The sequence below is a fragment of the Cricetulus griseus genome (genome assembly GCF_003668045.3).
Source record: "Cricetulus griseus strain 17A/GY chromosome 1 unlocalized genomic scaffold, alternate assembly CriGri-PICRH-1.0 chr1_0, whole genome shotgun sequence".
Taxonomy (NCBI): domain Eukaryota; kingdom Metazoa; phylum Chordata; class Mammalia; order Rodentia; family Cricetidae; genus Cricetulus; species Cricetulus griseus.
In genome coordinates, this window is record NW_023276806.1 from 117515897 (window position 1) to 117587985 (window position 72089).

Genomic DNA, 72089 nt, shown 5'->3' on the forward strand with positions numbered 1-72089 from the left:
TTGGATTCACTCTGGCATGAGGTTTGAGGACCCCAGCTAGTGTTTGACCCTAACTGTCCTCCCCCCTTTCTCCCTAGAAGCCTGCTTGCACAGGGCTTGATCTCAGCTTTTCATGTGGACATACTTGCTGCTGCCCCACCTAGAAACACTCCCAAGAGAGCCACAGACAGCGCTGGATGATTTATTCACCCCAGAGAAAGTTAGAAGATTGGAGTCTAGGAGAGAGAAACATCAGGAGCACCAATTTACAGGAGAAATTTCTCAGCCAATTTAAAAAGGCACTATTTGTTGAAACACTAGATGTTTAAGTGGATAGAGACATTTTCTCTTTCTTCTTTCCTACAGCACAGACATCAGCTCTCCCAATGGGCTATTCCCATCAGTATTGTACTTCATGGAGATTACTTGTTCTCACCAGTGGGTTACACTCATTAGTGCTCTGTGACCTCTCATTACCCAGGTTCTTCTGCCGCATAGTCACATAAAGTAGGTGACAATAGACCCCCCTGGCATTTTGAATTCCATTACAGCTCATATTTTGTTCATCGCCCCTCCCCACTCCTGATGCTTTAATTTCTGTGCATGGCTGAACTACTTCGTTTCTACAGAAATGAAGTTAGGCCCCAAGGCTGCAGCTGTGTGGTTCCAGGATGGTGATTCATTTCTGAGACTGTTCGTATTTCTCCCCACGTGGGAGAAGTGCACACATACACACTCAGAACTCACTGTTTCCCAGGCTTTGTTGTTCTCATTATCTTTCCTACAAGTCTCTATGAAAATAAATCTTTGCTCTCCTCAATTGTTTTTAATACCATGGGCCATTAGACGTCATAGAGCAAGTGCATGCGAGTGTGTTTTGGGGTAGCCATGGTAACCAAATGGCTAGTTATTTTATTGGCTTTTTCCCCTTTCATTTGAGCACATACACTATACATACAGACACATTCAACTACCCTTCTCTGGCCTGACTGCTCTGTAATAGGTCCCTAAATTGATCAGTGTATGCGTACAGAATGAGGGCCATTTCTTTCTGGGCTTGATTCCATTGATTTCATAGTAAAAGCTGTCACATTGATTTGGGAGCCGGGCCTAAATGTTAGCTGTGTCTTGATGCAGTATTTGCTTTCTTGCTGGCATGGTTATGTCAAGGGTCCTGAAGCCTAAGCACAATATTTGGAACGATGTCAGGTCTATGACATCACAAGCTGTCTGTGAGGGACTGTTCATTTCAGCAGCTTGGGAATCACAGGGCTTCCCTTCACAGCAGCCTGTGGATCAGGTGAAGATTCTGGCTTTTCATATCTGCCCATAAAAAAAACTAGAGAAAAGCCATTAGAAAGACCGGAGCTGTGCTGCCTGTGTCTCCAATGGCCCAGACCTTCATGTCCCCCGTTTGTTGCTATTGTACTATACACTGTTGGATTTGATGCCTTTTGCTAGTTTTACCTTCAATTTTGTACAAATCTTTAGATTTAATTTATTTCCTGTCAGACTTTCATGGTGGGCCAGGAGATGGCGAACTAGGCTGTAACTAGGAGCTGAACTTTAACCTGCAATGGCTCACTTCTAGTCACATACTTTTGTCTCCCAGATCCCATCTCCTGAAGGTTTTGCAATCTCTCAAGGCAGCAATAACAACCAGAGAACATGTAGTGTAAATGCAAACCTGCAGAGGACATTGAAAAATCAAGGTAAAACACTTCCTAATCCCTTTTATCTTGAACATTTTAAATTCTTGGGCTACTTGGATCTCATACATCTTCCCCAGTCCAAAACATCAGCTGCTATCTTTGAATGAATTCTGCAAAGTGGGAGAACTTGTGATACAGGGGAAATCAGGGTCTCCTCTTGGGGTGCTTAGAATCAACTCAAACAGAAACTCAAAGACTATTTTGTTAGAGGTTAAAAGAAAAAAAAACCCAGAGAAGGCAAGTAGTAAATCTCAACAGCTGCCTGGAGAAGGAGAATGGTAGAGAGAGGCAAAAATAGCCAAGCCATTGAAGCTGGCACAAAGTCAGACACATGGCAGACAAGCAGCCATATGGCAGGGAAGGAGGCTTTAGAGAAAAAGGAAGGAAGGCCAAAATGTTGAGGAAGCCCAAAATGTTAAGGAAAACATGCTTAGAAAAGAAATAGAAGAAAAAAGAAGTTATGCTTTTCTTAGTAATTCAGAAAAGTAGAAGACTTACACAGCTCTGCTGTAGTTTGGTAAGCTACTTCACTAGGGGCGGGGATTCAGGAAGAAAAGTAGAGTATCTCATTAAAGGACTACTTATTCCAGCTATCTCTTTAGCTTCAAGTGAAGCTGCCTTCCTGTGGTGGTGAAGTGATCGGCCGTTGCCTAACGCAGGCCTGAGATTCTATTCTCACCACCAGAAGGAGAGTTTTCTTCTCTAACACTGCATTTTAAAATCCCGAGAGAAGGGAAGGAGTTTAATTGATTTCTGGAAGATACACTGTAGATGGGAAAGACTGTTAAATAAATGCACACGTTTTGCCAGCAGAATTTCAGCATGGGAGAGTTAATGAAGATAAGACTTATTTTCAAGGGCTGGACCCTATTCCAGAAACAGGTACAGGAAACTGAACTGTGCCAAGGAACAGAAATCAAGTTGTTTGGATTGAACACTGTCCCCTCAGTGGCACACAAGTGAGCCTTTCCAAGACAGTACTTGTTCCTTGGCTGAAAGCTAAGAATTTCTCTCTAAAGAGGCAGAACAGCTAAGTGGGAAGTGGGGTATCTGAGAAGAGACTTTCTCGGTTGCTCTATTGGGGTGCCTGCAGCCTACCTAACTCTTACACGCCTAAGCATCTCAGGAGAAGCCACAGGCCTGCTAATGTAGGCAACAACTCCTCTGCTCTTCTTCAAGGGAGGGATAGAGTCTGAGAGCTGAGAGTAAAAAACAAGTGGAAAGCACTCTTTTTTTTCTTTCTATTTTTCCCCAAGAGATTTTTTTTATTAGTTCAAATTAGAAACAAGGCTGCTTCACATGTTAATCCCTTCTCTCTCTCCCTCTGCTCCCCACCAACCCCCTACCATCCCCCCACTTTATCCCCCTCTGCTCCCCAGGGAGGGTAAGGCCCTCCATGGGGGTTCCTCAAAAGCGTGTCATATCATCCTGGGCAGGATCTCGGCCCTCCCCCATGTGTCCAGGCTGAGAGAGCATCCCTCCATGTGGGATGGGCTCCCAAAGTCCCTTCTTAGGTCAGGAATAAATACTTATCCACTACCAGGAACCCCATAAAGTTCCGAGGCCTCCTCATTGACATCCATGTTCAGGGGTCTGGATCAGTCCCATGCTGTCCTCCCAGACATCAGTCTGGGGTCCATGTGCTCCCCCTTGTTCAGGTAAGCTATTATTGTGGGTTTCACCAGCCTGGTCCTGACCTCTTTTCTCTTCACTCCTCCCTCTCTGCAACTGGGTTCCAGAGTTCAGTTCTGTGTTTAGCTGTGGTTATCTGCCTTAGCTTCCATCAGCCACTGGATGAGGGCTCTAGGATGGCATATAAGGCAGTCATCAGTCTCATTATAGGGGAAGGGCATTTAAGGTAGCCTCTCCACCATTGTCTAGATTGTCAGTTGGTGTCATCCGTGTAGATCTCTGGCAATGTCCCTAGTGCCGGATCTCTACTAGGACCTATAATGGCTCCCTATGTTATGGTATCTCCCATCCTGCTCTCATCTATTCTTCCCCGACTCAACCTTCCTGCTCCTCCATTTCCTCCCCTCCCTTCCTCTTCTCCCCCTCTGATTCTCCCAGCTCCCTCTCCCCTACCCTCATAGCACTTTTGCTTGAAGCACAATGAAAATGGTTTGGAAATGGTGCTGGACTGGGGAGACAGAAGTGTTTAGCTGGAGTGAAAAGGCAGCACAGGCCATGGGAAATCATGAGGGTCACGGCATTGAATGTCATAGCTCAGACAAGTTTTGCTTTTCTGTTTTGTTTTGTTTGTTTTAAGCAGTTGGCTTAAAACTCCTTGTATTTTTAAATGGAAGTTATGCACATAATATTAAAATGTAGCGAGGTATGACGATGTACACTTAAAATCCCATAGTTTAGGAATCTGAGGCAGGAGAATCACAATATTGAGACCTATATAGACTATAGTGGAATCTGGGATTTAAAAACAAAGACTACAGTAAATAAAATGTAGTACATACTTTCTGCATAAAACATGGGTCAAATGGTATAAATACATGTTAATGACATGAAAGGCAGAGGTTCACCAGTTTGGAATCCTGTCCTACCTCTCTATTACTGGAAATAGGTTCCAAAGAACTTCCCTAAAGTAGGTGGATCTAAATTTCAACTTAAACTCTACTAAGCTGGACAGCAAAGGTAGATAAGGAGCAATGGAAAGATGTTAAAAAGACAACCCAGTTTGTCTATTCTGAAGCACTTGCATGCTATTGAAAGGATTTGCATTTCATTTTCAGACACTGGAGAATATTGGCTATTTAAAATCTGAATATTTTCAGATAAGTGCTTGATACATGTATGCATATATATGTATTTTCATACATCATATATACTTATACAAATTAATAAGGTATGTAGATATAAATTCATGCTAAATAAGCCTCCCTCTGTGTGTGTGTGTGTGTGTGTGTGTGTATAGATACTTGAAGAAGGGACAGTCAGAATGGAGCATCAGGTTTATCCTGGAGTCTAGGAAGGATATCTAGGAAGAGGATGGAGCCAGCCCGAGAAGCAGGAGTGTTACATGCACTGGTCTATGGGAGGCAGAAATGATCAGACTCTGACAGAGCATGATTAGTGAAAGGGAGGGCAGGAATGAAATAAAGATGTCTTTAAGGGTCAGTCTGGATCAGCCACTGGTGAAGTCAGTCCTGCCATTAGCAGGGATAAAGAAGGCTACTCCAAAGGATAAGGGCCGGGGTTGAGGAAAAGTTTGTTTTGCTTAGGATATTAAGGGTGCTAATTTTAGAGTCCCAGTCAGTTAGGGACAGAAGGAGGCCACGTAGACTTTATGCACTGGGAAATAGGATTTGAAAAGGATGGGGCAGTGCTAGACATGCTCATTTACTTGACTATAGAGAATAGCATTTGGTTCAATAAGAAGACCCAGTGACAAAGAGCTCCTCTGCCAATTTCTTCATAGGTCCAATGTCAACCTTTGTGGTTTCCTGTTCTATAGGAACTATGCCTGTGTGATGTTCAGGTGCTCCATTAAAGCATCTCTGGAGAATCATGGCCTGCTTATGTGTGCTAAGAGCACCGTGCCTCACAAATGGTTTTGGGGGAAGGGGATGTCAAATGGAGTCCCAGGAGCTGTAGTCTGCAACTAACTATGGCTACTAGTTTGCTGATACCCCACGAACCCTACCTCTCAGAAAAGATCAGTTAAATTGTAAGGCCTGACAACTTTCTGAAGACTGTCTTAAATACCTGGGATTAAAGGTTAAACCTTTAATGCACAAATCAACTCCTCGTTCGTGCATCAAGTGATCATCATTAGCCAAGCTATTCAGAAAAAACCAAAATGCCTCTCTTGTCTGCAGGTTCCTTGACTGGATGCCCGCCCATCTGGTGGCCCCTTGTCCTCACCTGCCTGTCCCACAGAAGGGGGCTCCAGATTGAAGCAGGGGCAGGTGCCCTCACAACTCTGCCATGTTGTCATCCACTGCCAGGGACCCAGAGGAGGCGGGTTTTATGGAGCTCCCGAAGAGACAAGCTCCTCAGTCTTGCTCCACAACAGATGGGTGGAGTGGGCAAGCACACCCAGGCTTTTGTGTTTTCTGTGTTTTCTCTCTTCTGCCAAATGACATCACAGGGCTGCATCTTTTTGGCTTCATTTGCAAAGGTCTTGGGGATTAAGGAACCTATATAAATGGAAATTATCTTATCATTGAAAGGAGAAATTCGAATATGCATGACGGGATGGGGACTACTTCATCACAGCTTCTAGTGACATTTTACATCCCTTAATTCACTGGGTATTGGTAAAAGACGCAGGTAGAATGAGAAGACTTTCCCTTTCCTGGCCCCACTCTGGACCTGCACTTGGCCCAAGTCATTCTGGGATTATCTCTGGGGTTTTCCTGACTTTCTTCAGGGTCATCCTCTTCAAGATACAGTACAGGGGGCTCCCATCAACTAAGATTAAAGGGAAAATACAGTACAGAAGTTGGCAAGTATGTGGGACACTCAGAACACTGTAGACTGCTGTGATGAAATGTGGTGCATTATAGGAAAATGCTAAACTGTTCAGACAGACACAGAAAGGCTTGACGTAGCTTTTTAATTTTATTTATTTTTTTTAAAATAATGGTAGGAAAGCAATACATATTCAATATAAATCATCTTTTGAATTTTGATCTTTTCTGGACTCATACAAGATTGTCTTTCCTACTGGGTAGTTGGTCATGAGAAGATAAACTACCAACACTCTCTCCACTGTAGTGTCTGGTAGCATTCAGTCATTACTCTGGCCTGCCAGGGTCTTCAACTTCAGCCACTAAGAACACTCCCTGTGTTCATGCACTTGTCAGTACTCAGGCATCTACACTGGCCCGCGCTAAGGATTCTGACTCAATATGTAATCTAGCCACTGCAGCTGCTGCTACATAGAGTTTTACCTGTGTGCACGCACTATACCCCCTTATCAAAAGCCTGCCCCTCCCATCTCTCTCTCCCTCTTTTCCTCTCCCTCACCTACTTTCCCTCTCCCTCTCCTCCCTCTTCTCTCTCTTCTCCCTTCTTTTAACTTAATGACCCAGCTCAGACAAAACATCAGGTTCTCCACAAGTCCTTCCCTGTCTCACCTCACCAGGTGCATCTGTTCTCTCCATTCATTGCTTTTAAACACCTTTTTCTTTGATCAGGGTGAGCCCTCCTATGTATTTGTTAAGTTAATCATTTTGTTGCTGGGGGACCTGCATTACCAGGCTGGGTAGATGCAGAGATGGAGTTCAGGAACTATGGGACTGAATTTTGCTGTTCTATTTACTTAGAACCCTGGCCCAGCCTGGTCAAGGAAGAGTATTCTGTGAGCTTCAAGGCTTTCTCTGTGGAGTCCTTACTTGTGCATGCTATCTTTGACAGGTTTGGAAGCAGCTGCACATGGAAGACAATTTTACTTTTATCTTGGTGGGAGTGGGAAGGTGAAATAAGAAAGATGGTGCACTTGTTTATTTCAAGTCAAAATAATATTTTAGTCTACAAGGCATGAGTGAAAATAAAAGAGGGTCAAATTTCCTACATTCTTAGGATTCTTAATGCTTTCTTGGGCTGTGTTTCATCTTCCAGTTACAAGTCAAAATAAGTTTGTAGATATCATATTTACAACTCTTAAGGATTTAAGTCTTTGTATATTAAGTTGATCATAATGTATGATTCAGGAATAATCTTCCAAAGTTCTAATCAGCTATTGAATAAAGAATAAAAATGACTATTAAGAAGTTTATATGTTATTGCCTGTTAGAATTTATTCTATGAAAATACACTAATACAAGCATGGAGAGTAAGGGAAGAGAAAATTTAGATTGTTTAAAAATGTATTAGGCACCTTCAGAGTTGTAGTAGGAAACCAGAAACAGGTGAATAAAAATTTTCACTAACACTAGGCATATCAACTAGACATATTTTGGATACACCCCCACATACTTCTCATTTTACGTACACCAATTCAAAGTCCCATGCTTCCTCCAACCTCTGAAATTACATCCACCCAATTCTACATCTACCCTGGAGATAGAAATGAGCTAAAAAGAGACTTTCTAATCAACTGGTATAATTATGCAGTCGGATGGAAAATACTGATAAGTAAGTCTTATTCTTAGTTTTGAGCTTTGCATATTTGGAGGAAGATGGGCTGCAGCATGACTTCCCTGAGTGGCTTTGTCTTCACAGGCTGTCTTAAAACATGTGTTGGGGTTCATGTCGTATTCTTTGCATTATTCACACTTCTTTTAAGATACCTTGAATTCTTTCTCATGGGGTGAAAACCTCTGTCTAACCAGAGGCAAAGTGCAGTGAAACTGCTTCCCTAAGATGCAATGGAGGAGGGAGGAGCCAGCACACAGCTGGTTCACTCCAGAAAGATGCCCTGACTCACACCCCATTTTACTGGCTTCAGAGCAGATGTCCCGACTCATACCCCATTCACTGGCAGCTGGCTTTGCTGCTCCCACTGCTGTCTTAAGAAACTCAAATGTGTTTCATAGAACTACCTCTCTGAGTTTAGAGTACCAGAAGATACTGGAAGCCTTAATCTCTCATGAGCCAGTGCAAAGTAAACACCGTCCAATCTCCTGAAATAGCACCTCAGAAACTGTTACTCCATCCCCAGAGTGACTCCCAGGCTCATGTGCACTGCTACCTGGGGACCTCCAGAATTAACTACACTAATTGTTACAAACAAGCAATGTCTGACTCATCCGACCTCAGAAGTCCTCCTATATCAAATATGTGTTGCTCACCTATTTTCAGGTGATAAAATGAAGACAGCCTGGAGTTTGGGCTCTGCTCCCTGGATTCCAGTCTGGTCCCTGGCATGTATGACAACTTGTTTCTCTGGATCTCTGACATCCTTTGAGCCATACATCCTCCTAGGCTACATGGGGATTTAGTAACAGCTAAATGGGCTGTTTGGTCATTTGTTTGGTCTACAGTAAAAATCAAAACTAGTTGCACTGAATAGTGACTACTGAGTTTTAAGAATGCAAAACTCCATGTATTTAAAGGTCTTCTCATTGTTATTATTTCTCAGTGCGTTGTAGCAGTTAAACCACACTTGGCCATCACACTTTAACACTACAAAGCCTTGAGCTTCTAAGTGATATTTTATCATGTCTAGTTACACCTCAAACCTTTCCATAAAGACAGACATGCTTTTATTTATTTACTTTCCATCTGTGATAATGGCCATAAATATATTGATTAGGAAGGTATCTGGCTGTATGGGAGGAGGGTGGAATCTGAGTCCTTTTTCAATCCCTAACACTTGAAGGAATCAGTGAGTATCTGAGTTAGATAGATGGTGCTGGCAATTCTACCCAGCTTTACCATCTGAAGAAGAGGCATTCAGCAAGCATCATCTTTACCTTCACCATCCACTCAGGACTGTCAAAGTTTTGAGTTCACAGTTTGGGTCTGCTACTGTCTCTCTGTGGTTCTGGATGATTCAGTTTAACTCTGTAGTCAGAAGCAGTGGGTGACTTTCATCATGGGAAACTCAGCTAATGAATTAGCATGACATACTATTTCATGGAAGCAAGGGGGTAATGAGTGTGATCATTAGAAAATGAGTTCATATTTCAAAAGTGAAATGCAAGATTGCCACGTGTATTTTAGATCTTGGACCTTCAGGAAAAGAGGCACGGGATGACAAATGACTTCCCATTTCAATGAAGAAGCATTAGTGGCCTCCAGAAGAATGTATTGACTAATCTATGAATTGATGTTGAATCTGATTAAGAACAATAGGAAAAGTGGGACTCCAGGTGTTCAGGTGTCCCTTGGATGCCCTAGCTCTTGTTCTCTCTGTCTGTCTGTCTGTCTGTCTGTCTGTCTGTCTGTCTGTCTGTCTGTCTGTCTGTCCATCTCTCCCTCCCTCCTCCTCCCTCCCCCTCCCTCCTTCCCTCCTTCCGCCTCTCTCCCTCCCTCCCCCTCCCTTCTCCTCTCTCTCTCTCTCTCTCTCTCTCTCTCTCTCTCTCTCTCTCTCTCTCTCTCTCTCCTAGCCTATATTCTTTAACATTTGTTTTCCAGAATATTATGGTGTACTTCTTTAAAACGGGGTCTCCTGAAGCAAAGAGGAGAGAGTAGGTGGTTAACCTTGGAGGTTAGGTAGTTCCACATTACAGTTTCACCAATGTAATCTGCTAAGGATGACCTCTGGAACTTCCCTGCCACGGGCTTGCCTGTGCTGCTAGTAAAGCATTGGAGTAAACATTCTCCAATCTCAGTTTGGACCTAGAATATTACATAAGAGAAAGGTATCTGCTTGAAGGGAGTTGTCCTGATGCTACCCTATTCTTTAGACAGTCTTCTTCTAGCAGTACGGGCCATGTGTGGGCTCTTGTACTCTCCATAGTCACCCTCACTTCTCTAGACACATTTTCCTAGTTTGTCTACAACCATCAGCAATGGTTTTTCCTTGGTGGCATTTCTCACATGGTGATGGCCTTGCTGTCTCCATGCCTTGATATCCTTTCTGTCCTACTGCTCTGATAACTCACCTTTCAGTTCCTGAGATGATTCTTTTCACAGAAGAATCTTCTGAGCTCTGATTTGGAATCCCTTGGGATCTATGATCAAGCTATCCTGCCTGGTTCCTCTGATCTGGGCTCTTATGATTTAGTCAGAAGATTCCATCAACATTCATTTACTATTTATCCTTCAATTCTCCATAATGTATCTGTTTAAAAACCTGTGATGGTAGAATGTGGTTATTAAAGCATGGATCTCTCTTTGAGGAGTTCCTAGGATGAGTGGAGAGATGTGTCTGGATATACTATGCATAACGACAGGGCTTGGAACACTGTCTTAAGGGTACCATGATAGCCAACATAGAACATCATCTGTATCCCTTGGGCCTCGTGCTATTTCCCTGGGCCAGGTTCTTTTCATCCTAGCACTCCGCTATTTGTGACATGCCCCTTGGCACTGACTGCTGCCTGGGTCTCCATACCAGCTGCACTGATGAATCAATCAGGTGCATCCACAGACTTCCTCATGCTGCCATCTCTGGTCACATTCTGAGGTCCAGTCCAGTGCTCTGATTTTGCATCCCATCCCTTAGACAGAGGCAGTGCTACAGCCAGCACAGAATCTTAGAGCCACACAAAGATCAAGCAAGGGTATGTTACTTAATAGCTGGGTGAGCTAACAAGCATGTTAAAATAAATCAGCTTATTTGATGTAGAAATATCTGATGTTAAATATAGATAACTAAACTTACGGAATTATGAAACTAGTAGGTGTAGTGATATCTTGTTTATACTCTAACAAATAAAGCCTACCCGAAGATCAGAGGGCAGAGGTAGCCACTAGTTAACCATGGAAGTCTGTATAGACACATAGGAAGTGATATGGTTCGACATAGAGAGGAAGTGATAAGGCAGGAGGTGACAGGAGCTCAGTATCTTTTCAGTTGGGAAGTTGAGTAGGTAAAGTGGCTGCAGTTTTGCTCCTTCATCTCTCTGATCTCTCAGTATTTTCCCCTATAACTGACTCCACGTTTCTATTATTAATACCTATCAGAACTCATAGTTGCAAGTAGGAGTTGATTTGTCCAGAGGGATAGAGTCTAAACTGCTAGAGTGAAGGGTGTGATGGGTGGTTGCAATAACAGCCAAGAGTTCACATTTTGATCCACAAGCAGGATGCAGAGAGCATACTGAGAATGGCACAGGTCTTTTGAAATCTTAAAGATTGCCCCTGGTGATGCACCTTCTCCAACAAAGCCACGCCTCCTAATCCTTCCCAATCATTCTCATCAACTGGGTACCAAATATTCAAACATATAAGTCTATGGGCCCATTTTTATTCAATCACCACATACATACACACATCATACACACAATCACATATAAACACACACATAACAAACACATAAATGCACACATACACATATAAACATACATGCACACACACATATATGTATATATGCATGCACTCACATAGATAATCATCTATAACTTCCATCAGTGGAACTTCTATAAGTTCCATTGCTTCTTTGACCTTCAACTCAGGAATAACAGCCCACTTTTATGGTAGTTATGACTTTAGCCAGACATTAAAGTAAGGGGCCTTGGAAAGATGTTGCTTACACTGTCTTCAAATGTCACTGAAATACGTTTACCATTGGCTTGGGACAGGCTATGGAACAAGGATGCACATTTGCTTTACCACTCTTCAATTCACAATGTGTTTTCACTGACTCAATGGAGACTGGCAGCCTGTATCAGAACAACTGCGTCTGATTAGAAGCCACAGAAACACCTTGGGGCCTACTACCAGATCCACCTCTGTCTGATGTGTGATCTTAGACCATGGTTCTTTTATTAGTGAATCATTTTCAAATCCTTTTCACACTACCTCTAGCTGGGTGGTGCTCTTGTCACACCACCTCTAGTTTAAGTGATGCCCTTGCCATACTACCACTAGTTTAGGAGATGATGCCCTTGTCACACCACCACTAGTTGGGTGATACTCTGAGGACTGCTCCCCATAAAGTAGGGAGTGACACTGTGGTCCCAGCAAGCATGGAATCTGCGCTGCCTGTGGTCTGTCTACCATCACCAGCAGCATCATTTAGGAGAAGCTCTTCCTAGTGTGTAAGAAAGTGCAGGGATGTTAACTGACTTAATACAACTGGGAGAAAGAGAGGTTTTTTTTAATTTTCTTACCAGTCATTTGTATTCTCCATTGGTTGATTTGCCACTTATGTTCTTCCTAAAATTTGGATTCATATTCCCTAACCATTTTAAGTTTCTTCTGTTGGTAATTGAAAGAAAACTTTAAAACATTTTTAAAAATGTGTACCTAAAAATTAATAAATAAAATGTTTATTATTTTTTACCTTCTATTATGGTAGTTTGGTTTATGAACATACATATGAGATATACTAAATTATGAGTATGTATAAATTCTATATTACACATTGAAATATATTCTATGTATGGATGTTCAAGCATATTGAAATGTGCTATACATAATATATATCATCACATAGATATGATATCCCACCTAATATATACCATATATGAAATTGGACAGTGATAGCATTTTCATGCTTTTACAATTTTTAAATAAAGATATCAACTTTTTTAAAATAAAGGAATTTATCCCACCATCAACTTGGGTATCTTATTTTTCTCAAACATGTATGTAGGGGGAAAATGCTGGCCATGCCCGCTTGGAGGTTGGCACAGGTGACACTGACCATGCACACTTGGGTGTGGTCAGAGTGACAAAGCAAGGCCTTGAATATAAGGGTCACACGCATGCAGCTATCTCTGTTCCCTGACCTGCCTGGTGGTACAGGACTGGCTCCCTCGAGTGAGTACTTTCCTAATAAACCAACTGTTCGTCAAACTAGCTCTGACTCCATTTCGATCCACATTAATTGCGTTTCACTTTACATGTATACTTTAGGTCCAGATTGAATTTGCTTCAAAACACTAGTGAAGAGGAAGTTTACTTAGACTTCCCTAAAGGAAATGTTTCACACTAGATACTGAAACTCTTTTCAAGCATTTCTCCTGTGTTGGATAATATTTAGATAACACCAGGAGCTGATACAATTGCTTGTAACTGTTTAAATTGCAGCTGGTGCTTTAGTCTTACAATCAATATCTAGTTACGTATTTTATTGGGGAAATAATTCCAGGCCTTATTGCTATCTGTAAGCAATATGACTGCTGTGCCAATCTAACTTTTCCTCTAATGGTCTTCTTAGTCCTGTGTTAGTGGGCCCAGTACTACACTGAGGCTCCCTGTTAAGAGGGTTTGCAAAGCAATGGAATGAGTAACCAATACACACATTCTGTTTCTCTCCTATGAGATTTTATTTGCTTACTTTGTATAGCACAGTATTATTATTTTTTTTTTACAATTTAGTTGATTACTTTCAGTTATGTGATTCTTCTGTACAACCTTCCTTAGCAGAATGACCATTTAACACGTTAGAAGACGAGGTATAATAATAAAGACAGAATTCCGACTGTTCACTGAGTACCTGAAATTATTTTTTCATGTTTATTTTATGCTTATTTATGTGTTTGTATGTGCCTATGTGTGTCTGCCACTTGTGTGCAGGTGCCTGCAGGGACAGGAGAGGGCATCGGATTCCCAGGAGCTGGAGTTACAGGCAGTTACAAGCCTTCCTGATATGGGTACTGAGAGCTGAACTTGGGTTCCCTGGAAGAGTAGCAAGTGCTCCTAATTGCCAAGCCACCTCTCCAGCCTGCTGAAATGGTTTAAAACATGTTAGACAAGTTGAATTTTTGTTAGTTCTCATAAATGAGAATGCCGCTGGTAGTTGGTATCATACTCCTCAGATGGCAACTGAGGCCCAGCAAGGTTGGATAATTCACCCAGGAACGTTCAGCTAACGATAGACTGGGAAATGAACTTGAACAGATGATTTGGGTCATTAGTTGGCAAACTTTCCTTATATGCATAGACATAAATAGTATTAAGTATGAGGGCATTTTAGTTGTAAAATGGTTAAACTGATGACTTAAAAATCTAACTTTAAAAAGAATGTAAAGTGTTCAATAGTGCCACTTCTAAATAATCCTGATTTGTCTTGGTTGGCTTGCAAATTGTAGCTACACCAGGCATTAGAAGATTTCAAATAGAAAGATGGGGGGCTGCAGCCCAGTGGTGGAATGGTTAGTTGCCCAGCATGTACCCAGCCAGGAGGTCATTTTCAGCTCCTGAGAAAAAAAAACAAAAGCAACAAAACATGAATGTGGCATCTGCAAAGTGCTTTTGTGTTCCAGAAGATCCTCTGAATCACCTATACTGTTGTAAATATCCAATGCTTGCCTCTCATATCTCTGACCAGAGAATACATGATTTCAAACCGCAGGAGAAGATCTCAGGTTGCCCCAAGGCTGGGCACCGTATCAGGTGCTTCCGCTGACTGCATTACTTTTTTTCTTTAGTGTGTGGCACTTGATGTTTCTATTTTATAGATGATGATACTTCAAGATCATAGCTCAGGTTTATAGTCCTAGTAACCTATGAACTTGGTGATTTGCACCAACGTCCTTTGTAATGATAAGTCTTTCCGCCAAGTGGCCTGAGCCCTGCCACCATGTGGGCGCCCGAAATAGCACAGAGACTTATATTAGGTACATTGCTGCTGGCCAATGACTAGGATTTCTTATCTGCTCTCTCTGTCTTAAGTATCAACCATAATTTTTAATCTATATATTTATAAACTTATCTTATTGAGGACGCCGTCAGAATGTGTCCTGTCTTCCTGGGATCATATGGTGGCTGCTCCTCTTACTACATTTCCCAGAATCCTCCTCAACTCCTAGTCCCACCTACCTTGCTCCCTATTGGCCAACAGTACTTTATTTATCAACCAATAAGACAAACATATACGTAGAAGGACCTCCCCCATCACTCCTTATATTTACTTTTTGTTCATTTTTAAAAAATATATGCAGTCCCTTTCTCTGCAGAGAGCTCACTGTCCTGTCAGGATTTTATATCTCTATGTGGTGTGGTGTAGACAAAGGTTTCTGTCCCGCCTGGTCCTGTAGCCATTTAGTCCTTAATAAATACTCAGAGGCTTACATTAATTATAAACTGTTTGGCAAATGGCTTAGGCTTCTTATTGGCTAGCTCTGTCTTAATTATTAACCCATTTCTATTTAAACTATGTATTGCCATGAGGCTATGGCTTACATGTAATGTTCCAACATGTTATTCCTTCAGCAGCTACATGGCATCTTTCTCTTGACTCCCTTTCTGTGTGCCTCTTCCCAGCATTCTCCTAGTCTGGTAGCCTGGCCTATACTTCCTGCCTGGCTACAGGCCAATCAGCATTTATTCATGAACCAGTAAGAGAAACATATTCAAAGCATACAGAAGGACATCCCCCATCAGTGTGGTTATCATGGTGTACCATAGCAAAATGAGTAATGGCCAAGAGCTCAAGCAGCAGGGTAGCCACAGCTCTAACTTCCATCTCTGGTGATTTATACTAAACAGGCCCCACACCAGCCTGTTGTGAACTAGAAACTGACAGCAAGGAAGGGCTGGAACCTGTGAGATTAGAGTTTTAAACTATGTCTAGACATTGCATCTGTGTCCAGATAGTCTGGCTGGCCTGTCCCTATGCACTTTAAAGCCTTTTGGATTCAGAGCCTGTTAACATTCCTTTATTTCCTCAAGGTAATTGCTCCAGTTTTCTTGATACTGCTTATCAATTGCATTTTGCAAAGTTTGAGGAAACCAAGAAACTCATTGCCAAAACACTTTTCTATCCTTGTTCCATGAGCCCTGCAGCCTGTGACTAGCCCATGTTTAATAAAATCTCAGGACTCAGAGCAAGCGAGACCCCAAGGAGAGAAACTATCCTGCACCATCACGTAGTGTGTCAACTGATGTGTCTAGACATACAGCTGGCTTTATTGTTCTGAATTGCTTTGGATGCACACACTGGAGCCTTCCGGACAGGTGGTAGGTGTAATGAATGAGGGGGTGGCCACACAGATAAGCCAGTCTGTCAGGAAGGGCAATTACAGTGATGTAGCCATGGTGCCAATGTTTGTTTTAAAATTTGTTCATGCTGTTCGTGCTTTATGGAAGTTTATTTTTAATAACAAAGGCACACTGGAAGCTGGTGATATGATTCAGGATCTATCCGCTCAAAACCATCTGATGATGAATTGGATTGATTTATGAATGAGTTGAGGGAAACAGCTTCATTCAGAGCCCACATTTGTGTTTTTTTTTCATTGTGATTTATGCCACTAAATTTGCATTTCAATATAGTAATTACAACAGAATTCCACTTTTTTGCATAGATTGAATGAAATTTCTTTATAAGCAATTGAGGAGAAATGACACAAACACTCAGAATAACCTTAAGAGTCCCTTACCTTCTAAACTAGAAGAAACTGGTCCAATAAGTGTTATGTTCTGATCATGTAACTAACTTTATCCTAAGTTAAAAGGAGGTTCCATCACTAGGCTCCACATTAGTATATGAAGTACTTTAATCTCTCACAGTTTGGTATTTGTTCCAGTAGGAGCACAAAGTCTAAGATCTTTTTTATAGTAGCCTCCCCAGCATGGTGATACCTGCTTGTAACTCCAGCCTTCAGGAAACAAAGGCAGAGAGATTGCTACAAGTTAGAGGTCAGCCTGCTCTACATGGCCAGCCAGTGAGAACTTGCCTCAAAAAATACAACAAATAAGTGAATGACTTGCTAATATCTGTCTTCTCTCACATGTCTCTATTAATTTTTCTGGAAACATAGTTTCAGTTTTGTATAAACAATGGCATATGAGTTCAGCATGAAGTTATCTAATGAACTTGAATCTCAGAGGAGACTCCAACATCTAAAATTACATCTTTAACCAAAACTTAATCTTCCAACAGAAAGTGACACTGAAATTGCAAGGAATTTACAAAGTATTTGCTCTTGGAAAATATTTCTAAGAGCAAATATTGTATCAGGGGCACACAGGCACACACACACACAAACACACACACACACACACACACACACACACACACACACACACACACACACACAAAAGTAAAAAGTACCACTACAGTAACAATCCAAAAGGAACTTGTACCAGCTGTTAATTTCACACAATCCCATCGTTTGTATTTAAACTTATAAAAATAGATCAAAAAGGTTAAGTTGGTGAATGTAATAATGTGGCCATTTTACACTTGAATGTTTATTTATATCTTATAAGGAATATGATTTTATATGGTCATTTTTTTAGTATGAATCAAAAATATCAGGGAGACTTTTAATATTGATAAAAATTTGCTCTCAAAAGTACATCAGTAACTACTGAATGATATTTCCAATGGCCCCTGAGTTCCACTTAGAGCAATGGTTCTCAACCTTCCTGATGATGTGACCCTTAATATATGTCCTCATGTTGTAGTAACCCCCAACCATAAAATTATTTTGTTGCTAATTCATAGCTAGATACACAGGATATCTAATATTCGACCCCCAAAAGGTTGTGACCCACAGGTTGAGAACCACTGACTTAGAGGCTCTTGTCTTTGCATTTCAGAGTCAGCTGCCACTGCTCAGTATGCACTCTATCAGACATGCAACAACCTGTGAAGAACTATTATTGATTATAATCAACGACTGAAGACACAGATGTTTAGAGATCCTGAGTGAGTTGCCCAGGTTGTGGCTTTCAGCTCCTAGTCTTAGACTGTTCTCACAAAGATTCGCACACTCTACACAGCTTGCCATTCACTGTTACATGACATCATTTGTAATGCCATATGCTTCCAGAATGCCCTCTGGTATTTCACGCATGTGGCCACAGTATTTTACTGGACTGTCACGTCCCTGAAATGGCATCTTCCATGGCACCTGTGTGTCACTCACCTCTCTCTCTCAGCTGAGGCAGTGCCACTACAGTGACGTTATCTTTGTAGTACAAATTGTCAAGGGAATGTTTTAGACAGTGAACAGAATGTTTTCCTTCTGGACCTCCATTTGGAAGCAGACATGTGGCTGTATCTTCCAGTTTTGAAAGGTTAATTGCACAAAGCAGCATCCTCACCATCAGCAAAGCTGGGTTTGAAGCATCATTGGGATGAGGTTGTCTTCATAGTGTCTGATTATTAAAATGAGTCCACTTGAAGATTTCAGGTAGATACACAAACTTGCTTAGGGTTTAGTTTTCTTGATAGTAATGTAGCTGATGCCCACTTACAGACCAGATCCAGCCATAATGGTGCCAACAACCAGTTCGATTATAAGATGCATTACTGAACAGTGTTCATTAAGTCTTTAAATTAAATTTAAGTCTTGGATGCATTTAGGTCTCCAAAAACAGTTTTATATTTGGACTTTTCTTGACTTTATAAATAAATTACTCACATTTATTTATATATATGGATATTCAGCTATGTCCCAGGGCTGTATTTGGATTTATTTTTCTCTTATGATGTAAAACAAACCTAAAGTCTCAGTGTCGTATGTTGCATAGAGGCCCATCTATGACGTATTTCTCTATTTGGTGTCTTAAGAATAAAAGTCAGTGGGGTTCAATTGAGAGCCTGTATGTCTAGTATCTGCTATAAATTCCTTGAGCCTATATATTCATTTAATTAAAACTGCATAAAGCTTAAGCTGCTACTGTCTCCCTGGACTTTGAGAGCCCATGCTGTCTTACTGGATTCATTGCCAATGTAATTGCAACTTCTCTGCCAATAACAGTGCTTTATATTCTTTGGGTTTTGGGCAAGCTTTAATATGAACTTTCTCCCCAGGTATTTTACAACACCATATAACACAATTAATGAGAAAAATTTTATAAGCCATCTTATTGAGAAAGAGACGGTAAGAACTATGAGTCACGAGAGAGGTTTTTGAGGTGAGGTCAGGAGGGGGGCAGCGGTCAACACAATGCCTTCCTCGCCACTTCAGTGTCCACAGAAGCCAGCACCTGCTCCAATTAGCACTGACCTGCTGTGGCACACATCCCAAAGACTTAAACAACTGCTGGAGAAGGAAGTTGTTGGCAAAAATGGAATTCGTTCAGCTTGAAGCTAATTGGGACCAAGGAACTCGAGCTTTCTCTAGAATTCCCAGGCTGAACCTGGGCAGCCAGGCAGCTGGACAGCTGCCTATTCTTTGCCTCTGTGCATGTGAGCCCTTCAGACTGAATCTTTCAATGAGCATTACCCATGCAGGAATCCTGGGAATGAAGAGGAGCACTTGCATTCTTTAATTTCCTCCTTGGCATTTAAAAACATGCACCCTCTAAGCTTAATTGTGCATATTGCTCAGGGCCTCATTTATTTTTCTTTTCTGTCTCAGTCATGTTTTATAGAACTTTTTTAGGGAGTGTGTGTGTGTGTGTGTGTGTGTGTGTGTGTGTGTGTGTGTGTTCATATTCTGGTTGGACTGGTCAGCCACCCCTCAGAATCTTTCTTTGATTCCTCCCAATACCACCATTACAAACATATGCTGCTACACAGGGCTTTTACATGGATGCTGAGGATCTAAACTTAGGTCCTCCTGCATGTGTGACAAGCACTTTATCCACTGATCAATCTCCTCAGATTTTCATTCCATAAGGTTGTCTAAAGTGCAGAGCAAGAGAGAGCTGGTAGAGAATTATTCTTAGCACACCATGAAAAATTTAGTGTAGCACAGAAATGGGAATCATTTTTTAAAGATGTATTTTATTTATTTTTTGTATGTGTGTCTGTCTGTGTGAATGTATATATGCCTGATGAGTGCAGGTACCTGAGGGGTCTAAAAGTGGATGTTGGGTCCCCTGGTGCCGGAGTTGCAGGTGGTTGTGAACTACCTGTTATGGGTGCTGAGAACTGAGCACCAGTACTCTGGGACCAGAATGGGTGCTTTTGACAGCTCTTCAGGCCCATAGGAATCATTTTGTTTCAGCTTTGTACTCCAGCCTGAATCAGGCAATGTCCCACTGAGGTTTCTGAACACAGTAGAAAAACTTCCATAATCACAAAAATGGAGTAAATGCATTGAGAAGAGAGTGTTACAATGAAGTAGTTTCAATAGGGCAGTCTTGGGACTTCACTGGGAAGGAGACCTTCCTAAGTACTGGATGCTGCAGAACATCCTTCACAGGTATCCTTTATCTCCTGGATGCCTCCTCCCACTTTTGCTAGGTTGGTGTGGTGGTTTGCATTAGAATGGCCCCCACCATAAGCTCATATATTTGAATGCTTGGTCATTAGCAAATGGCACCAGTTGACAGGGATTAGGAGGTGTGACCTTGTTGGAGGAAGTGTCTCATTATGAGTAGGCTTTGTGATTCCAAATGCTCAAGCCAGTCCTAGTGTCTCTCTCTTCCTGATGCCTTCAGATCAAGATGTAGAACTCTCAAGCTACTTCTCCAGCACCATGTCTGTCCTCATGCTGCCATGCTTCCTGCTATGATGACAATGGACTAAACCTCTAAAACAAGCCAGCCCCAATTAAATGTTTTGTTTTATGAGAGTTGCTGTGGTCATGGTGTCTCCTCACAGCAACAGAAACCCTAACTAAGACAGTTGGTATTACTTTTATCCTCAACTTGCACATGGGAAACATGTGTCTCTGAACTTGTTGACGAAGGTTTTAGGCCTCTACAATACTACAATACTGACTGGTGTACCTTTAACTTTGGTACCTGGAATCTGACAGTCCCTTAGTATCTTTTACTAAATATTTTTAAGGCTGGTGTTCTGGTATTTGATTTCCCATGAGGACCAACAATCCTAGAATTCTAGCATGCTGTTCAGTGCATAGTGCTATTGTGAAGCCACGGGAGGTCAGGAGCATAGGAAAGGCAGTCAAGAGGACCAAAGAGGGATAAGAAAAATCACAACAGAAAGAAATACAGGATGAAGAAGAGGAATCAAAGATGAGAACTAGATATCTGAGTGTGCATGTCTCCCAGAAAACAGCTTCTCGGGCACACAAACCAGTATTCGAGTCTTAGTCAATGACATCACTAAGGCTGCACATTGTGACACTTAGATTCTAATGCAGTTTGACTGGCTTAATCCAAAAGAAATGACACACAAAAAATTGAGCATGTCAACTTGAGTAATTGAAAGAGAAGAAGCTCTTTGAAATTGTATTTTTAAATGAACGTTGGGAATGTTAATGAACCTGATCAGCAAACTCAGAAGAAATGGTTCTCTTTCAAAAGCTGTTCTTCTCTACCCTTGGAGACAGCAATCCAAGCATGGGCATCACCTGGGGAACAGCTGCATTTGAGCTCAGTCTCTGTAAGCTTACACATGCACACTTACTCTCCAAGGAAAAATTCCTTAATATAATCATGAAGGGACCGGCTTCCCTTTTGGCAGCCATAACGGCCAAACACGTGTTTCTATGACCTTGTCCTAGACACTAGAAAGTCAAATGCCTGCCTCGTGACAAGGAACCAATCAGAAGTTAGCTGGTGGCGCTATGCTTTACGACCCTGGGTGTGCTTTACGGACAAGCGCACAGCAATGATGCACAAAGCATAGCAACCACCCTGGGAGGGCCTATGGGCCATAACAAACAATTGGCCAATCAACATAGGGCAAGCCCTCCAAGCCTGGAGGTACACCAATTGTGAGCCTGTGCGTACCCCTAGACCCTCCCCTTACGCTGCCCTATAAGATCTCTTGGGAGGCCCTAGGAGCTGTCTTTTGCTAGCCATCCGCCATGGCGTGTGGGTGAAAGACCCAAGCTAATATGGGGTTAGCTTGTTGAATTACAATAAAGCCTCGTGCAGTTTGCAGCAAGCTCTCGAATCTGCCTGGTGATTGGGGTGACCGAGAACGTGGACTGGGACCCCAGATACCTGAGTTTTCCGGGGGTCTAACAATCACACTTTGATATCTTTCAGACCCATCTAACTATCTCCTTCCTTTGGAGAGAAAAAGATGACCAAAGGATAAATATGGCAGAGTCTTCTCTGATAGGTTCCCTCTTCTCAGCCCTATATGTAACTCTTATTGTTGTGGTCCAGCATGTCTCAGCCCCAAATCACAGAAGCCATGAGGTCCAGCCTGAGTTGGGGAGCATTGGCTTGGAAATTCCTAGCAACCCAACGTTAATAAAGACCAGACACAGGCATCTTTGTCATCTTTCGAGAGCTCTCAGTTCCATGCTGCAAAACTGGAGTGTCTCCTTTATTCATTATCTTTCTGGCTGCTTTTTAACCATTCTTCCCTGACCCCGAGACCATTTCCCTGTCCATATTGCTAGACCCTATCAGCAGATCTCTCTCAACCGTCTCCCCTCCTGTAGACCTCTCTGCCTGATACCTCCTAACATCTGTCCTCACTAGTCACATAGACTTAGCCCTCTGCCCTGGTGCAGGCCTATTCAAATACTTAGTTCTATAGAGATAAAACACTGGGGGCCTTTTTCCACTGAGGCTATGCCATTCAACAGCAAATCACCTAGCATCTGCAATATAATGCAGACTGGAGCTCCAGAGGTTTGGACCCCAAGAAATCCTCTAATGGAATCAGTTCTCAGCTCCCAACATCTTATGAGTGTTATATTCCCTCCTTACCATAAAACCCTCCCATCGCTATTTGCTAAAATTCAGTGAACTATTGTCTATGCTGTTTGAGCAACAAATATGACTGTGCCTGCTGTTCGCCTCACAAGCCCAGCTCAGCTGCCCTGTATAGCTTTTAGGTCATTCAAGGACAAGGAGGTCAGTATCAGGAGACTGGCTATAATCTAAGCTGAAGGGCCACAATGAAAGGAGTCTGATAGGAGTGTTGGACATGGGCAAGCATGTTGTTCCACAGTCTGCTCTTACCCAGGCACAGGAGCCCATCATCCAACTGACCAGTTGTCTCAGTTAAAGTCTCAGTGACATGCAAGACCACCTTCGCTTTTCCAGCAGCACCAACATCTAACAATTCAAGCTTACCTTGTAGTCACTTCTCCACCTTGAGTTATGTTGGATTTCTGTGTATTGCTTTGCACAGAGAGAATTGTATACTTCAAACAGCAAGATAAAGCTGGAAAGTTGATCACAGTTATCTGATGGGAGAATTCCAAATGGCAATTGACAATGCCTTATCAAACCTAATAAAATAAGCATGTAATGATACCTTACAGGTGAGGAAAATAAGGCCATCAGAAGTGATGGGCTGGTTACACAGTGGGCGTTAGATATCCCCTGAGGATTTGAACATGGGCTCTCTGACCCCAAATTCCTAAGCCTACCACACTAGTTTGTTTTTCTAATGTGGGATTTCCAACAGCATTGTCTGAGCTCCATCTGTCCTTCAGAAATGCCCCTTTTCTACTGTTACCACAACACTTGTCTCTACATCTTTCCTTCAGAGAACCATCATCAGAGCTCAGTTCTTACTTACTGATGAAGTATTGTGGAATATCAGTTTAAGATGTGTTATACTTGTTATACTGTAGAACATTTGTTTAATGATGCCAAAATGTGTTGCATTTGTTTAACTCTCTAAAGCTGTGCTTGTCTAAAACACTTGATTGACCTAATAAACAGCTAGATGGCCAATAGCTAGGCAGGAGAGAGAAATAGGCAGGGCTGGTGGGAAAAGAGAATAAATAGGGGGGAAATCTAGGGAAGAGAGTGAGGAGGGAGAAAAGGAAGAGCAAAGTAAGACACAAGGGGGCAGCCACCCAGCTACACAGCAGCCATGGGGTAAAAAGGGAAGAAAGACATATAGAATAAAGAAAGGTAAAAAGCCCAGAGGCATAATGTAGTTAAAGAAAAAGTGATAACTTAACAAAACTGGTTAGAAACAAGCCATGCTAAGATCAAGCATTCCTAAGTAAGAATAATACCATGTATTATTTGGGAGCTGGGTGGCAGGCTACCAAGGGGAGAGAGAAAGAGGGGGGAGAAACTATTATGAAAAGCCTGAGAGCCCAGGAGGCAGAGTGTCCTCCTCGAAAACAAATGAGGAGTGGCAAAAACAAGTAAGGATTTAATTCATGGCAAAATCAGGACTTAATTCTATTTTCCAATTTTCTGTTCAGAGCTTTTCCCATTGTATTAGTTGAGGTTCTCTAGAGGAACAGAACAGTATGAAAATTATATGCATACACACACTCATACAAACACACACACACACACACACACACACACACACACACACACACACAGAGTATTATGCTTGCATTGAAATAGTAACAACAGCTGTAGTTCCTTGGTCCTCGGGGCTGGGTACTTCAGCAGTCCCATTTGGTGTTGAAAGCCTAGAAGTTCCTGAAGAGCAGCTGCTCCTCAGTCAGTAATGGAAGGCTGGAATTTGGTAAAGAACCAAAATCACTACCAGTAGCAGCAGTGTCAAAAAGAAAGACCAAGGGAGTAAAAGGTAAACAATCTTCCTTTTGCTGTGCCTATTTTGTTTTTGGTCTGGATTACCACCAGAAGATGCATGCACATTTGTGTTGGGGTGGGTCTTGCCACATCTGTTAAGGCAATAGGACAATTCCTGAGTTAAGACTCCGTGCTGAGGTTACTCTACTGGTGGTAAGTTGACATTGAAACCAATCATCACATCTATTGGCTTCTGAATTGATAATGATTTTTTAAGGAAGTTTACATACCATTTGACAAGACATAGACTATCCAGTGACCTCTGTGTAACTTAGTCTCAGAAACTTGAAACAAATCATGGAGAGACTCACAGAGGGCTGTTCACACAGGTTTATTTTTTAATCCATTTTATTTCACTAAAAATACTAAATTTTTTTTTAAAAACAAGAAATCAGAAATGTATCCTGGTGGTGGTGCACACCTTTAATCCCAGTGCTCTGTGAGTTCAAGATCAGCCTGGTCTACAACGAGAGTTCCAGGACAGGCTCCAAAGCTACACAGAGAAATACTGTTTCAAAAATAAACAAAAAGATCATAAATGCAACTTGATATGTCATGTTTTGTTGATAACCACAGGAGGCCTGCCATTTTCTGAATAGAAATGGAGGAATAGGCTGGGAAGGGGGGCAGAGGGAGGAGAGGGGAAACTGCATTTGAGATCTAAAATAAATAATTAAATTTTAAAAAGAGAAGAAATATAAAAAATATAAATATCTGGAGATAAAGAAAAACAGAAGAGGAAACAGTGGTAATTTCAGACCTCTGCAAGATGAAAAACAGCAGAATGGGAGGCCCTTGGCAAACATGATGTTCATCTTGAAATATGATCTAATGGCCCAGGAATCAGCAGGGAGTGTTCTAGAGATATGGCTGACAGACTCTAAAGGGACTGTTAAACCCCTAGTCTATGAACCAGGTGACTGCCCTTTCCATGCTGACAGGTTGCTGGGTTTATCCTTGTGTGGAGGCATTTAACTTGATCATCTTGACTCTTCGGAATGGAATGGGATACAGCTCTGGAGAAAATACATGGAAATGAGGCAGAATAATGAATGTTGAAAAGTAGAGTCTGAAGCCAACTTCTCTGGATGTGTTTCCAGTATCCCAATGAGAAGCTGCTAATACTCCTCTGGAAAACTAGACAGTTTTTGTACTTCCTGGAGGAAAAACTCTCTTTTCACTGCATCTCCCAGTGGTGTCCACTCCCCAACAAATCTCATATCTATACCCAGAACTTCTTTTCAACATTTAAATCTTTCACTGTTTGTAAAGAACAGCCAAGGATGAGCAAACATTACTGAAAGTATGCAACATGCAAGAGAAAACAAAGCAGAAGAAAACAAGCTAAGAGGGAATTAACTGAGAAAAAGTAAGCAGAGGATTAAAACCCATTGTTTTTTTTTTAATAAAGACCTTCTACAAATAAACACGAAAAACATAAATCTTTGTCCTTTAGAACTCAACTTAGTATAAGAGCTAAGTAAATGATATCAACTAGCAATTGAAAGTCCATCCATAAAACAATCTATGAGTTAAAGAGTAATCAACTCCATTAGCACTTGGGGATATGTTATTTAAGACAACACAATTTCTTCAAGAAGTATTCATCAATCAGACCTAGCTATGAACCTTTAAGTTACAATGATGACTAGCTTGGCAAGACATGTCCATCTGCCATAGTGGCATGAGCATCATCGGAGTAAGCAACTATTTTCTGATTAAATTTAAGTCCTGTTCCACAAGATGAAATCCATGTGACACCATTATCAGGCTAAGAACCTATGTCAGTTAGGTTATAGGTCCCAGAAGAGAACCTATCACTATTGTGCTGCTAAGTGGACATAGTATTAAACAACTCCTATTTTTGGTTGTGAGCCTAGCCTTTATCGGCTGAGCCATCTCTCCAGTCCTACAACTCTTAATTGTTTACTTTTATATCCATAGGTCAATGTGTCTCTCAGTCATCATCTGAGAAGTTTCTACTTGCAATAGATGGTGATTAACACAGGGACCCACAACTGTCCAAGGTATAGAATGCTCAGCCCTAAAGGTAACATTGTATACCATTGTATACCACTCCACCCCAAAGCTCAAGGGTCACTGTGGAAGAGGAGGCAGAAATAGTATAAGATCCATTGTGTTTTGATGACTGTAAAAGAGTCTTCTAGATACAGCAGGGCAGCATCACATGTGAATTCTCACTTGATAACATGAAGAAAACTGGAAGCCCAAGCCAGACCAAATACTAGCATGGAAATGGGAATTGGGCATGCAATTCCACTTTTAGTTGACAAGCTATTAACAATCATTTGTGGTCAGGAAAGGGAAAGACAGTCTTTTCTGAGTGTAGTGCCTGATACATAAACTACATTCCAATGGAAGACAACAAATCCAAGAATATTTGGGCAGCACAAACTGGTCTTGGAGGATTAATAAAGCACACACACACACACACACACACACACACACAGCACACACAGCACACACACTCACATACACACTTGGTGGATAGGTAAGGGTGTGGATCTGGGAAGAATTGAGTTTCAGTGGTGTATATGATAAAATATATATTTGTATGAAACTCTCAAAGAACTAATTTTAAAAAGCGATGAATCTGAGAAACTTAATGACAGTGACCAATACTGATATGGTTGTAGGGGATTGAGTTCTCCTGTAGTATTGGTCAAGGTGTAAGTCAGTAAACCACTCATAGGGAAAAGTCAAGGCTTACTATTCACATTTCAGGGTTTCTCACGTTCTTGTTTCAACAATCTATCTACTAGAAACCACCTATTAGAGTGACATACACATATACAAAAGGATATAAACACAGGAGCTCAAGGATGGCTTACTAAAATATAGAGACACACATGCACACTGCATTCAGAGAGAAAAAATGTTAGAGGGCTGAACAGATTACTAGCTGTAGGCAAAGAGAGGTGACTGTAAAAAAAAATGCGTGCTTATTGTTTTATATCCAAGTATTTTTTAACCTACATTTTATAAACATGCATTGTTTACTCATAAAATACTTATTATTCTTTCAAGTTCAGTTGTTAGCCACAACTATCAAATACTATTAGGGAATAGAACAGTGCTTGGTTCAAATTATCCTATATAGTTGGCTGGACCAAGTATTTCTTTTAAAAAATTGTTATTCTTATTGCCATTATTTATTCTCAGATGTCCATGAGCATGTCACTGTACACATATGGAAATCATGCAGCAACTTGTGGGAAGTTGGTAGTCTTCTTCTACCATGTGAGTTCCAGGGATTGAATTAAGGTTGTCAGTCTTGGTGGCAAGTGTTTTGCCAATAGAGCCATCTCAGTACCCTGAACAGACTGTTTTTAGAAGTCATCAGTGCCCATCATTCAAATATCTACTCAAAAGACTTTTTTGTTGCAACACCCGTGGAGTAATTATCTTATGGGATGCTAGCTCTCCCTGAGTTCCTTTTGGCTATTGAGGGACTTTGACTCAGTTTGGTCAAACACAGAATCATTAAAATTGAGGGACTGGTGGGGGTACAGTAGGGCTGAAATGTCAGTTCTTTCAGGTCAGTGACAAAAGAAAGGAGGCTCCAGTTTGCATTGCTCTGTGAAAGCTGCACATAGTCTCTGAGCTCAGATGTGTGCAGCAAGCCATGCATGATAAGCTCTGGACAGCTCTCAGTTGGAATCCAAGCCCAGTGTGGGGTAGGAGTCCCACAGTGGCTGCTTAGCTTGCCTGATAGCATCCCTGACAGCACACAGCTCCAGAAGGAGCCGTCCCTAGCCGGTGATTTTACTCTTCAGGCCTGTCTATCCCACAGCATCTGAAACAGCTGCAACAGGAGGTGGTAATTGATGGCTTTGATTTACTGAAGGAGAATGACCATGGGCAGTTGTCTAGTCCAGGGACAAGACCTTGCAGATGTGAAACTGTGCCCTCTCAGTTAACACGGGACTATCGTCTATCTTGAAACTGTCATTTCTGCTGTTAACCATCTCCAGTCAAGTATGTGCTTCCCTCTGGGCATTGCTGTCCCTGATTAAGTCCCAGAAGACTCCAGAAACTCACCAGAGCTCTAACTCAGCTTGGCAGCCTACCCCCACCCCATGGCTCCTTTTACAGCCTCTGATTCCATTTGTGTTGTTTTGTTTCGCACATTTTACTCTTTATTTTCAAGTTGGGTCATGCACACACGTCTGCTCTCTCATCTTAGATACAGTTTGACAGAGGAAGGAAGAAGGGGCATCGATGCCAAACAGTGTTTCCTTTCTTAATAAGTTTTCAGTGAAGCCCTGCACAACGCCACAGACATGTCAGGTTTTGTTCTTTGCTTTTGTTTTGTTGCCAGAGTGAAGACATATTTTTGGGCATAGGCAAGGCTACTTGCTATGACCTCCAACTTTTGGACATCCTGGTTATTTACCTCAAGAATTCTGCCAGTTTTTGAATTCTGAGCTATTACTTTTGTCCTGAATCTATATATAAATAATAATTGAAATTACTGAACAGACAACCAAGTGGGTAGGCCGGCAGAAGAGACTTGTCCTCTGTGGCTTGAAACCCATGGCTGCTCTGGAGATTTGGAGAAGTAGTCTGTTTTAGTTACTCTTCTTACTGTTGTGACCACATAAGGAAGGACAGGTTTATTTTGAGTCACAATTTCAGGGTTTGAATCGTCATAGTGAGGGAAGGCATGAAGATGAGAGTGTGAAGCAACTGGTAACATTGTGTCCACAGTCAGGAAGCACAGCGAGATGAACGCTGATGCTCACTGTGTTCTTTCTTCTTTCTGTTCAGTTGAAGAACCCCAGACCTTCCACATTCAAGGTAGGTAGGTATTCGCTCCCCAGGTAAATCTTCCTAGACTTACCCTTATTGACACCCCTTGGGGTGCATTTTCATTGTGATTCCAAATCTAATCAACGTAAAGATTAGCACAGATAGGAGGTTCTTTGTAAGTTAAAAAAAAAAAACACAGTTTAAGAGTTATTAAATGATAAGTGATCTTATAAGTTTTTTTTTCATTTTAAACAGCAGAGATGGGGTGAAGGGGAGGCCAATGCTTCACCAGAATCTTCTGAGTGTGTGCACGCTCACACATGTCCACACATGTGGACAAGTGTGACATGAAACTAGAAAGAGGATCTGAGATGTGGAGCAGGAGTTCACACAATCTTCAAAAGTGCCTAGCAGAGACATGCCAGAGCTACCTTCTGCCTATCTGACAGGATTGGCAGCAAAACATCACATCCAAGTTCTAACATGTAACACGAGGAATGATTTCTCACATATGGGTGATCCCTAAACTTTCTGTCTCTCATGTTATTGAGGGAGTCCAGAATGAAATCGATGGTTTTTGAGGTCCTCAAGCTGATGTTTCCCTCCAGGGAAAGTGTCAGTTGGGGTTAGGAACAGTTCACACTCAGTAGTGTGTTCATAATATTGATTGGGAAGTTGTTTGATTTTGGGTACAGGGTCTCACTATGAAGCTGTGGCTGGCCTTGAACTCACTATACTGGCCTGGAAGTCACAGAACTCTGCCTGTCTCTGTTTCCCAAGTACTAGGACCATGTCTGGTCCAATATTGGTGATTTTTAGGTAACTTCTTTCTCTCCAATACTGTCACTTTCAGACTGTTTTTCTTCCTTTTCTTAGACAGCCTTGGTGTCCAAGGTTTTACCATACCTGAACATCAGACCAATACTTGCTGTTTCCCTTTCTCCCGGAAGACTTGTGTTCAGTGTTTGGCTTGGGTGCCCTTGACCATCGGCAATCTGGACCATATCAACATCTTTGGTCCAGCTTCAGCAAGGCCACGGTAGACTGCTGTTTGGAATTTCCATGTAATATATCCTTCTTGTCAAAATATTCCTTGAGACATGGGGCCTTTCATCAAGGGAACAAAAGAAATGAGATCCAGTCTAGTGCATGAGGAATACGTATTGGGCAGAACTCTAATTAAACTTTTGGTTATGTGGGGATTTGCATGATAAATGTCCCCCGTGGGCCCAGATATTTGAACATTTAGTCCTCACTTGGTGGTGCTGTTTGGAGATGAGGGTCATACTTGCTGGAGGAAGGACATCACTGGACATGTTCATAGCCTTGCCCCACTTCTATTTTGCTCTCTTTGCTTAAGTTAAAGATATAAACTCTCAGTTTCCTGCTCCTACAACTGTGCCTGTTTCTTGTTGCCATACCTGCCAACCATAATGGACTCTCATCCTTCTGCAGCTGTAAGCTAAAATTAATACTTTGTTCTATAAATTGCCTTGGCTATGACATTTTGTCACAGCAACAGAAATGTGATGGATTCAACTTGTTAACATTAAGGAGTCAATACCAAATCACCAAGCTGTAAGCAGGCTTTTATTTATTTACAGGGAGAGGCTAGCTAGTGGTCATCTTACTATAAGGGTTTCAGATGCTTATGAGAAAGAGGCTGGAGAAGAAGCTAAAGAACTCTCAGGGCTTAAGCTGCTGCATCTTCTTAAAATGTGGAAAAGGGTAGAGAAGCTCCATCTGGCAATTAACATGTCTGCATGTGAGGCTGAGTAGAGTTTTACCCAAAGACTAAGATAGCCAAGGATAAGATAAGAGATGCCATGTCCTTTTATCCTTTTCCAGACAGGACATTAACAAGGCCACACAATGCTAAAGGATTTGGTTTCTTCCTGGAAAGCATGGGCAGATGCTAGAAACACATTTTTCAGCCTCTCTCACAGGTATGATGTTGGCATGATGTGCTCTGCCAATCAAAAGAAACACCCTGAGACTTTGGTTGGAGAGATAGCAACATGAGGAAGGAATTTCAGGGCATACCCCATTCCTGTAGAGGAAGGTTTTTACCAATGTGTGCCTTTTAATGTGCTTCTGGGATACGTACATGGTGGAGATGCTGGGACCTCTCTGTCTGGGGCCACTATCCTTCCCAGAGACTCTTTGAAAAGGAGTTATACTTTTTAATTTTAGTAGGTTACTTCTGAGTTTCAGTTGCTATGGTTCCTATGGAGTTTTAATAACTTCTTATCACCTCAAAACAAACATCAGTACATCTAATCATGCTATTTAAGACTTTCAACGGGCAATTTAACATCTTCCATATCACACTATCATCAATAAACCCAATTTTTCAGCTAGCCTGAGCTTTCTATTTGTCAAGTGCCATTTTTAAAAATATTTATACTTATAATAATTAGCTTTAATTGTCATCTTGACACAACCCAGAATCAACCGCAAAGTACATCTCATGAAGGATTGCCTACATTGGGCTGGCCTGTGGGCCTGTCTGTGGGGGTTGTCTTATTTATATTAACTGATGTTAAAAGACCCAGCCCTCTGAAGGCTGTGAATGGTACCATAGTCACTGAGCTGAGCATAAGCAAGCTAGCAACCAACCAACAAAGCAAATATGTATGCGTTCATTTCTCTTTGCCCTTAATTGTGGGTGTCACTAGCAGCTTGTAGTTCCTTCTTATGAATTACCCACAATAATGGACTAGAATCATAAGCCAAATAACTCCACCTCCCCTTAAGGTTTTTTGGGGCAAGGTATTTTATTGAAACAACAGAAATGAGACTAGGGCACCAGTTTTTAGATTCAGCTCAGTGGTAGTGCTCTTACCTAGCCAAGTCCTGGCTTCCACCCACAGCATTGCAGGAAAGTGAATTTCAAACATCAGCAGTTCCATGGGTTTGTGAATCCTGTCTTGATGGTCTTACTATGGTCTCACTCTTATCTGACCTTTTAGAACTTCTTTTCTTTGTACTACAATCTTTTGTTCATGAAACCATTCATACATTAATTCATTAATTGTTGTTGAGAAAATGCAATGTGCCTAGGTGCAGCTCTCAAGTCTTCATGATAAACAGGATTTACCAGGGTAAGGGATGGAGGACAGCATGTCCCCATGGGTGTTAGCATGGAGTGTCGCTAGGTATACTCATGGAGGGTGTGACGTCAGCAGATGGAAAGCACAGTGGCTAGGGATGGATGGCACTATCTGCCCTCTTTAATAAGTGTTTTGAAGCAGAAGAAAGTTTTACTCTGTGCTGTTGGTGCAGCAGAGTGCAAACAGAGTGGACAGTTTGTGGAATTAACAAATGAAGGGCCAAATCTTATCTTTCCCTGTGACTTCTATTTGATGGTTGAGTGACAGAAGACAATTTATTCTTAATTTTATGTTCATCCATTTAAGAATAGTATACAGTAAATGCCTTTCGTTATTGATTCAAATTTTCCATTTCCTCACACTAGTAATTCAATGTTGCATTGGTATAATCACATTAGTTCAACATCAAAAGTGGGCAATTACTCAGGTGTCATTGGTTTATTTATCTTTAAACGCTTATTAACACAGCAAATATTCCCAACCTGCCTTGCTATTTGATCCTGATACAGCATCTTCAGAAATCATCACTCTGACATATCCTAATATAGCAGTCTGAGTAAAAAGAGGAAAATAATCTTCTGATCGTGACACAGGAAAATAGTGGCAGCCACCCCTCCAGACCTCTCAGCCACAACTACAGATTCACCTTTGGGTAACTTAAGTACCAACTGAAGCAAAGGCTGCATGCTTAAAGGAATCATGTACAGTAGCATGGTCCCCACTGGAAGCCTCTACACACGTGGCATCCTGAAGAGAGCGATCTTGGTGAGGTCATGACTGGAAGCCCTCAGGTTTGGTGTTATCCATACAGCATGGCATTTAAATGCATGCCACTGCTCCTTAAACGGTTTGGAAAATCCTCTCCTGCTATCAGACAGCAATGCCTTTCCTTTGATTCTGTACCAAAGTTAAGCTGAATTTTAATCACCTCCTTAATGCTTAACTTCACAGTGAGTTTTAGGGATATCTCTCTGATGTTTTCAGTGAACCAGAGGCTCAGGCTTCCTGTCATCTTCAGCCAAGGACAAACTGTAATTGGCTGGACCAGCAAATTGCTTTTCTTATTGGAAACTGCCATTGGCACATTAGATTGGAAATAATATCCTGACCTTATGGATATGGTGTGTCTTTTCACTATGCAGCTGTAAGTGAAAAGTTGTTTTTCTAAACTAATTTTTATAGAGATAATTCAGTTTGTGACACTGAGGGATATAAATTTGGGTGATTACTGGGGATGATTCAGCTGTCAGTGTTTTTCTCTGGAATTCTTGCAATTGCCTCTTTCGGTCCTCCTTAAATGTGTGATGCTACATCTATCCTGGAAGAAGCATACTTGGTGGATATAAATGAGCAGTCTCCTTAGGAGGATAGTGAGAATGGAAAGGAGGAGTCTGCCATCATCACAAACACTGTTCTCTGATGACAGACAGGGGACTTCATATTGTAACCATCAATCACAGTGGGGCCCATGGCTGTCTGCTATTCAGTCTCAACTAGACACACTTCCATGTGTCTGCAAGGCTTATTTCTAGGGCTTATAGATAGTTGGCCCTGGGCTCCATTTTAGTGCAGGCTTCAGGCAGCAGAAGACTGTTTACTAGTCTGTATGAAAGGCATTCTGAGCCATTTTCTAATTAGCAAGCACAAAGCATTGCAAGTCTCTGATGCAGAACAAACTGTTCTTTAGGTGTGACCAGCCATTTCTAGATGAGGAAGAGGGCTAACCTCATTACACCAAAGATGGGGAAACTGGAGAGTGTCTGTGTTATATGGTTCTATTGATTTTCAGAACTTCTCACTCCTCTACATCCATAGCATAGATATTCATGGAAAGTGTACCCTGACTAAGCAAATGCAGCAGTTTGGAAGCAGATTCTCCAAAAAAGATCAGGTTTAATGGAAATAGCAAAACTAGGCATGGTTGTCCATGCCTATAATCCCAGCACTGAGGAGGTTGAGACAGGGGGTTGCTGTAAGTTCCAGGTTAGTCTTAACTATAGCATAAACACCTTTCTCAAAAATACATTAAAAATAAAATAGAGAAAAATTGTGTGGTTAATGTGCATTTCCCAAAACACTTGGTATTCAAAAAATCTAGGCAGAATTCTATCCTTGAATGTAATATAAAGAAGTAAGTTCAGCCATGCCACACATTTCTGATCTCTCTGTGTCCTTTCAGCCAGTGGATTTTGTGGTCAGACTGCTGCAGTTTTAGTCCAAGGTAACCAGTTACAACTACAGCCTCAGGTTAGCGTCTTTGGCCTCAATTGCTTATTATGAAAATAGCAGTGATAGCAGTCTCTGCTGCATTTCGAAGAGGATGAAATGATATCTGTTAAATACAGTACCTGATTACAGTAAAAACTCAATAAAATATTTTTTCCTTGATCTTGCAACTTATTTATATAGAGAAGTTGGGATTTGGCTTTGCACTGTCCACATTTCTGATGTCCAGAGTGCCCACCTGATATTCTGGTGTTTGATCAGTGATGGGTGGACCATAGAGCTGCAGGATGCAGGAAGCTGAGAATGACTGTAAAAGAGTGTCTCACAAGACAACCACAAGAGGATATCGGTGTGTGTTGGTGGTACTAGTTAAATTCCTGTAAGATGAGAAATGGAATGTCATAAATGTAGGGCACCTTTGTGGTATGGAGTGGATAATTTTAGTTAAGGCTAGATATTATTGAAGGAATCATATGAAATATAAAGTTATTAATCCTTGAGGAGATGAGCAGGTATTTTAATATCTCATCACTAAGCATAGAAATGGCTAAGGAGGCTGGGGATGTAGCTTAGGCTTTCCTAGCAGGTGTGAAGCTGTGAGTTTGATCCTCAGGAGCACATAAATCAGCTGTGGTGGTGCATGCCTATAGTATCAGCACTCTGGAGGTGCAGGCAGGAGAAGTTCAAAACCATCCTTGACTATATATTGAGTTTGCAACTAGCCTGGACTACATGAGACCACCCCGCCCCAATCTCAAGAAAACCATTTTGGAGCTGGAGCAAAGCACAGCAGTGTCACTCACTGTTAACCAGTTTGGCTGATGGAGAATAAAACTCTTTGTAGAAGGAATACAGCTTTGGCTTTGAATCACGGGTGTTGGCTTAGAGCCCAGATGCTCAATAAATGTGGACTAATGAATGAAAAAGGGTATAAAGAGACCCAAGAGGTAGAATTTCTATGTGTCTGATGCAGGCTCCAGGGACTCAAGCTTTTACCCAATCTTGAATGGACTCAACCGTCCATCATCAACGTTATGGAATCTAGATAGAGGTAAGGCTTTCAGTTTCCAATTCTTAAATTTTCTTGGAAATCTAACAACTCTGATGTTGTACTTGGAGATGCTCCTTTGATTTGGAGTAGTCCATATACAAATCTGGTTAAGACTGTCTGGGGGTCCAACATGTGGTTGTTTCTCTGTGGTGGTAACTCCCAGCCCCAGGTGCTGCTTGCTGATCCTTACATCACTCCTCAGGATCCTCAACATATTTTCCTAGTAAACACTTATACTAGACATAGATGCTTTAGATTGATGAAAATATAGAAGTATCTAAATTCCTGAGTTGTGGAACAGAATTATTATAGTTCAGGAGAGAAAACCCAGGCAGGGTGCCAGCATTTGAGAGAAGCAATTTCAGGAGGTCCAAGTGCCTTTTGATATTGATGATAATCCTGGACCCATGCATCAGTGTCTCATGGTCAGTGTCAAGGGGACAGTTAAGGAAGTATTTTTATACATAAACATCTTAAATTGCCTGAGTCTGTCTCCTTAATGATAAAACAATGATATTAATGAACCAGTCTGAAATTGCATAGTGTTTTCTGACTCTTAGGAAGTTTCCATGTCCTCCAGAGATAGATGTTTGCATCGAGTTTTAAGACACTAATGAGAGACACTTCAAACACAGTGTTCTGATAGAGGTCACAGAAGTAACCAAGGCCCAAAGCATTGTGTTCTGAATGTGAAATGCCCTCCATAGGCTCAGGAATTTGAATTCTTGTAATGTCCTCCTCCATCCAGTAGTTTTATTAGGAAATGCTGTAGAATCTTTAGGAGGTGGAGACTTTGCTGGAAGAAGTGAGTGACTAAGGGTGGTCCCTAGTCTGGTTGCCTGGTCCCACTTCACTTGCTTTCTGCTTACTGAGTGTGAATGCAATGTGCCCATCAAGCCCTCTGTTCCTGCTACCATGCTTTCCCTGCATGTTATCTTCTCTTCACCACTATGATGGTCTGTATCATTCTAGAACTGTAAAACTAAGTAACAAACTCTTTGTCCTGTTTGTTTTTGTCAGAATGTTTTATTATAGCAATAAAAAGTAACCTATACAATATGCATAATGCATAATGGAATAAAACATCACAGTAGATGAGCTGAAAACTTTCCATGTGTTTTGTATATGTGTGTATTTGTGCGTATGCGAGTGTGCATGCGTGGGGCAGGGCTTGGCTCTCATTGCTCTTTTTGGGTTAAACTAAAACTTAACTGTTACATTGGTTAATTGGAACTGGTCCAATAATCCAGAGATCAAGAACAATGAGTATTTGTTAATGAGGATGATCACATATGAAACCTGCAATTTACTATTCCTCTTCTTTGTGATAAAATATTCATATTTTTGAAATGATTCTGAAGAGGTTATGGCCTGTCTAGATAAAACTGCACTCCACAATTTGCACTGTTCTCTAGTCTGAAAAATGAAAGAGGTAGATGATATGATTACTTTGTCCTTAGCTCTGACACCCTCAGGGTCTAAGGTTTCCTGCACTGTGAATCTTCATTTCTAAGATTAAGAATAAAAACTCACAAGAAGAAAAATGTGCATTGACATAATACTGTATTTGTTTCTTTTCTTACTATGACAAGATGCCTGACAGAAGCCATTTAAAGGAAGAAAGCTTATTTTAGCTCAGTGTTTCAGGGATTTGTCCATCATAGTGAGGAAGGCATGATGGAATTTGTGGTAGAGGGAACATAGGTGCCATCTGGTTCACATGGTAGCAGACAGAGAAGAGATAGGACTGAGAGCAAGAAGCCTTGGACTACAGTGGGTGTGAACCTTCAAAGGCCCTCCCTTAGCAGCCTATTTTCACCAGCTAGACACCACCTCCCAAAGGTTCCCTAGCCTTCAAAGTAGCATCACAAACTGTGGACCAAGTACTGAAAACATGAGCCATGAGAAAGATTTCAGATCCAGGTCATGATGTGATTATATACCCATCTTATAATAGCCAAATGGATCTATAACTGGTTGGTTGATGATTAAGCATAAGGCTGCATCTTCATTAAGTGTGTACTTTCTATTGTCTCTGGTGCTCTGGACAGATTATTACCAACCAGTAGCACTGACACATTTAGAGCATGTGGAAGGAGATACCTTGGAGATTGCTATCTATCCATCCTCACCATGTATTTGCTTGATTGACTCAAAATCAAGAGCACTGTGCTTAACCACCATATAGTCTACATAGTTCCATTCCATGTGATTTAAATCATGCAGTCACAAAACTTGAAGCTTGAAAATTATTAGAGTGATCATCTGTTGTGATATTCTGAGTCTCTGAGACTGAAGTGTAGTCACAGCATGTGAATCAAAAATCCAGATGCAAAAGCAGCTTAACTAATAGACACTTCCTTTAAACTGAATCTGTGCTTTCTTGAACTGAAACTCTGTAGTCAGCTAGTATTGGTGAGAATAGATGATATAATGCAGGGGAAGAGACAGTATGCTAAAGAGGGGTCAGAGTGGATGACCCAATGCCTAAGGGGAGAGGGGAGCTAGTATGCCACAGAGGGCTGAGGGTGGATGACACAATGCTTGGGGAAGCTGTCTCCTATCCTTCTCCCAGGGAGGGATTGGATATTAGACTAGGGTAGATTACTTGACACTCAGCAAAATCTTCGGAAAAGTTGGACTTTGTAGAGAGTTGTATGAAAAAAAATTGCCAACTAGCACTCCCTGAAAATCGATCATTTATAAAGCTGTTAAGAGTGACATTTTTAAATTAGAGGGACAAGGACAAAAATTCTACTGTCCAGAAATTGATTCTACTTTAAATGGCAAAGTCTGAAAGTTAAATGAGAGATGATATACTGTGCAAAGGAAGCATAAACCCTAAGTATGTCTTAGTGGATAGAAATGGTGCATGCTATTTTCATTCATAGAGACTCGGTTGTGAGTTGTAGATAATGTATAGCCAGAAAGTCTTGGCAAAATTTCCTAAGCGAGAAAATCTGTACATATATTTCAATATGATTCAAAATAAACACAAACATATACAAAATGGAAAACTACAACAGAAAGCACTGCTAACCATGCCTTCATTTTCTTGTTGTAAAGAAAAGCAATCGCATAAGATAAAGCCAAATTGAATCCTGTGTCTTGATTTTATAAAGTAGCAGAGTGCAATCATTTATGAAGATGATGAAGACATATATGTCAAAGTGTAGTCAGACATGACAGCCATTAAATGCTTGTTTGGAAGATGACTGTTAATTGTCGAGGATATTAGATACAGTTGGATTGAGAAGGATTATTGGCCAAGTCAACAAAATTACTCTCTAGGCTAGCTTCATGCTATACTGGTGAATTTAATCTAATTGTATATTTTCCACTACACACAGACATAAGGCTTAGACTTTCCTGACTGGGCCCATGCTCATCATCTGTGTCTGTTTGAAAGGAGTGTTCTCATGGCCACTGAGGCTTATGGAGTGCAATCTGTCAGAAAGGTTGCTGATGCTTAAGAACTATTCCCAGAAGTTCCCCGCTAAGTTAGAGCACTGATGGTGTAGAAACAAACAGTATGGGAAAAGAAAGGGTAGATGGAATTTGGGGGTTGTGCCAGGACTGGATCTCAGGCTCAGGAGTATGGGTTCTCTTTCTTGTAAAGGATTGGCAAGAAGGAAGCAAGCTTCCACTTCTGGAAGCCCTGGTTGTTATGGGGTAAGAATGTTATTTGCCAGTGCTAGCAGTGTACATGTGCATTGTTTAATGGCTGTTTTTCTTACATTCTTGTCTTAGTTAGGGCTACTATTGCTGTGATGAGACACCGTGACTATGGCAACTCTTAAAAAGGAAATAGTTCATTGTGGTGGCTCACTTCCAGTTCAGAGTTTCAGTGCATCATGGCGGGGAGCATGGTGGCATGCATGCAGGCATGGTGCTGGAGAAATAGCCTAGTGTTCTACATCTTGCAGGCAATAGGAAATCAACTGACGCACTGGGCAGTATCCTGAGTATATGAAAGCTCAAATCTCTCCCCCACAATGACACACTTCCTCCAACAAAGTCACACCTTCTAATAGTGTCACTCCCTCTGACATCATGGGATTATGAGAGCCAATTACATTCTTACTACCACAGTTCCCTTCTCAGGCATTGAGAGTTTAGAAGACTTGGTCAAGATTACATGGTTAGAATGTGAACTTATAGTGGTTCACTGTGTGAGCTGCTCTTCTCCTTCTGTGATGAAATAAATACCTGACAAAATGCAATGTAAGGAATGAATGGAGGGTTTACTTTGGCTCACAGTTGCAGGATGCAGTCATGGTGGTGGGGAAGGCAGGATGGCAAAGGCACACAAAGCAGTTGGTCATATTGCATCCACTGCCAGAAAACTGATGTGGATGCTGTCGCTCAGCTGGCTTTCTCCTCTTCATTCCATCCAGGACCCATTTCTCTGAGCAGTGCTACCCTTCTCAACCTAACTCCCTTCTCAAAACACCTCCTCACATGGGTGCAGAGGCCCCCTCCTACGTTATTTTAGATCTTGTCACCATCTGAATTGATATGTGACTAAAGAATTGCCGATAGCCTCAGAAAACAAGGATGGGGGTTTTCTTTTTTCAACTTTCTTCTTTCCTTCCTTCCTTCCTTCCTTCCTTCCTTCCTTCCTTCCTTCCTTCCTTCCTTCCTTCCTTCCTTCCTTCCTTCCTTCCTCCCTCCCTCCCTCCCTCCCTCCCTTCCTTTGTCTTTGTTTTTGTGAGACAGGGTTTCTCTGTGTAGCACTGGCTGTCCTAGAACTCACAGAGATCTGCCTGCCTCTGTCTCCTGAGTGCTGGCATTAAAGGTGTGCATCACCACAGCCCAGCAGGGTTTTCTCACCCTTAAAGAGTAAGAGAAAGTGTTCAGAGCTAGAGATACTCATCTTCATGCTAGGTACTATCCTCTTAAGTCAGAAAGTCCTGTTCAATGCAAAGTACAAATGACGGAGAGGGTCTTTGTCCAGGGTTCAGCTACCAGGTACGGAACACATAGGAAAACGACATTGCTGTATATTCAAGAAACACAGATAACAAAGATGGGAGCTTTAAATCTTCACTTTAAAAACTGAAAACCTCCTTCCACTGTTAGGTTTATCTTTTTGGCTCAAGGCTGACACCTTGTGGAAGTCTCTGGTAACTATGAGCTTATTTCCTGGTCTAGGAACAGTGATTAAATCCTGGCAAGTGAAAGACAGTGTACTGGCAACTTAAATCAAAGAGAAAGAGGCAAAGAAAAAAACAACAAACAAACCAACAAAACAAAAAAAAAACACAGTTGAATTTTTAGAGCCTTTGGGGGACTTATTTTAGAATTTAATTTGAATTTGCTTTTATTATTCATTTGCTTTTAGCATTTTTCCAGCAAAAAAATATTAATTCATAGTTTCTACTTTCCTTTTCAGGTTGTATAAATCACAGGCCATTGTTTTCTGCTCTACCTGTATTCTTGGGCCAGTTTTGCAGTCGATGACCAACCATCTGAGAACCTTCCATCACAGATAGGCCTGAATGACTACACGATACAAAGGCCAGTGAACAGTGAAAAGGTGGAAGCCTTTGCTGGGAAATCATTAAATCCTCAGATGGCAGGGGCCAGATGTTAATCAAGTTCAGGATCGTCATAATCACAGAGCCCTGCCCAATGGCCCTTTGCCAGTTACTTTTGGGCACACAGTATCTCTCTAGCAAATATAAGTTCTTTGCAACAGATATGAAATACTTCTTAGAATTGCCTTTAAGGCAACCTCTGTGACCATTTTCCTGTTTCTATGTGTAACCTAGAAATGATGAACTTATGGAAACAGAGAGTAGAATTGTGGCTATTAGGCTTCAATGTGGGTCTTTTAACAATGGGGAAACAATTGGTTTAAGGATATAAAACTGCAGTTGGATAAGAGGCATGGACTCTCTGAAGTCTTGAGGTCTACTGAGAGCATGATAAATATAGTTGATAACAATATGCTATATTTTAAAAGTTGTGAGATAGTATACTTTAAGTGTTCTCAAAACAAAAATGATGATTATGTGTGATGTAACATGTTAATTGGTTTAATTTAGCCATGTCATTGTGAACATACTGTATTCTGTATCATAATTGTGCATGACTTTATTTATGAGCTAAATAAATGAATGAAAAGAAAAAAAACTACATCTTAAAAAAATGGGGAAATAAACCTGCTGGGTTGATATTTGCCCATGGCAGCTTTATGTGCATGGACTGGTGTGAGGAGAGGGGTCCTGGATGAACCATGCATCAGAACAATAAACTGTTTTCCCTTACCCAGTGGCTCTTTGGAGGCAGATGTAAGGTCTCCCATGCAGACCAAGGTAAAGCTATCCTACAATCCATCCCTGGGGTAGCGCCCCATTCAACACAGATACCAGGCTTTAACCTGACCCGCACTGATCTGATGCTCTTTGGGTTAAGACTCCCTGAGATAGAATAAAACAGGAGGTTCTGGAAGGGAGCCAGTAGTAATTCTAAGTTTCTGGGAAGTTTTTCTGAAAGGGACAAAATGAATGTCTCAACTTAGTAGCTTTCTGTAAGTGTGCAAATAGCATACCAAGGGGTAGTGATTTGATGTGCTCCTGAAAGCTAGCTCATATCCTGCTGTGTTTGTGCAAGCAACAGGGTAAGAATATGCCTGAAGCCCCACAGAAACCCCACCTTGACACTTCTGAGTGTTCTGAAGCAATGGTGCCACTGGGAATTTATTTCTTGATGACAAATGTGAAGAGTAGGGGAGAACTTGTCACCTGACACAGCTTGGTCCTAGCTGAGGTTGTCTTGTTCCAGTTCACACCATAAACAGGTGTTCTTTTCAATCCATCTAGTATCAAACCCATTTCTCACATTTTATGCTATCGATGATGGTTTTGATCTCAGCTTAAAGCTTAAGTATATTCTGGTGTCCTTGAGTAGAAGAAGGCAGGTGCTGATGTCTTGACCTTGGACTTTGGAGGCAGAACTGTGAGAACTAAGTTGCTATTCTTCATAAGTTATCCCATGTGACTGGTAGTGTTAATTGTCAGTTTGACATAATCTAAAAACACCTAGGAATGGAGTCTAAATAAGGGATTGTGTAGATCAGGTTAGCCCAGGGGGTGTGTCTAATGGGGGCGTTTCTGGATTATGTTAATAGAGGTGGGAAGGTCTATTCACTGTGCATGGCACAATTTTCTGGGTAGGGGAGGTCTGAGCCACAAATGGGATACTTGTATTGTCACACACATACCCCCAAGCTTAGGGAAGAGCAAGCAGAAACACTGTAGGAGTCAGAGATCAGGGAGGATTAGAGCAAAATAGTGTCTTTTGGACATGAGGGGACTGTTCCACTCATGAGCTCACAGCAGCTATGGGACAGGCAAAAGACCTGCACAATTCAAAGCCATTCCATCACAAAATAGGAAGGGGCTCTTGGGACCCCACCACTGGGAGCTGTTGATAGTTAATAGCTTCTGGGGAAGGGAGAACCAACTTTCTTTAAGGATATGGCCACTGATATGTCGACCATGCTCCAGGGGATGGTCCCATGCCCATGAGTACATGTGTAACACAAGTTGGACTTAGTGTGTTATTCCTTTAAGAGTGAGTGGAGAGGAGAGGGTGTGGATCTTGGCAGAGTGAAAGCAACTTGTGAGAGGTTGAATATAATCATAAATTCTTAAAGAATTAGTAAAAATGTATTTTTTAAAAAGAAAGCTCTTCCATATAAAATCAGATCATTTGGGGAAACTTCAAAGACATTCAGAACCAAAGTTTCTAGTTGGAAGGGACATGTAACCTTTAATAAAACTCTTTGATTTGGCAGTTCATTAGACTTTAGAATTATTAATATAATAAATTCATTTTAATCCCCATCAAACTCAACTCATTTTTTCTTTCTTTAATATAACCCTGAGAAACCACTAGAAAAGAAGCTACAATAACAGTACTAAAGGTTCACACATGTGAAAAAGCATATTATCTCAGCAGTACATGCAAGGTTAAAGATCTTGGCTATTAAAGACAATGCCGGGCATGCATTTCCTACTGTGCAGGCCTTAAATCCAATCATAAAGTAGTTGGTTACCCTTCAATATTGTAGCCACTATTGTACCTTAGGCATGTCTTGTCAGGCTATTTAGCTCACAGAGTTCACTGCAGGATAAGACTTTTCATGACCTCCCATGTCCTCAGCAGCCTGCACAGAACATTCCAGTATCATGAAAACTAGCCAGCATGGAGGAAGCTTCCCGGTCAGTACCAACTTGATGTTCCCATGGCTGTGACCAATATGTGTGGCATGTTCAGCAATAGGGCATTATCTTCAAGTTTTGGGTAGCAAACAAGAACAATGGCAATAGGCTGTATTGTTTTAGGGGTCTTCTGAACTTCCTAACAAACAACTAAAGGGGAGATAGCCCACACTCAACTTTTTATGTCATAACTTATGGCTTCTTGGAAAAGCATCATCTCTGTAGAGTAACTCCAACTAAATGTGTGTATGTGTGAGTGTGTATGTGTGTACCTACTATGTTATAAGCAGGTTTCCTTGTCTTTTTCAAGTATCCATACTGTCTGCTGTCCTTTTCCTCACTCCTTCTGTTCTACCAGCCTTTTTCTCTCCCACACTTAAACTCCCTCAAACGTTCCTGTTGGGCCTTGGGCCTTTACTAAATGTTATAAACAGTAGTTTAAGCTGTACTATCTACATGGAGGACACATAACCATCTTTAGAAGAGATCCAGAATGCTGTATGTAGGGAAAAGATGACATCTTTATAGTGTTCACCAACACTCCAGGGTGCTGTACATGGGTAAACAGAGCATCACCATGGTGTCTACCAACACTCCATAGTGTTGTGCACAGGCAAAGAGAACATCTCTGTGGTGTCCACCAAAACCCCAGGGTATTGTGCATGAGCAAAGAGAGAATTGTCATGGTGTCTACCAACACTCCCTTTCACAGAGCTTCCACAGCTTTCAAGAGGGTCAGGAGCAGGCAAAAATTCATTTGTCAAACATCCCACTAAAATCAGATCTCAACTACTGGAAACCAGGGGGAAAGTCCTTAACCTATGAAGATCTTCTGCTGGTTTGAGTCCAGTGAGGCAGTGATGACTTAAGAAGCAAAGCAGAGAGGCAATTTGACATTTCAAAAGCAGTCTTGGTGTGTAACCTGTATTCACTACACAAAAGAATGCTTTAAATTGCTTTTTGAAAAAGTTGCACATTCAAATGAGTATAACTACTGATAGCTTGCTCAGGTCTGTTCCTAGAGACCTAGGAAAATCTTCAATAAGGAAGAGTGGCATTCTCAAGGTCTGGCAGAAGCAGCATATATACACTTTCCTCTCAGATGACATGGCAAGGGCATAGCCCTACTTGGTGAATGTGCTGTGAAGAGGCTCTGCCAGCAGAGCTATAGCCATAGAGAAGGAACACAGAATAGGAATGAAGACACTGACCCTGATCCCCAGTGTCTTCCCTCCTCTCACACTTTCAGACCTGATCAGACCAAGGAGGCATGAAAGTCCAGGGGTATTGTCTACTTCCTAGAATCCTGTCTTAGACAGGACCAAAAGGTGTGGAGACAGAGTGGAGATGCACACCTCCTAGAGATATTTCTAAACAAAAGACATACCCTCAGTCAGAAACGCTGTTAAGAATTGTCTCCTGTCAAGTGCAATGAAGATTAATCAGAACTGACATAAATATGAATGCTATTCACATTCACCAGTAGATGGGGCCTGGCCATCTGACTGAGTTATATTCTGCACCATGCTCAGTCCTAATGTTGGCTGTTTGTAGCAATCTTCTAATTGGCCCTTAAATTTGATTTTGCTATTCAATTTTTAATAGTTTATATAAATTAGGTATATTGGATGGATGGATAGATAGATAGATAGATAGATAGATAGATAGATAGATTGTAGGTAGATAAATGGATATTCATATAGATGAATAGTTATGGAAAATGTCTTAAAGTTGTAGAATTTGAGAAAACCCTTGACCAGCCATCTGTAATCTAGAGACTCTAGGATGTTAGAAACATGACTGAGTGTATATCTGACAGACTCAGAATCAAGGAAACTGATGATATAACTCTGGGTCTTGAGGTTAGGCCTCAGCACCTAGGAAACCACTACTGGAGTTGCTAGAGTCCAAAGGCTGATGAACTTGCAGGTCTGATGTTCAAGGACAGGTGATAGGAGATGTCCTTCTGTATATATATGATGAATAAAACACTGATTGGATGATTAGCCAGGCAGGAAGTGTAGGCAGGGCTAGGCGATGAGGTGAATTCTGGGAAACATAGGCAGACAGAGTATTCAGGTAGAGCCCAGGCAGAGAGGACATGCCAGGCACTCTCCAGTAAGCCAAGACCACGTGGAAATACATAGATTAATATAAATGGGTTAATAATTAAGACAGAGCTATGCAATAAGAAGCCACTGGCCAACAGATTTATAACTAATATAGCATCCATATGTTCATTTGGGGCTGCAGTGTGGCCAAACCCGCTGGGACAAAGAACCTCTTTTTTACAGACAGGAAAAGGATGTCCCAGCTCCAGGACACAATGAACTCACTTTTCCTTAGCCCTTTTGTTTTACTTGAGGTCCTAGATGATTTAATAGTGCCTGATTCCCCTAAGGGCAGAGCATCCCTTCTCAGTCTACCTGATCACAAAACAGCCTCTTAAACATGCAAGATAATTCTTTACCAGCTATCCAGGCATCCCAGAGTCTAGTCAAGATGAGACCTGAAGGCAGCCATCACAGCATGGAAGCAGTGTGTCTAAGAGGATATGAAGTTGCCAGCCTTGGATAAGATAGATCCAGGTTAGAGCCTTCCCACCAATGGATAAGGTAGATCTTGGTTAGAGACCTCCCCACCAATGGATAAGGTAGATCTTGGAGACCCCCCACAGCACTTGAGTTGGTTGACCTTAAGCTCTGTTAAATGGAGACAAATCACTACACAATTTTTTGTGTGTGTGTGTAGGTTTGTAGTAACAAAAGGGCATGAAGTTTAGTAGCTCAGCCCAAAGTGGAGAGCTGCTGTTTTATTCCTGGTGGAGGAAGGAGACCAAGGGCACGTGGTTTAACCCCAGCTCTCCAAGGCTCTTTGCAGTCTCACATTTTTCCTTGCAGTAGCTAAGACATGGAAGGCTCTCTGAAAACCCTGGATGACACAGCACAAAATATCTGTAAAACTCCCCTATGACTTAGCACAAAGCAGAGGCACAGCCTCCTCCTGGAAGCCTGCATCTTGCTCACTCTGCCTCCTGGGTCCTGGGTTGTTCTTATTCAAGTGCTTCAACTAAGTACAGCTTTTAATAACTTGGTGGATTTTATAATACCTATATAATACATTTCATCTTCATGCTCTAACATGTATGCTATATATCATTTCTGAAAAGCCCCACACAGGGACTCAATTCTAAATAAGTGGCTAAAACTCTTCCATAGCATGAGCTTCTTGGGCAGGTATAAAGAAAGGATTTGAATATCAGTCAAATATCATTTTATGATGTGGAAATATTAAACCTCTTCAGTGCTACGCACAAACAAATGGAATGCTTTTCTCCAAGCCATATACAAATCAATGCTAGAGAGCAAAGAATAATGCTAACAATAACTTATTGACACATATTTGAGTTATTAAACCAGACAGATGAAATATATTACTTTAATTGTGAGTAGATGCAACACAAAGAAAATCCAAGACTGAAGAAGGCTTTTTGCTAAGGTCTCAAAGTTGCCTTTCTGACTGTCCACAAGCCACCCCACATGCATCCTTACCTACCACTTAGACTTCAGGGTTCTGACCTTGATAGCTCTGTGTTTCCCGTCCCCCAGAATTGGTTCATTTGGCTATATTTACTTGTCCTCTCCCCACTTAGAAAACATTTAAGTCCATTTTTTTCAAAGCTTGGCATACATAGGATATTAACACATGTTTGCCAATGGCCTGATTCATATATCTGTTTGAACTGAAATGATTTTTGTAGGCACAGGAAGAGGAGCTTGTAGACAGCATCCTTACTTTAGCAGTTAGCTTCAAAGTCAGTTCCGCCAACAGAACATTTGAAGTTTTGTGTAATTGGATGCTGTACTGCTCCACTTAGATCGTTAGCATCCGTTCTGAAAGAAGAAGGTCTTCCCCCTAGGCCAGGTGTTGAGTGAACACAGAGTGAACAAGTATCGTTTGTATATCTGTTTTCTCCCAGTACATCTTATATTTAAATTTTTATTAAAATGTATTTTAACCTGTAAATAGGCAGCACTCTGTGTAGCTTTGGAGCCTATCCTGGCACTCGCTCTGGAGACCAGGCTGGCCTCGAACTCACAGAAATCCGCCTGCCTCTGCCTCCCGAGTGCTGGGATTAAAGGCGTGTGCCACCAACGCCCGGCTCTGCTATGACTCTTATGCTGGTGATCTGAACAAGAGATTTAAGTCTAATATTTGTATTGCCTTAGGCTTTTCATTGCTGTAGTAAAGCAGCATTACCAGAGAACAGTCGTGGAGGAAAGGGAAGATTTTATTTTACACTGTGAAGTAACCGTCCATCCTTGAGGGAGTCAGAGCAGCAGCTCAAGCAGGGCAGAAGGCAGGAGCTGATGCAGAGGCCATAGAGGAGTGCTGCTTACCAGCCTGCTCCTTTCTGGCCTGCTCAATCTGCTTTCTTATAACAGGTAGGAACAAGCTGCCCAGGGATGGCACCTCCCACTGAACTGGGCCTTCCCATTTCAATCACCAATCAAGAAAATGTACCACAGGTTTGCCCACAGGCCAATATGGACGGGGCATTCATTCAGTTGAGGTTTCCTTTTCCAAAATGACTCTAATTTGTGTCAAATAGACAGAAAACTAGCCAGTTACACATGAAAGGCATTTTGTGTAAAATTAACTCAAATTTACTAAAACCCATTTTCATCAATTTTATGGCAATTTATGTCAGAATCTCAAGTAGGACCCCTCCTTTCCCCAAATACTCTAATGTTTGGCCTCACAGCGTATTTCCTGGTAGATCATAGAGGCTTGTGTGTGGAGGAGCCTCTAACTGTGGTAACCCCTGATGGCCAGAAGCCATTTTGAATTGTAAGGACTCTAGCTCGCTGTCACCTCACAGTGACACACATACAGATTGCCTGGGGATGGTATAAAAATGCGGCTTATGGAGCAAGGCACATGCTTAGGATTCTTTAATCCCCCTGGGAAAGACCTGTTCATCCTCCTTAATGTGATATTTGCAAACAGATGGATTAGAAATAGTATGTTCCTGGGAAAGTATAGGCTTCATTCGCAAAGCAAATTTTAGTAAACATCAAAGAATTTTCCACAGCCTCTCATATTCTGCGTAGGATATATCTGCACTAAAATTTTGTGCCTTTTATCTTGGTTTTAGCTTTCTGTAGGGGTAGGCAGGAATGATTGCTGGACACTCTTTCCCCATTTTTCCCTGCCTCTCTTTTGAGCATTCTGTGCTTTTTCTTTTCTTTTCTTTTCTTTTCTTTTCTTTTCTTTTCTTTTCTTTCTTTTTTTTTTTGACAAATCTGGTGATGCTACATGGGCACAGAGAGAAAAATATGTGGGCTTTGGAGATGGCACTAGTTTCTGAGTATTTTAGTTTCGTTTCCTGTTGCTATGATAAAATACCTTAAAGAAAGCAATGCAAGAGAGGAAGGGTCTCTGCTTACAGTTCTAGGTTATAGTCTAGCATTGCAGGGAAGTCTAAATGGCAGAAGCCTGAAATAGCTAGTCACACTGTATCCACAGTGAAGAGCAGAGAGCAATAAATATGCACATGCATGCCTGTGGCCAGCTTACTCTCTCCTTTTCATACAGCCTAAGGCCTGGCCCATGAAATGGTTCCCACATTCAGGGTGGGTCATTCTACCTCAGCTAACTCAAGTTAGACAGTCCATCACAGGCTTGCCCACAAGCTAGCCTAATTGACATGAGCACTCACTGAGAGTCCCTTTCCCCATGATTCTAGATTGTGTCATGTTGACAGTTGAAACTGGTGATCACTCTGGGCTTATTTACAAGGTAATCTAGTGCCATAAGGGCCTCTATCTTACTAAGTCCAAAAGCATTAGCCATGCATGGTTGCTACAAAGATCAAATCAGATGGAACAAGTTGGACTATGGTAAGTAATTGATAAAAATGATGCTGTCGACAGAGTCATTGCTGAGGTTTGCTCATGCAGTGGATTATGTTCACAGAGAACTAAGGTCTTTAGCAAAAACACTGTGCAATTCATTCTTACATCGACTCCAGGGAAAGCATGCCTTGGTCTCCTATGAATAACTTTTAACGATGGTTTTCACTGTTTAGCACAAAACATAATCACCTGAGTGTCATGTTAAAACACAGATTGCTGGGAGTCACTGTTGTGGAATCTGGTTGAGTCTGTATGGAGCAGGACCCAGGAATATGCATTTGTGTGCATATGTGTGTACAGGGGAGTGTGTGTGTGTGTGTGTGTGTGTGTGTGTGTGGAGGGGGGGTAGATGTGTGTGTGTGTGTGTGTGTGTGTGTGTGTGTGTGTGTGTGTGTGTGTGTGAGGGGGGGTAGACCAAAGATCAATCTTGGATATCTTACCTCAGATGCTATCTTTGTGTTTTGAGAAAGAATCTCTCTTTAGTCTAGAATTTCTAGGAAAATCTAGCCAAGCTAGCCACTGAGTCCTAGGGATCCCCCTCTCTGCACCTCCCCAGCTCTGGAATTATAAGTGTGCATCACAAAGATGGGCTTTTAGCTGGGAAGTGGTGGCACACACCTTTAATCCCAGCACTTGGGAGGCAGAGGCAGGCAGATCTCTGTGAGTTCAAGACCATCCTGGTCTACAAGAGCTAGTTCTAGGACAGCCTCCAAAGCCACAGAGAAACCCTGTCTCGGAAAGAAAAAACAAACAAATGAACAAAAAACCAAAAAAACAAAAACAAAAAACAAAGATAGACTTTTTTTCAGAGAGAGGCTTTTAAAACTTGGTACTGGGTTGCTTCCTATTTCTGGCTAATATGATAAAGCCACAAACATAGCTGACTTGGAACATACACACAATGGAGTACTTTTTAGCTCCTTAAAAATGACATGAAATTTAAGAAAAAATCATCCTGAGTGAGGTAACACAGGTCCAGAAAGATAAATATGGTATGTATTCACTTATAAGTAGATATTAGCCTTTAGTCAAATGATAACCAATCTACAATCTGTAGACCCAGAGAGGGTAGGTAAAGGGGAAGGGTCTTGGGTGTGTGTGTGCATGAATCTCCCTAAGAGGAGGAAGTGGAATAGGTTTCACAGGGGAGACTGAGGGTGGGTGGGGATGGGAGGAGCAATCAGGTGGGATGGGAGGGGAGATGGGGTGAAGGAGAGAGGGAGGGGTAGAGATGGTTGGAATTGGCCTGCATTTGGGGGGCAGTGTGGAAAAATAGTACAGTGGAAACTTCCTGGAATTTATGAAGGTGATCCTACTGAGGACTCCTAGGAATGGAGGATACAGAATCTCAACTGGCCATCTCTTGTCATCTCATCAGGTGAGGCTTCCAATGGCAGGACTGGGTTGTACTCAATTGAGTTGTTGGCAATGGAGTCCCATCAAAGTTCCCAAATAACCCATGCTGTTACTAAGACAAAGGGTTGCTCTCCATAAACCAACATTGGGGCCTCATGGCCAAGAACAATACCCACACAACTCATTGAATGTGGAGAACTCGAGCTGGTACCTACATAAAGCCTTTACCCCTATGTTTTATTCTCTTTGGTTCAGGTAGGCTGCTGAACGAGAAACACTGACATCAACCCAGTCACAAATATTTGACCTATAATTTGTCTTGCCCATAAAATATGCTAGGGCAATGGTGGTACAGAACTTGTAGGACCCTAACGCCCACTCCACAAGAAAGATGACATTCTCAACACTGGTTGGGTAACCAAGCACCAAAGACTAGATAGCCCAGAGATCTAAGGTTAAAAACCAAACACTACTGGTATTTAAGAAATAACGTATCAATGAAATGATTCCTAATGATATTCTCCTATACCCATAGATCAGTGCCTTGTCCGGTCATCATCAGAGGGACTTTCTCCTGCAGCAGAGGGGAACAGATGCAGAAACCCCACAACCAGACAATATGAGGAGACAGAGTCTAAATGGGAAGTCTCTATCAAATCTCCCGCTATAGAAGAGGAGGTGGAAGGAGTGTACGAGCCAGAGAGAATGGAGGATACCAGGAGAACAATACACTCTGAATCCACTAAGCAAGGTGCATATGAGCTCACAGAGTGAAGCAGAAATTGCAGGCCATACCCAGGTCTGTACCAGGTCCTCTGTGTATATATTACAGCTATTAGCTCAGTATTTTTGTGGGACTCTTGACTGTGAGAACATATGGGACTCTGACTCCTATGCCTGCTTTTGGAACTCTTTCCATTCTGTTGGGTTGCTATGTCCAAGTTCAAGATTTTTGTTTTGCTTAATCTTATCATATTTTATTTTGCCATGTTTGATTGTTATCTCTTAGAAGTCTGTTCTTTTCTAATGAGAGACAGAAAGGGAGTAGATCCGGAGGGCCAGGAGATGGGGAGGAAATGGGAGGGGTGGGAGGAGGAGAAACTATAATCAGGATATATTGTATGAGAAAAGAATCTATTTTCAATAAAAGTGTAAAAAATGAAAAGAAAAATACAATAACAACAAAACCTCAGTTCCTCATCCAAGCAGAACAAGCACTTTACTGACTGAAACATTCCCCAGCCCCAGATAGTACTTTTTTTTTAGACAAGTTCCCAGGTAAGGCCATGAAAGTTGATCTAAAGACTATGATCTGAGACCTTGTTTGTTTAGTGCAGTAGAAGCCGCTGGCATTTCCATGGGTCTCTTGCCCAACTGGTTGTTAAAGTGCTGCCACCTGCTGGTCATTAAAGAGACTTCATTAAAAAAAGCCTCAGCTGTGGAAAAAAAAAAAAAATGAAATCCACAGCGGACTGTGGAAATTATTATAAACTGTGTGTTTTATATAAGAACTGGGAGTAGACAAAGGATTTTGTTGTGATGCAAGGATGTCATTTCAACTTCAGTGTTTCTAAGAAAAACATCTAGAACATTCTGAGAGCTGTTTCCAACCGTGATATGAGAACCACTGCTCCCGAGGACACTAATCACCTGCTGCTTTTATGCCCCCAAGCAGAGACAGTGCGGATGTGCCTTAGCAACAGGGACAGCATTTTTATCCCTTGAGTCTCTATTTATTCATCTAGATAACAAGAGGAGGTGAGATACATCAGAAAGCATTTTCTGATATTTTGTGACACTCTACTGAAGCCGAATTACACTCAGCTTTGCCTCTGAAGGGGAAAAGAATGATATTTATTAATAGAATGAGCTCTGTTCTTTAACCCCATGCCAGCTTTACATTTTATAAAACTAACTTCAATGTTTTGAGCCTCATAAGCACTTCTGCCCTTCCTTTCCAGGTCACAATTTCTATAGTAAAATATCCATAGTTACAATTGCAACTTTCTTTGCAGAATTAAGACCACCACAGGCATGGAAGTAGTTATTGTATTAGTCTGCTGGAGTTTCCATAGCCAAGTCCCATTGACCTAGCGGCTTAGCCAGAAATTCACCTCTGACATTGAGAAGTCTACAAGCAGGTCACCAGAGTGCTCCTTTGTTCTGGGCTGTCCCTTTCTCAGCCTTGACCTGTGGGTGTCTTCAGGTGGATTTGCTTCTATGTCTGCATCCACAATTTCTCTTTTTATAAGGAAATGAGTCTCAATAGGTTACTGTCTATATTAGTGATCAGTCTTAACTTAATACTTTATAATAGATGGCTGACACTTTTAAGCACAAGGGAATAGGGGCTTCAACATATGAACCGTAGGAGATACACTTTTAAACTGATGTCCAAATGCCTTTCAGAACAATCTTATGGAGATGAGGAGATGGCTCAGAAGATGAACTGCTTGCTGACTGTGGTGGTTTGAAAGAAAATGATCCCCAAAGGGAGTAGCACTATCAGGAGATGTGGCCTTGTTGGAGGAAGTGTGTCACTGTAGGGGTGAGTTTTGGGGGATCTTTTGGTCATTTCACTCAGTGTGAAATTCAGACCACTTCCTGTTGCCTGCAAGGTGTAGAGCTCTCAGTTCCAGCTCCAGCACCATGTCTGCCTGTGAGTTGCCATGCTCCCCATCACGATGATAATGAACTGAACCTCTGAACTGTAAGTGAGCCACCTCAATTAAATATTTTCCTTTGCAAGAGTTGCTGTGATTATGGTGTCTCTTTGAAGCAAACTTCTTTACAGAAACCCTGACTAAGACACTGAGCAAGCATGAGGATACGTGTTTGAGGCTCCAGGACTTACATGAAAATCTAGGTATAGCTGTCAGCATGCATCTGCAAACTCCAGTACTGGGAGACAGAGACAAGGAGACATGGAAGTCCTCACTGGCCAGCCAGTCTAGAATAGTCAATGATCTCCAGGCTTAGCAACAAACTCTGCTCCAAAAATCCGGTAGAGAGTGTGAAGGAGATGCCTGATGTAGATCTCTAGCCTCTACATGTGCATGGATGAACACACACACACACACACACACACACACACACACACACACACACACTGCCTTTTCATTATTGAAACAGAAAAGTTTCCTTGAGGCCATTTTGTTTCTCTGCCTCTCACATTCTATAGTTCAGAACTTTCTCCAGGAGCCTGGCCCCAGGGGAGAGCATGAGTTGGAGGATTGAGTTTCATTCTAACTCATCACTTTCTTCACTGAGACTCAGATATGATACCCAGTTACTCTAGATCTGTTTCCTCCTGTGCAAGTGGGTATAACAGGAGTCTAGAGATGCCATAAAATTCAGGAATAACTGGCCTAAAGCACATGGCATCCTTAACAATGGAGTCCCAGAACATGGTAGCACATAGTGCTCATTCAACCTTGCTTTGCTTTTCTGAGGCAGACTGGGTCTTGTAGAAATGGCCCACCAGTGTTTTAAAGACCATGCCATGTGCCTCCTGGAAACATTCTCTGCTGGCTTGCTTTCCCCTGAGTCACATTACTGATGTGAATATCTAAGTGACACATCTTCCTCCTCACTGCAAAACCATTTGGTCTCTATTGGGCTAATCACAATAATAGTTACACCAACAACTCACTTCACCATTGCATCTCAGGCATTCTTGACGTAAGCTCTGAAATCCCAACATCACACCTCTTTAACAAAGGTACTTCTTGTACCCTCTTCCATGAAGGCAGGAGAAATACCGTCAGATCCAGCACTGATACAGGAGAGACCCAGGGTCAGGAAACTACCTGGGTCAAGACTTCTCGATGTCAGAACACTGGGTGGCACTTTGGGTTCTCTCTGCATGCTCTAACCTTCTTTCTGTACTTCAGATCACCCACTGCACAAGTAGCTCCAGTGCTTCCTGTCGAAGTCTCTGGTAGGCACCCTGTCATAGTTAAGTGATGACAATAGTAAAATAAGTGGAAGCATTAATAAACCCACTATGTTTAAGCAATGATATGCCTTGTTGCTCAAACACTTCAATTTAATATTTGGGTGCATTTATATTTATATGCTATGTATGTGTGTGTCATAGAGCAAATATTATAGTTTGCATATACTTTCCAATATAGTTTCCACGACAGCTTAACCAGGAAGCATTTTCTCTGACTATTATTTTGATGTTTGTATTTTATTCCACACATTTCCTCCCATCCTTCCACTTAGGGCCATTTCAGTTGCTTTTCATTTTGTAAGTTATAGTGTGATCTTGATCTTTGGACATATATTTCCCCCTGCTCCTCCTCCTCTCAAATCACTTCCTTGGGATGAATTCCTGGAACTGGGGGTGAACTAGTCAATGCAGGTTTTAGAATGAAGCTTATTTTGGTGAAAAGCCGCACATCCCCGACTCTGTAACAGACAGACTCTCTCCCATCCCATTCGGCCCTGCTATAGAGGAGAGGGCGCCCTCTGCTGCTCCAAAGCAGGACTTCCTGCAATGTCTTGCTTTTTACTTCATCAGAAATTGAGACCCATTGTGTGTCAGGATGGCTCTAGCCTTAGACTGAACATTAAACAATGGGAGAAGTGTTCAGTGTATCAACTCACCACAGACTGTACTTGCAGAGTGCAGTCACGCACTCTTTTGCCTCCTTTGAGACATCTCAAGTTCTAATAACTGGTTGGTGAGAGCTGCTAATGCAAGCTGCTGCACAGAGAAGTGCTTTGACCTGTGCTACTGGGTACCCTGGACCCTTGCCTGTGCTGCTGGGTCCCCTGGACCTGCCCTGTGCTGCTGGGTCCCCTGGACCTGCCCTGTGCTGCTGGGTCCTCCTGGACCTGCCTGAGCTGCTGGGTTCTCCTGGACCTGCCCTGAGCTCCTGGACACTGCCCTGAGCTCCTGGGCCCTACACCCTTCCGCCTTCTCCTTCTCACCTGGGCAGGCTTGCCCACTTCAGTGACATCAGCAGGCTGCCCAGCTCTGTGCTTTGGTCAGATGCTCCCGTGAAATGGCTTCCCCACTTTTCTTAGTACTTTGAAGTTTAGTGCGCTTTGGAGTCTCACATCAACCCTCTCCTTTCTTCTCTGAGTTTCCTACGATTTTCCATTTCCTACTAGAACACACCCCCTGAATCTGCCCCTGACTCTGTGGTGTGTGTGTGTGTGTGTGTGTGTGTGTGTGTGTGTGTGTGTGTGTGTGTGTGTGTGTAGTCACACATTCATATGGAGATTGGGGATCATATGGAGATTCTTCAGGCTCTACCTTTTTGTTGTTATTACATGTGTGCAATTTTAATTAGCAGTGTGTCTCTTTAATCTTGTATGTGAAACCCAACAGAATGATCCTTTTTCATCATACAATTTTAACAGGCCATATAGCTTTGTGAGTAGTTTTCTCATCTTTTATCTCACAGTATAGCCAAGGGGAATGAGCTGGAGTGCTGTGTTCAAAAGCATTGTTAAGTTACAAGCTCTTTTGTGACAAACTCCTTGTCTTTATCATTTCTGTAAAGAGGATTAGAGAAGTGAGGATTGATGGCATCATTCCAGAACATGACCACATTGTACCATATGGCATCCACCAACTGCAGCTGGTTATGAAGACTACAGTAAGATGGGACAGAGGGACAACTATGCTAGCATTTCAGAGTCTCCAGCCATAACTCATCTGATAGCCACAGGTGTCTAGGGCCAATGGAGGCAGACAGTACAGAAAAAGAACATTCCTGCAATGCTGCCAAAATCCAATTTAGCACATAAGGGAAGGAGAAGGGGAAACCAGAAAAGGCCTCAGATCAAAGCCTTTATTCAGTATATAGGCCACATCACCCTGAATGTGCCTGCTTCCAGAGCTAAGTAAGGTCTGTGTCTCGTTATATAAAATTAAATCTTTTCCTGCTCACTGAATTAGAATGCAAAAGATTAACCAAGCATCAAATTATTCAGAAACAACAGGTAACCTGGAATATTGGTATCTTAACATATTTCTCGTAGAGTCCTAAGTTCCAAACTGCACTTAAGTGCCCAAAGCACGCCTGTGCCCCATGTGTTTGCAAAGTCTCTTCCCTCCGCCTAGGATTAGGATTCTGGCCTAGGATTTTGCCCTTCTTGAAACTCCTGTTTATAGGTTTATTTTTATTTTATGTATATGGGTGTTTTGCCCACATACATGCAGTGCTCATGGATGCCAGATGGAGGGATTCCATCCTCTGGAACTGGAGCTACAGATGGTTGTGAGTCACCATGTAGGTGGTGGGAGCTGAGCCCAGGTCCTCTGGAAGAGCAACTAGTGCTCTTAACCTCTGAGTCATCTTTCCAGACCTTTTATTGTTAATCTAAAAATTAATTTTATTTTGTTTGTACATGTGTATTTTCATGTGTGAGTGTGCATGTTGAAGCCAGAGGCCATACTTGGATGTCATTCCTCAGAATATCTATCTATCTATCTATCTATCTATCTATCTATCTATCTATCTATCTATCTATCTATCTGTGAGACAGGGTTTCTTTTTTCTTTTTTTCTTTTTAACTTCTTTATTGAATCTTTGGGTTTCACATTATGCATGGGAATTCTATTCTCCTTCTGGTACCCCTATAGTCCCCCCTCATTCCTGTTGCATCCCCCTCCATGAAAAGAAAACAAAACAAAGTAAGCAGGCAAGCAAACAAAAGTAGGACAAAAACAAAAAAGAAAAGACCAATAAACTAAAACAGAACAAAAAACCATACTCGAAACAACAAAATCTCTGCTTCTTCTCTCCTTCCTCTCCATCAAATCTTCATCCATCCTTATGGCATTGGAGGCTTCAGTGTGTAATGTAGTATACCCCTTTGTCCCATCAGCTTGACTGGCAACTGTCCATTGCAATGAGTCATTGGTCTGGTTCAAGGCTTCTGGTTTTTGGTACACCATCCTCACTGGATCTTCACCAGAGCTTTTCTAGGGTATCCTGGGTCTTGGAGATCTTGCAGGTATCCTTCTCATGGCGCTCCCTTCACGAGCTCCAAAAGAACCTAGATGGAGTAGATACTAGGGTAGGTCAACTCAAGACTCAGTTGTGGGCCTGGGTATTAGCCTGGCAGGTTAGTTCCAACCACTGGGGCCACTGGCCTCAGGGTGTGGAGGTGGAGTCAACTCCTCCACATGCATGTCCTCAGGATAGGTTTATCCTCACCTGTGATTAGGAGTGGGGACCCTCTCTCCTGAGTGCAGAGGCCAGCTCTCTTGCTGTAGTGGCCAGTGAGAGGTAAGGAAGGTCAGCTTTTCCAAGGCAGTAAAGGGTGGAACTCGCTCAGTATAGCCCTCTTATTTCATCTTTCATGATTCCCAAGGCCTCCTGAGGTACCACTGGCCACAGACATGAACACAGACCCCAGCTGTGGCTGGACCATGGACCCAGACATGGCCCTTGACAGCAACTTAGACCCTGACAACATCCTGGCTCTGGGTGGAGGGAATGGCCACTCAGATGGGAATTGTTCCAGCAGCTGTGTGGTTGCTGGACACTAACAAGGTCTCAGGTTGTGGCCACAACCTTGGGCCTCTATGTGACTATTAGTGGCTATGCAGGATCCAGTCTTCAGGTCAGACCTCTAGCCACGGAAGGACCATGGACCCCAACATGGTCCTTAGCAGCAGCTGGGTCTGGATGTAAATATAAATGTTCAAGAGTCTGCCTGCCCATTTACAGCTCAAGGAGATGTAAAGTGGGTAAGGAGGGAAGGGAGAGAGAAACCAGTGTTTACAGTGCATTCCAACAGGTGCCATTGCTTATGAGCTTCATGGGAGAGTAACAAAGGGGTCAGCTAGGGTCATGGCAGTCAGGGAAGGAGAGGAATTAACATTTAAATGAATCTTCTTCTCCTCAGTCTTTCCAGACCATGTTCAGTGCCTTCAACCTATACTATAAGTTCTGTCAATGCCTGGGGTCCCGCTCCCATTGCTCATGGCTCATTACTGCATTACTGTTTCTCCTTCTCCTTCCTTCTACATCTCCTCCTCCTCCTCCTTCTTCTCCTCCTCCTCCTCCTTCTCTTCCTCCTCCTCTGCCTCTTTCTTCCCTCCTCCTGCTCCTTCTTCATTTTTTTTTTTTTTTTTGCTTTTAGTCACCACTTACCAATCAGCTCTTTTCCATGTTCATATCTGGGTTTCTCTAACTAGACTCTCAACTTCTAAACACTTCCTAGGTTTTTAGTATAATATTTTATATAATTAGATCATTAACTGCTAAATGCCCCTAGTGTTTTAGGAATCGTGTTTATGCTTTTTATTGTCCACTTCCAGAAAAGGGTTCTATAGTCATGTGTATTTAAGTCCTCTCAATCTTTTGTGTATAGGTTATTTTTCAAGGTGAAATGCTGTGTTTTCTGTCATGCCTTAGCTCCAATGGTGAGGATGTTTTCAAAGATAAGATCATGATATACTAGTCTGGCATGGAGATACATACCTTTAGTCCCAGCACTCAGGAAGCAGGAGGATCTCTGAATTTAAGATCAGCCTAGTCTACACAGTGAATTCTTGTACATCCAGGGCTAGATAGACAGATCCTCTCTCAAAAATCCAATAAATAAATACACCATACTACACAATTCTAAGTACAGTTAGAATTTCCAGTGATTAGATGGTTCCATTAAAAGTCTTGAGGCTGGTGAGATAGTTCAGTGGATAAAATGATGCAGAAGCCTAAGGCCATGAGTTCAATTTCCAGAACCCATGTAAAGGCAGAAGGCTAGAAATGACTCCACAAAATTGTCCTCTGACCTCTATGGGCATATCCACCCACAATATTCTATTACTACTACTACTACTACTACTACTACTACTACTACTAATAATAATAATAATAATAATAATAATAATAATAATAAAATAGGGTTTGTGGGGAGATGGCTCAGCCGTTCAGAGCATGTGCTGTTCTTATAGAGAACCCAAGTTCCACTCTCATTTCTCATGCTGCGTGAGTCACAGCCACAAGCAACTCCAGATCCAGGGAATCCAAGGCCCTTAAAATGTTTTTGAAACAGATTGTTAGTGGGTAGTGAGTGTTTTAGTGTTAAGAGAGAAATGATCGCGTTTGAAAGAAACATTGTGGGCAGAGAGTGGGATGGTGTGCATTCAGCAGCATCTGCAGTTGAAGGGATTACCATAAACATGCTGTGCAGAAGAGAGGTTGGTTTTTTTTTTTTAACTTTAAATTGGATTTGAGAGATATAAAGGATGTGACCCTGCTGTTCAGGACTAGGTTCACTTGTGTGAGTATAGAAGACTGCTTTTGCCCAAGGCTTCGCCAATGATTACCACATCTGCTCAGTAGCAACCATGCTTTATTCTCTGGTATGTGAGGAAAGCCAGAGCTCGGACCATCTTCTTTCCATCATTTAAAGCAAAGAAGACATGCAGATAACATTGGGATAAAGGGAGGAATTCTACCTCAGAGGAAGTTTGCCTGCCTGAAAATAACCATTCAAAGTTGACCCAGTGTCCTGTTTAGGGAAAGTTCAATCCATCCATTGAGATTTGGATTCTCTGTTCCACTCACTGTTCACAGTATTTTAAATTCATTTTATAACATATGAGTTTTAAAAACTAGGATATCTTTTGCTTATGTTTGACAATTTCATATGTATATAATGTATCTTGATCATATCTACCCCAAGTCTCCTCTCCTACGCCCCAATTTCCAACATGTCTCCCTCCCACTTTATGTCTTCGCCTTTAATTTTGTAACTCAATAATTCCAACTGATATATAAATTCTATCTAGGCAAATACTAATATCTCACAGTAATCCAATGTCAGCAAAATGTTAATGAAGACAAAACAGAGTTACCCTTTGCTGACGACTGAAATGGTCAAGTTTATAAATGACTTCCTCAGCAGATAGATTAGCATTGTGGAGAAGCTTAGTTAGTCCTTCAAAATCATATAGAAAACAGCATGTGTTTCACTCAAAACCCTTATTTTGAGAAGCACATGGAGTACAAAAAAGTATAAGAAGAAAATATCCTGGTTACCTTTATGTTGCTGTGATAAACTTCATGATCCAAATCCTCTTGGGTGGATTTGACGTACAGTTCAAGTTACTGCCCATTACCATGAAGTCAGGGCAGAAACTAAAGCAGGAGCTGGGCTCAAACATGGCAGACTGTGCTGGGGATGATGCTGTCCACAATGCTGGGTCCTCCCAAGTCAAGAGAATGCCGCATAGACATGTTCACAAGCCAATCTGACCTGGGAAATTCTTCAATTGATGTCCCCTCTTCCCACGTGACTCTAGCTTGTGTCAAGGTGACAATAAAAAATAACCAATACAAAAAATGTTTCTAAAAATGCTGGATTTACCATTTTATCAAGTAATCAGAGAATCAGTGTATCAGAGAAACTGCTTTCTATATAGGCTATAGAGGGAGGGCAATTTCTTCACACCTTCTCATGTAATAAGTACAAAATTATGGGAGACTCACATGAGAATGTTATAAATATTGGAGTCTGGTGTCATGGCTCATTAGTGACATGCCATTTTTTAAGAAACCTCATTAGCACAAGCTCAGGCTGTAGTAGAGATGAGCTATTAGGAGACTGGAGACAAGCGAAACTTACAGATGTCCTTTTCAGTTTGCCTACACATTGTATATACAAACACACATTTTCAACTGTTCTTTGCAAATCCTCACTCACCATGCTGTTTATTGACCTGAAGTGCTTTCTGGTGAGATTAAGGTCAAGTGGTCATGGCTGCTTCTCTGGAGTTCCTGAATGAAAGTCTTTGTACCTGGTGAGGACCAGATCTTTGCTTCAAAGGAATATAGTTATAAGATTTAGAAGGATTAATTTTACTTAAATAAAATTTTGTGGTGATTTCTAGTAAAATACATAATTCCTTTAACTTCTTTGTGGTTTCACATGTTAGCATAAATATTCAATGCAAATTAGAGGGCAATCATTTTTAAAAATTGAAGTAACATTTGCCAAATAATTCTATACTGAAATCAACTTATTATAATTGGTCCTACTTTAACACTTTCACTAGACTACGTAGCTACTGGCTCAATAACCTGAGTTTATTTTTTTTCCAACTCCTAATTATTTGAAATATTAAACAGTATGACCCTAAGCAATAAATTAGAACAATAATTTGACTTTTTTCAAGATAGTTTCTCTGTGTAGCCCTGGCTGTCCTGGAGCTCCCCCTTAGGATAAGCTGGTCTCGAATTCACATATATCCACATGCATCTGCCTCCCAAGTGGTAGGATTAAAGGTGTGTACTGCCACTGCCTGACAGATTTTGACTTTTCTTGCCAAATTATCAATCACATAATACAACAGTAAACAAGAAACTTTTTAAAACTAATGCAGTTTGAAGTTATACATAATTGACATCTTTGTTGCCTCTAAGGTTAATTTTTTTATGGTTTTTTTTTTTTTTTACTTTTCAAATATAAAAACAGAAAAGCTACTTTTGTAAAGTATAGCCAACACTTCCAAGTTCTATCTTACTCAGAAACCACAGCTAAGTTCACATCCTTGCTAGAGAGTAGGAAAAGCTAGCCAGTTTCCACACAGGAGCATCTTAAAGTCTCAGTAACTACGGAAACGTTTTTCTGACTGTGTTTGGAAAATGACTTCACATCTATGTGAGCTTCAGAGCTCAGGTTTGGGTAGCAGGGAAGCCTGTGTGCTGAACATTTCCTGGCTTATTCATACAGTGTCCTATCTAGAAGACCAGGAAAGAATGGATGAGAAAACACAAACCAGGAGAGAAGACTGTCCCACGGAGCTAGGGAGCAGAGGAGGCCTCTGTGACACATTATGTCACTGTTTTCCAAGTGATAGGATGGAGAGCTCACAGGCACACTTTGTAGCTATTGAAATGATGTTTTAGCCCAGAAATTTCTTAGAACTAATCTTATATCCCATCATACAAAGATTTACTTGTGAGGCAATGTAGCATACAAAGTGCAATGATAGAGTGTGCTGACATTTCCAGATTATACACAGTTACAGCAGGGGCATATAATGGAGATGGCTGATGTGATGTGATAACTGTAGGACTTAAAAGGAGGGAGATGGGGGAAGAGTGCTTGTAAGTCAGTTCAGGGCCTGACACACACTACTAAAATGCACTCCCCTCCTAGTTATATAGTCAAACGCTAGCTCAGGTCTTCATTCAGGTTACAGAGCAGTTTATATCTTAGAAGCCTATTTTCACAATCACTGTAAAGGCTCAGATTACCTCATGTAGGCAAAGTAGTCAGTGATAGGAGGTTACTCAGAAAGACACAAACCAGATACTGTTTTGGCATGACCGACAACTTTGATGTGGTTCTCTATGCCTGATGTGTTCACAAACAGCATTTTCAAAACAGACAACAAAAAACAAAACTACAAAAGTAAACTCAACTGACCTATCACAAAAGAACAGAGGTCATATAATGGAGAAAAAGATAGTCTTTCCAACAAATGATGCTAGAACACCTGACTAATTACAAGGAAGAATGGGTCTGGAGACAGGTTCTAAACCCTTCTGACAGTAGCCCAAGTGAAGCTCAATTAAATGCATAACCGAAAGCCAAGATACTGCTACAGCATATTGTTTAAAAAAACTAGATGAAATAAAGTTTGGCAATGACATTATAGATACAACACCTAAGTCACAATGCATGAAGGAAAAGAATAAAAACCTAAACCTCATTAAAATTCAACTTTTTGCTCAGCAAAAGACTTTATCAAAGAAATTAAAAGAAAAGCCACAGACTGAAAAAAATATTTCCAAAAGACGGATCTAATAAGTGACTGATTTTCAAAGTGCATAAAGAAGACTTTGATCTCAGTGATAAGAAGAGGAGAAATGTGCTTCAGCTTGAGGTGCTAGAACAGTCACCCCGCTGGCTATACAACAACAAATATGCATATGACAGGTTTCTCTATACTGTATATCATCAGGAAAATGTGAAATAGACTGGTGGACTACTACTGCCCACAGCTGAGATGGCCACAATCAGAACTGATGGTGCTGGATACTGAGGAAGAACAAGTAATCAGAGATATTCCTTCATTGCTGATGGAGATGAAGACTCTCAGCCACTTTCCAACCAATTCAATAGCTCCTAACAGCATTCATCATGCCCTTTACAGAATCCAGCAATCACAGTACTTGAGATGAAAGGTTATACTCTTACAAAAGCCTGCAAGTGTTTTGCTGTGGAATGTTAGTTTAGCTATGTGAAGTTTATATGCTTTGTTTAACTATGCAATTTTTGTGTTGCAGAATATTTCTTTAACTATGTAAAGGTGTGTTGCATTTGTTTAATTATGTTAAGATGTGTTGCTGCTTTACCTTTCCTGGCTAAGTTACCCAATTGGTCTAATAAAAAGCTGAACAGCCAATAGCAAGGGAGGAGGTATAGCAGGACTCCCGGGATGGCAGGGTAAGTAGGAGGAGGAATTTAGACTCAGAAAAAAAAAAGATATTATCAAGGAAATCTCAGAAAGACACTAGGGGCTAGCCATTGGGACACAGAGGAAGCACAAAAGTAGAATATACAGAATGAAAGAAAGGTAAAAAGCACCAAGGCAAACATAGAGGAATAAAATCAGGTTAAATTTGTTACGATAAATCTTTCTGCCAAAAGCCACTGAGCTCCACTGCCACGTGTGTGCTTTACGCCAGCCGCCCGCCCAAGTTAGGGCCCAAATGAATACACAGAAACTTGTATTAGGTTCAAATGCTGCTTGGCCAATGACTAGGATTTCTCATCTGTTAGCTCAGTCTTAATTATCATAAATTTATATATTTTATAAGACTTATAGAGGATGCCTTTCGCTGGTGCCCTCTCTTGCTGGTGGCCACTGGAGGAGGCAAAGGGGAAACAGACACTTTCTGTTTCTCCTTGCTTAAATATGAGTCTCCTTGCTATGTTACTTCCAGCCTGGATCACCACTTCTCTACTACATTTCCCAGAATCCTCTTTGACTCCTAGTCCTGTCTAACTTGCTGTTTCATTGGCCAAACAGAACTTTATTCAACAATCAATAAGATAAACACACACAGAAGTACTTCCCCCATCATCTCCTCTTTTCTGTCTAAATAAAAAGGATAATTTATCTTTTATAATAACTGAAGAAAACCATAACCATAACTATCTGTCTTCAACTCTATCAAAGACCACAGAAGGAAAATATTTAAACTCTAGAATTGACAGGACATCTCACTACCTGAACAGTCACCCAAAGTTCCTCTGTAACTTTGGGGCATCCATCTTCAGCCCATAGGCCACAGTGTGTCTGGCACACTTCTCCATTTCAACAGGAACCCTTCAGTACTGTCTTGTTTCATAAGTTCAGCAGTCACCTTCTTGTGGGTCCTGCATGTCCAGTTTATACAGCAACAAACAGTCCAGGCAAGAGCAGTTTCTTGCCCAAATGGATAATCTTGCCATGTTGAAAACAAGCTCCATAATGAGTTTCTTCAGTGCCCATCCTCCTTTCTGTGTAATTTGTGTGCCAGAAGCAGTTGTGTCTTACTGCCAAGATAAATCCTAAACCATTTAAATGCCATATTTCTGTAGGTCTTTGAAAGGTTTGAAGAATACCTAACAATCTCAAATACATCTCTATATCTAGAAAACCTAACTAACCTAATTATAAGTTCTGACTATCATAGGTGATTATATAGCCTATATTTAATTATGCATATTATTTTAAAAGATATGTATAAATACAATACCTAAACAAGAGGAGACATATACATATAACAAAAGTGACCTTAAAGTTATATCAATAAATGAAAATCCACACCAATGCAATGTATTCATTCCTATATCCCATTCCCCTTTTTTTCTTTAAAAAGAGATAACTATGCTCATTATCATTTATAACCAACCCCATTTAAATGAAAACAAACATTTATAAACAATATTTGGGAATATGGGTGTCATTCTTTCTAAACTGCTTCCTGCTGATTGGGAGCAATGTTCATACCATTGGGATCATGATAAAACACAGAAATCTGACCAAGTCCTTGTTTTTGTAGTCTGTAAGGCTGTATCATCTCAGCTTCAGGGGGTCTTGCTTGATCAAACCATATTAGTCTGGAAGGAATCCATAGCTTTTTATTTTCTGTGGAAACACAAACAGAAATTCTTTTTCCAAGTAGCCTGTCATTAGATTTAAATTTTGACGTCAAAGCATTTTTAAAATGTATAAGTTGGATTAATTTAGCAGCATTTAGAATCAAATGTATTTTAGCGGCAGTAGGTCTTTCCTCGGCAATCAAACAATTTAAGGACAACAATATGGCACATAGTATCCAGATTCTCTGTGTATTTTCCATCTTTATGTGGCTTTTTTATTACTTTATTTTTACTTTCTTTTGTTTCTTTTTTCCTGAGACAGGGTTTCTCTGTGGAAATCTGCCTGCCTCTGCTTCCTTCAGCAAATCCTACCAGTGTGCACCATCACAACAGGCTACTCTATTTCCTCCTGTTATTTTTTCTCTCACAAGCCTACATATATCTTTTAATGCAGTGTAAACCTTTAGAGGTTTTTCTTTATCTGGATCTGTCTATCATCTCAGGAGTGCCGAGTCCAACACCCAAGAGCACCGTGATGGCGTGAGCATATGGAAGCTGCTCCAATGCCTGACAGGGCAGGCTGTGGCGGCAGGTTTCCTTCTTTCTCTGGGAACCTTGGGGCATGGGGTCAACCCACTCACTGACACCGTTTAAATTAAGTAAAAAGGGCTAGTGGGACAAGCCTAAGCTAAGGTCAAGCATTCATAATTAAAAATAAGTCTTCATGTATTTATTTGGGAGCTGGTTAGTAGCCCAAAGAAAATTCCAACTACAGTGTATGATGATAGCTATTTTATTCATAAGTGTTTAAGCCTAGAGGCAGCCAACAGGCCTGCTAGCAAGTACATGAATAAAGGATTTTTAATACAACAAGACAATAGGAATATTACTCAGCACCAAAAAGAAATGAGCTAAGAGGATATGAAGAGAAATGGGAACAGTTTCAATTCATGTTTCTAAAAGAAAAGCTGGTATGACAAAGCCACATGCTATGTGATTCCATGTATATGACATTCTAAAAAAAGACAAAACTATCAAGACCAAAAAAGAACAGTTGTTGCCAAGGAGTGGAGAGGGATGAACAGGTAGAAAATATGATTTCCAGGCAGAGAAACTGCTTTGTTGCCTCTTTAATAGTGGGTACAAACTGACCCTTTTGTCAACGCCAATAGGATGCACAACACTGGAAGAGAGTTCAAGGTAGACTAGCAAGTTTGAGTGATAATTATTTATTGTTTAAGATGTTTTCCTTTTTCTTTGTTACTCAAAACAAGTTTCATGGTGACTTTGTATTGTACCTGCTCAAGATATGGAAGGAGATATTTTTAGAAGGCTTTGCTCCTCCTAAGAGGTTTGGTGGTTTAGAACGAAGCACTGAGCATAAAATAAGATGACATTCTTTGTAGCTCATTTCAGAACATAAGTTTTGCAGCATGTAATGTTCAAAGTCCCAAGTTCATGGGCTGGCAAGATGGCTCAGTCTGTGAAGAGCTTGTTCTATAACCATGAGAACCTAAGTCTGATCCACATAACCTTCCTAATAGAAGTCTGGGGTAGTACTACATCCTTTTACTAAGCAATGGGAAAAGGAAGACAGATGGATCCCTCGGGCTCATGAACCAGCCAGCTTAGCCTACTTGCTGGGCTCCAGACAATCATAGACCCTGTCTTAAATACGGTGATGTAGCTACATCTACATGCACATATCTTCTGTCACAGCCAGTTGCATGCACTTCACAGACAAAACTCACAAGTTCAGACTGATACTTCTGATTCAAGCATCACGGTTTTAGGGTAATTTGTTATTTCATTCTCTCATCGAGTTTGTTTTATATGGAAAATTGTTCTTCAGCAATAGTCGATATCACATTAAAATCCTTTATCCCACAATGTTTACATGCAGCTACATGTCACAATGCCTGCATGTTAACCAGCATGAGCCATTTATGGCTTCAAAAATTCCTCCATAGTTAATTTTTAAAAATAACCTTTGGGGGAAAATGCCATGAAGAATGGCATTTGTAGCAGAATATTCAGATTATTTAAAATTGTATTTTATTGGTAGTTACAAGTTCAATTTGAAATACAAATCTTTTATCTGTGAGATCAATTTTAATATTTTTCTCCTTTTGCCTCATTTATATTTTTAAAATAGGCAAACATTTGATCAAAACTAAACAAAATACTCAAGAAAGAGGGTTTCCTGCCACCCCCACACCAGAGACATTTCATTAGTTTTTGCTCTTCCTTTCTCATGTTTATTTTTAAATATCTAAACATGTGTGAATAGAGTGATTATTTCACTGCAGTCAAGAAGCTATTCTCTTACTCCTTAAGCTTTCCCCAGCTCATTGAACCATTTGCAGAGAGGATCTGCCTCCAGCAAACACCACCTGGCAGTCTAATGCAGATGCTGTCTCCCCCAGGTCCTCTGGAGTTAGGGTTTAAATTCTCCTGAAGAGAAGAATTTAAACTCTTAAACTCCATTTAAATCTCTTAAACTCCATTTAATTATGTAGCGGATTACTTAGCAATAGAAGCGTGAACTTGTCTGTGTTTGCTTTTAGCTTCTAATACAACAGCGTTGTTATTTGTTTTGTGACTCAAGTTGTTTCAGACTGGTGCATGAATCCCATTCTCTGCTTGGCTTTTAACAACTTCCTCAAAACTCTCCAGCAATTCTTGCATTTTGCCTATCATGTTATACAGGCACATAAAACATTACATATTTTGATGTTTACAGAATTATTTGCAAAAGCAATATAAGTTTTCAATTTACAAAAGTAGTGTAGATGGGGCTGGATAAATGGTTTTGGAAGTTAAGGGCCCTTCCTTCCTTCACTAAAGACCCAGGTTCCAATCCTAGAGCTCACCTCAGGATATTCTGTTTCTTGTCTAACAAAATATTCTCATATTGACAATATCTGGCCATTTACAAGGGACCAGGTTTGTTGAGAACAAAGAGAGTATTTTGAGACTTCCTGGAAAAGTGTGTGCTATTTTGAAATTTATCTACATAAAATTTTATTAGCATTATTAAATAGCACTCAACTTGTTTAGAGTTGATAAATGGTGAGAATTTAGCAATATTAGTTTCCATACAGTAAACTCTTAGATGATCTACCCAATAAAATATTAAATTCAATATTTAATTGAAGTTTTATGATAAGCAATCAGATGAACAACAAATATGTCCTTGTTGATCAAGGCCTCAAAAAGACTGCCATTTCTCCAATGCCTTCTACTTGATAGTGAATCTGTGATCACAGTCTATTACTCAGAACTGGAAGCCTATGCTTTTGTTTTCTTTCTTTCTTTGAAAGAAAGTGATGCATCAACTGGTGTGTCAGGGTGAGGAGAAAGGTGTAGGCTGCATGAAGGCATGTGTGTCCTTGAAGTACAAGAGCACATTGCTTTAGGAGAATTGCATAGAACTTTTGATAGTCAGAAGATATAATGCTTAAGACAATAAAAAGAAGTCACAACTCATTAGCTCAATCTTTAGAAGTTGCCTTGCACAACTTTAGAAAGTCAAAGTGTACTATTTCTAAATATACAAAACTGTTTAATTGGAACCTACAGCTGTCTTCTGCCCCATTTCTCTCTCCCTCCCAATCCTGCCCTCTCAGAGAATCTCCAACAGAGAAGAGCCATCAAAAAGCCCAGTTCTGCATTCTTGGCAATGTCTGGTGGCCCCTCCCCTGAAGTTGCCAGTGGCCCAAGTCCCCGCCTACCTTACAGTTGGGCACAAACCCAGCTTGTGGAGGACATAACATCACCCCTCAACCACAGGGAACATACGCTCCCTCTTTTAGTTCAGCCATTTGATTTTTTCTTCCCTTTCTCCCACCTAGATCTCTGGACACTGGAGGACTCAACCAGGAGTGGGGAGTGGCTTTTCCCAAAAATAAACCTGTTTTTTTTTTTTACTTTTGAAAATTCAGCTTGAACTGGCTTATTTCATTGGCAGACAAACCTATTATCGGGTACAGAAAACCTGTTAAAATTATTTCTGCAGGTTCTCAAAGACAACTCCATTGTATCAGTTTCAGAAATTACGTATTGAGGTTAGCATGGCTTCTCAAAGGAAGATAAAAATGTGTCTGATATAGGTTTAAAAAGCTAATAGCTCTGGCTGAGAGACTAGACATAATCTAAGGACACCTTGTCATTCCCTGAACATGCCACATCACCTTAAGTTAAGCTTCATTTCCTTTGGATGGAAATGTCCCCTCTTCCTTTCACCCGCTGTTCTCTGTTCATGCTATCAGACCACCAGATCCTCTCCTTGACCTCACACCCACCTCAGACTCTGACTTCTCAGGTGCCTTCCCCTTCATCACTGTGTCTGCTTCTCTGGTTGACGGTTTCACGTCACCTTGGCATCCAAGCTGTGCTACTCTAAAACAATTCTATTTCTCCACACTCCTCACAAATGTATGTACCTGCATGTATTTTGAAATACAGAAAGATTCACAAGATACCTCTTAGTATACATGTGACAGGAATGTACTACTCCAGAAAAAGAGAAGTTTCTGTTGTTTTGCCTTTAACATCTGTCTTCCTTTAGTTACTACATTTCCAAGGATCAAGTGTTTTCTCTTCTTCTTCTTCTTCTTCTTCTTCTTCTTCTTCTTCTTCTTCTTCTTCTTCTTCTTCTTCTTCTTCTTCTTCTTCCTCTTCCTCCTCCTCCTCCTCCTCCTCCTCCTCCTCCTGCTCCTCCTCCTCCTCGTTATTTTGGCATGGTTATGCCTGGCATGGTTAGTGCCCGCCTGATCCACAGGTAGCATCTATAATACAATTCTATAAAAATATCCATTGATTGAATGGATGGATGAATAGATGTTAAAGTCTATGACATCATTTGAATTCTAATTCAATAGTAAATGACAGTTTTAGTTTCAGTATGGCTTTGATGCAAGATGGCTCATGATAGTTACTCTTATAATCTGTTTTCTCAAGGAGCTATAAGCACCACCTTCCTTCCCAGTACCACCTTTTACAGAGAGGAAAATATGTAGCAAGAGCATGGCATCAGAAAGGAGAAGGTGATTTTCACCTGCGGAGTAAGTGATTTATCGATATCTATTTTCTTTTGTGAATTACCCACAATTGTGTTTATATGTGTTTTCTGAGATTACTGACATTATGTCTGTTCCCTATAGAGACAGGAGTGGGGAATCTGGGAGAGGGTGAGGCCAGGGTAACATGTAGGATGTATAGTTCTCATCTCGTGTCTTCAGAGGCTCCTTTTATCCTTTTATCCTGCCTCTTCCCCTATTAAGAGTAAGGCACACCTGAAAATATAGTCACTCAAATTGTCAGGTGACCAAGGCATTGCTGTTAGTTCAGACTGAGCAAGGCAACATGGGAATAAAAGGAGAGACTAAGCTCTGCAGATGTGTGACCTTTAATAAGAACAACAGAGGAGTAGTCTCTGTACCTTGGCATGGGAGGACTGGGGGTTTTATAGGATAGAAAGGAGAACTTTGGGGTGGGAAGAGTCAATCTTTAAGCCATCAGTCGGTCAATCTTAAGAGGTAGATAGCAATGGAGTTTGGTATGTTTACCTTACCTTATTGCTGCAGACCACTCAGGGAGAGAACCACACTGACGGAGAATCAGGGTCTTGGTACTCAGGTTGGGACAGATTCGGCATGACAGACAGACACAAACACAAGAGAGGTTCGATGCTGCTGCAAAGATACTCCATCACAGTAACTTATACAAGAAATACAGGAACTTCAGCTTTGGCTTGAGTACAAAAATGTGTATCATAGATATTATTA